The 56,430-nt window shown below is 37.9% G+C and overlaps 1 pseudogene across 1 annotated transcript; it reads right to left on the minus strand.

Annotated features, from left to right (window-relative positions):
• Positions 1-36,125: 36,125 nt before the first annotated feature.
• Positions 36,126-51,484, minus strand: LOC697510 (large ribosomal subunit protein uL18m pseudogene; annotated as a pseudogene). Its single transcript, XR_013400634.1, has 2 exons — positions 51,412-51,484; positions 36,126-36,818 (listed from the first exon to the last, which is right to left on the minus strand). The product of XR_013400634.1 is annotated as a large ribosomal subunit protein uL18m pseudogene (transcript).
• Between the last annotated feature and the right edge of the window lie 4,946 nt (positions 51,485-56,430).

Raw genomic sequence — 56,430 nt, forward strand, 5'->3', positions numbered from 1 at the left:
ACTCACAAACCAATCAGCATGCACTCCCCATTCTGAGCCCATAAAAGCCCTGGACTCAGCCACATTGAGAGAGAGAGACCACCCAACTTTGGATGGGGTACCACCCTCATGTCCTGTCTTCACTGAGAGCTGTTTTATCACTCACAAAATTCGCTTCCACTCTCCTCACCCTTTGATTATCAGTGTAACTTCATTCTTCTTGGAATGGATACAAAGAATGGGTACCGAACGTGGGTACAAAGAAGGCTCTAACACTGTGGCTCTCTGCCTTCTACTGGCAGAGGGTAACCATCCCACATGATGGGAAACAGTAGTGGGGCTGAGCCAGTCTCAGATCTGTGGGCTGGAGTGGGGCAACAGGGCTGACAGAGCTAATAGCACATCATTGTCTGTCGGGCAGTGGATGGTGAGACTAAAAGAGCTAATTAGCATACTGTAACACCCTCATTGGGGTTTCAGGGTTACAGGCACCCCTGCTTGGGCACCACTGTGTTTGCCTCATATGGACACCAGAGTCACTGTGGGAGTTGCTTGTGACATGCCTGGTCCAGCCGCAGGGCTGCATGGAGCTCACCCCTGTGCTGGCACTTGGACCCCACACTCACTTGCTCACACACCCCGCCCACCAGGGGCTGAGTGCACAGTCGTGATGGCTATCGGATCTGTACCAAGGTGCAAGCCAGGTGCAGCCCATTGGGCCAAATACGTGGGGCATCTCCTGTGGTGAACTTGGGCCTGAGCAAGGCTTGGGCAAGGAAATTACCAGCTGGAGGTGTCTGGCTGGCAAAGTGATGGAGAAAAATCCTTTGTTGGGCTAATATCCAGAACCTACAAAGAACTCAAACAAATTTACAAGAAAAAAACAAACAACCCCATCAAAAAGTGGGCAAAGGATATGAACAGACATTTCTCAAAATAAGACATTCATACAGCCAACAGACACATGAAAAAATGCTCATCATCACTGGCCATCAGAGAAATGCAAATCAAAACCACAATGAGATACCATCTCACACCAGTTAGAATGGCGATCATTAAAAAGTCAGGAAACAACAGGTGCTGGAGAGGATGTGGAGAAATAGGAACACTTTTACACTGTTGGTGGGATTGTAAACTAGTTCAACCATTATGGAAAACAGTGTGGCAATTCCTCAAGGATCTAGAACTAGAAGTACCATATGACCCAGCCATCCCATTACTGGGTATATACCCAAAGGATTATAAATCATGCTGCTATAAAGACACATGCACACGTATGTTTATTGAGGCACTATTCACAATAGCGAAGACTTGGAATCAACCCAAATGTCCACCAGTGACAGACTGGATTAAGAAAATGTGGCACATATACACCATGGAATACTATGCAGCCATAAAAAAGGATGAGTTTGTGTCCTTTGTAGGGACATGGATGCAGCTGGAAACCATCATTCTTAGCAAACTATCACAAGAACAGAAAACCAAACACCGCATGTTCTCATTCATAGGTGGCAACTGAACAATGAGATCACTTGGACTCGGGAAGGGGAACATCACACACCGGGGCCTATCATGGGGAGGGGGGAGGGGGGAGGGATTGCACTGGGAGTTATACCTGATGTAAATGACGAGTTGCTGGGTGCTGACGAGTTGATGGGTGCAGCACAGCAACATGGCACAAGTATACATATGTAACAAACCTGCACGTTATGCACATGTACCCTAGAACTTAAAGTATAATAATAATAAAAAATAAAAAAATAAAAAAAATAAAAATAAAAAAAAAACAACTGGAAAAATCCTTTGTCAGAAGGAAAAATGATTTTCCCTCTCTAAATAGTTGTTATTTGGGGCAACAACTGCAAAAAACAAAGATTAATAAGAGAAAAACAAACAAGTTTAATAACATGTATACCTCATGTACACATGTACACAAGTTTAATAACATGTATACCTCATGTAGCTACCCAGAGAAGTGAGTAAATCTCAAAGATTTGAATTCAGACTTAAATATCATTCCACTGATAAAAGGGTATGTGGAAGCCCAGTAATGAAGAGGTCACTAGAAAAAGCATAGTAAACAAGATAAGGTTTGTTATGCAGATTTAAGTTGATACCTTCTTCATTGTTAAGAGGTCTGTAGTGATTTAGAGTCATCTTTTATTTCTGGTACAGAGACACACACAAATGGAGACTTCCTCTATAGATGTAAATTTTCTTTACAAAAGGGTAACTCCTACTCTGTTTTCAAAATATCTCCTGTGTCTCCAGTTTCTCAAAATAATACTTATGGCAAAGAAGCGTATTTTGGGATGGATTTTTCTGATCCCCTTCAAGAGAATATTGAAAAATTCATATGATTACAAGATTTTATTAAAAAATGCTTTCACAGAGGTAAGAAAAATTAGCCCAAATATGAATATCTAAGGTACAGCAATAGACGAAATGGATTATTTCCATGGGAACTTAAGGAAGATAGTTTAAAAAGGTGGGGTCGGAGGGTGAGGGAAATATGTATGTTGAGATCACTGAAATGTTTCTGCACTGAGAAATGCAAATCAAAACTGTAATGAGATATTATCTCACCCCAGTTACACTGACTTTTATAAAAACAGAGGCAATAACAAATGCTGAGGAGGATGTGGAGAAAAGGGAACACCCATACACGGTTGATGAGAATATAAACTGGTATAGCTATTATGGAAAACAGTATGGTGGTTTCTCAAATAAACTAAAAGTGAAACTACCATATGATCTAGGAATCACGTTACTGGGTATATGTTCAAAAGAAAGGAGATCAATATATCAGAGATATCTGCACTTCCATGTTTATTGCAGCACTGTTCACCATGCCAATAGCCAAGATATGCAATCAGTCTAAGTGTCCATCCATGAAAGAATGGATACAGAAAATGTGGTTTATATAACCAATGGAATATTATTCAGGCATAAAAGGGAATTAAATCCTGTCATTTGCAACAACATTGATGGAACTGGAGAACATTATATTAAGTGAAATAAGCCAGGCACAGAAAGACAAATACTTCATGTTCTCACTAATATGTGGGAGCTAAACATATTTATCTCACAGAGATAGAATGACAGTTGTCAGAAGTTGGGAAGAGTATTAGGGAGAGAGGGAGATAAAGATGGATTGGTTAATGGGTACAATAATACAGTTAGAAAGATTAATATGTAATCTTTGGTAGTAGAATAGGGTTACTACAGATAACAATGGTATGTTTTATATTTCAAAAGAACTGGAAGAGCAGAATTGGAACTCATCTAACACAAACAAATGGTAAGTGCTTGATGAGATGGATATACCTTGATTTGATCATCACACATTTTATGATTGTATCAAAATTTCACATGTACCTTATACATATGTATGATTATTATATATCCATAAAAATAAAAACCAAAATGCTTCTGCTTCAATGTTTTGGTTTTCTTTTTAAGAGTATAGTAAGCCAGTTGTTTTAACAGAATATGGGAAGATTTTATTTAATAAATTAATCAGTAGCTACATAATGGCACTTGTTATGTTCATAGGCAAGGTAATATAATGGAATAAGCAAAGTTTTTCTTTTGACACACCTGTGTTCAACTCCTCCTTCTGCATTTCTTAGGGTATGTGAGTGAGTGATTATGTAACTTTGGGATAAATTTTTTAAAGCTTATACTTTTTTATCTGGATAAAGAGAAAAATAAAAATAATTTTTAAGATAATGAGAAACAGATTAAAATGTAAAATAAGTAGCACAGGATCTGTGCAAAGCATCAACTAATTTGTTATTCTCCCTTCCCTTCCAAACTGCACCTTTTTTTCCTACCTATTTTCTGAAGTTGGGTTATATCTTACAAATGTCAAAAAAAACTTGCTGGCCATCATGGCAAAGAGTTATGTTTTTATTGTTTCTGCTTGTGAAAGCTCATTTTTTTTTTTTTTTTTTTTTTTTACAGAGATTCTTGTTTTTAATGGTTACCTCAGTAGAGATACCTATAGTGATAACTTCACAGGCAATAGAATTTTAAATTAATTCTGTATTCTTATTTTTTGCTTAAAATGTCTTTGAAAAGATTACATTGTGATGCAGAGTTTAAATGTGAAGTTACATTGTGTATAGAAGACTGTTTGTCACAAGTTAAGTAATTTAAAGATGGAAGAAATGGCCAAATCTCTCAGAATAGAACACAGAACTTTTCAAAGCTAGGAGAGGTTGGAGTGACTGAGTAGTACGTTATAAAGGACAGTATCACTCAGGTGCCCATCAGTGATCTGTCAAAGACCTCCAGGTGACTAACAAGTGAAGTGTTTAACTTCCATTAATGTATACTTCAATTGAAGATGTAGAGGTGGAAAGGTATAATACCTTTCCTCACCCATCATAAGGGTCAGGGCTAACATTCCTATAGCAAAAGATAGGTTAACAAGAGGAAAACATAACAAATTTATTTAATCAAAGTTTCATGTGATAAGGGAGCCTGCAGAAATAATGACCCAAAGGCCCAGGGAAAACCATTCATTTTTGTGCTTAAATTTGAGGAAGAATGGACAGCTGTGTAGAAATGTAACAGGACAAAAAGAGTACAATCTAATGGTAATAGACTGAGTGGGGGTGGGGAGGGAGCCCAGCATTGCCTGTCTGTTCAGATCCTTCTTGGCCTCTCTGTGTACCATTCCTTCCTCTGGGAATAGGGCAGGACTCCTTCTGGAATGAGGGTCTAATGGTCTACAATCTGTCAAGGAAGGTCAGAGATTTTTTTATGGCCAGCTCCTACATAGAAAGGTGCGGGGAGGTTAGAGTAACATTTTTAGATTTTATAACCTACCTTGGGGGAGGGGAATTCTGGTTTCTATGACTCTCTTTGCGGAAGAAAGAGGAGTGGGAAACACAAAGGAATGAGAAGATCAGAGACTTTTCTTTTGAATCAGCTTCTGAGGCCTCCAATCTCATTGAGCTTAAAGTATTCAGCATGTCAAAGCACTGTACTTTTGTCATAACTCAACGGATTCTTCTTGCCCATTGCCCAGAAAAGTCAATGTACTGAGAACAGTAGGTACTGCAGCAAACAAAAAGTTTAATGCTCACAAGGCCAGCCAAGCAGATGGATGGGAGGTATTTCTCAAATCTGCTTTCCCAAGAATTTGGAGGCTAGGGTGTTTAAGGGTACTTTGGTGGGCAAGCGGTTGGGGAACAGAAAAAACTGATTGGCTGTGGATGAAATGACAGGGGTGTTCAAAATGTTCAAACTGTCTTCAAGCAGCTGAGTCATTTCCTGGGAGGGGGGGGTCTCAGGACAAGGTGTTGTCCCTTTGTCTACCAAAATGCTAAATCTGAAAAATACCTCAAAGACTGGCTCTTTAGGTGTCACAATAGTGATGTTATCTACAGGAATAGTGGGGGAAGTTATAAATCTTGTGATCGCCAGTTACATGACTGAGACAGGTAAGCAACTTATAGAAAAGCAAGCTGAGCAACGGCAGGTTATTGTTTAACTATGCTTGTTCTTTAGCAAAGGTCAAGCTCCTACCATAATTCTAACCTTGAATGCAGCTTCAATCTCCAAACAAGGAAGCGAGCCAGTTTTCCTTGTCTCAAAGTTTACAGTTTATAAACTAAATTTAACTTATAAACTAAATTCATCTTATAATTACCTTGGCCTCCACACTAGCCATGGATAGAGCTGGAGCAGCTGGGAACACAAGGTGCCATGTCCCAAGGATGCACAGAGCAGTAGGGCCCTGGGGCCCTGAAATCATTTTTTCCTCCTAGGCCTCAGGGCCTGTGGTGGAAGGGGCTGCTATAAGGTCTCTGCAATGCCCTGGGGGCATTTTCCCTATTGTCTTGGCTATTAATATTTGGTTCTTCTATACTTATGCAGATTTCTGCAGCCTTGAATTCCTTTCCAGAAAATGGGTTTTCCTTTTGTAATCCATGGTCAGGTTGCAAATTTTCCAAACTTTTATGCTCTATTTCCCTTTAAAATATAAGTTCTAGTTTCAGGTCATTTCTTTGTTTATGCAAATGAGCATAGGCTTTTAGAAGCAGACAGGCCAAATCTTGAACACTTTGCTGCTTAGAAATTTCTTCTTCCTGATACCCTAAATCATCTCTCTCAAGTTCAAAGTTCCACATGTCTCTAGAGAAGGGGCACAATGTTGCCAGTCTCTTTGCTAAAACATAGCAAGAGTGACCTTTAGTGCAGTTCCCCAAAAGTTCCTCATCTCCATCTGACACCACCTCAGCCTGGACCTCACTGTCCATATCACTATTAACATTTTGGTCAGAACCATTCAACAAGTTTTTAGGAAGTTCCAAACTTTCTCTCATCTTCTTGTCTTCTTCTGATCCCTCCAAACTGTTCTAACCTCTGCCCATTACACAATTCCAAACTAGCTTCCAAATTTTTGAGTATCTTTATAGAAATGCCCTACTTGTTTGGTATCAAATTTCTGTATTAGTCCATTCTTACACTGCTATAAAGAACTAGCTGATACTGGGTAATTTATAGAGAAAAGAGGTTTAATTGACTCACAGTTCTGCAGGCTATACAGGAGGCAATGCTGGGGAGGCCTCAGGAAACTTACCATCATGGTGAAATGGCAAAGGGGAAGCAAGCACATCTTCACATGGTGGCAGAAGAGTGAGCAAAGGAGGAAGTGCTACACCCTTTTTAAAAACCAGATCTTGTGAGAACTCACTCACTATCATGAGAACAGCAAGGGGGAAATCCACGCCCATGATCCAATCATCTCTCACCAGATCCCTCCCCAAATATTGGGAATTACAATTTGACATGAGATTTGGTTAGGGACACAGAGCCAAACCATATGAACCATCCATATAAAAAAGACATTCTTGGAGACCTGAGAATGGACAGACTGCATGCTCAAGTCGGTCCCTGACCCTTGAGTAATCTAACTGGGAGACATAAAACACTAGGTGCAGGCCGACGCCTCACACCTCACATAGCTGGGCACACCTCTGAGATGAAGTTTCTAGAGCAAGAATCAGACAGCAACACTTGCTGTTCAGCAATATTCTATCTTCTGCAGCCTCCGCTGCTGATACCCAGGCAAACAGGGTCTGGAATGGACCTCAAGCAAACTCCAACAGACCTGCAGTTGAGGGTCCTGACTGTTAGGAGGAAAACTAACAAACAGAAAGGACACTCACACCAAAACCCCATCAGTTCGTCAACATCATCAAAGACCAAAGGCAGATAAAACCACAAAGATGGGGAAAAAGCAGGACAGAAAAGCTGGAAATTCAAAAAATAAGAGCGCATCTCCCCCTCCAAAGGAACGCAGCTCATCACCAGCAATGGATCAAAGCTGGATGGAGAATGACTCTGACGAGCTGAGAGTAGAAGGCTTCAGTCGATCAAACTTCTCAGAGCTAAAGGAGGAATTACGTACCCAGTGCAAAGAAACTAAAAATCTTGAAAAAAGAATGGAAGAATGGATAACTAGAATAATCAATGCAGAGAAGGCCATAAACGAACTGATAGAGATGAAAACCACGACATGAGAATTACATGACAAATGCACAAGCTTCAGTAACTGACTCAATCAACTGGAAGAAAGAGTATCAGAGATGGAAGATTAAATGAATGAAATGAAGCAAGAAGAGAAGTCTAGAGAAAAAAGAGGAAAAAGAAATGAACAAAGCCTCCAAGAAATATGGGATTATGTGAAAAGACCAAATCTACATCTGATTGGTGTGCCTGAAAGTGATGGGGAAAATGGAACCAAGTTGGAAAACACTCTTCAGGATATCATCCAGGAGAATTTCCCCAACCTAGCAAGGCAGGTCAACATTCAAATTCAGGAAATACAGAGAATGCCACAAAGATACTCCTTGAGAAGAGCAACTCCAAAACACATAATTGTCAGATTCACCAAAGTTGAAATGAAGGAAAAAATGTTAAGGGCAGCCAGAGAGAAAGGTCGGGTTACCCACAAAGGGAAGCCCATCAGCTAACAGCAGATCTCTAGGCAGAAACTCTCCAAGCCAGAAGAGAGTGGGGGCCAATATTCAACATTCTTAAAGAAAAGAATTTTAAACCCAGAATTTCATATCCAGTCAAACTAAGTTTCATAAGTGAAGGAGAAATAAAATCCTTTACAGTCAAGCAAATGCTTAGAGATTTTGTCACCACCAGGCCTGCCTTACAAGAGACCCTGAAGGAAGCACTAAACATGGAAAGGAACAAGTGGATTCAGCCATTGCAAAATTATGCCAAAATGTAAAGACCATCAATGCTAGGAAGAAACTGCATCAGCTAATGAGCAAAATAACTAGCTAATATCACAATGACAGGATCAAGTTCACACATAACAATATTAACCTTAAATGTAAATGGACTAAATGGTCCAATTAAAAGACACAGACTGGAAAATTGGATAAAGAGTCAAGACCCATCAGTTTGCTGTATTCAGGAGACCCATCTCACACGCAGAGACACACATAGGCTCAAAATAAAGGCATGGAGGAAGATCTACCAAGCAAATGGAGAACAAAAAAAACCAGGGGTTGCAATCCTAGTCTCTGATAAAACAGACTTTAAACCATCAAAGATCAAAAGAGGCAAAGAAGGCCATTATATAATGGTAAAGGGATCAATTCAACAAAAAGAGCTAACTATCTTAAATATATATGCACCCAATGCAGGAGCACCCAGATTCATAAAGCAAGTCCTTAGAGACTTACAAAGAGACTTAGACTCCCACACAATAATAATGGGAGACTTCAATACCCCACTGTCAACATTAGACAGATCAACGAGACAGAAAGTTAACAAGGATATCCAGGAATTGAACTCAACTCTGCACCAAGCGGACCTAATAGACATCTACAGAACTCTCCACCCCAAATCAACAGAATATACATTCTTCTTAGCACCACATCCCACTTAGTCCAAAATTGACCACATAGTTGTAAGTAAAGCACTCTTCAGCAAATGTACAAGAACAGAAATTATAACAAACTGTCTCTCAGACCACAGTGCAATCAAACTAGAACTCAGGATTAAGAAACTCAATCAAAACTGCTCAACTACATGGAAACTGAACAACCTGCTCCTGAATGACTACTGGGTACATAACGAAATGAAGGCAGAAATAAAGATGTTCTTTGAAACCAGTGAGAACAAAGACAACATACCAGAATCTCTGGGACACATTTAAAGCACTGTGTAGAGGGAAACTTATAGCACTAAATGCCCACAAGAGAAACCTGGAAAGATCTAAAATTGACACCCTAACATCACATTTAAAAGAACTAGAGAAGGCTGGGCGCAATAGCTCACACCTGTAATCCCAGCACTTTGGGAGGTTGAGGCAGGTGGATCACAAGATCAGGAGATTGAGACCATCCTGGCTAACACGGTGAAATCCTGTCTCTACTAAAAATACAAAAAATTAGCCGTGTGTGATGGCGGCGCCTGTAGTCCCAGCTACTTGGGAGGCTGAGGCAGGAGAATGGTGGGAACCCGAGAGGCAGAGCTTGCAGTGAGCTGAGATTGCGCCACTGCACTGCACTCAGGCCTGGGTGACAGAGTCAGAGTGTCTCAAAAAAAAAAAAAAAAAAAAAAAAAAAAAAAAAAAAAAGAACTAGAGAAGCAAGACCAAACATATTCAAAAGCTAGCAGAAGGCAAGAAATAACTAAGATCAGAGCAGAACTGAAGGAGATAGAGACACAAAAACCCTCCAAAAAATGAATGAATCCAGGAGCTGGTTTTTTGAAAAGATCAACAAAATTGATAGACCACTAGCAAGACTAATAAAGAACAAAAGAGAGAAGAATCAAATAGATGCAGTAAAAAAATGATAAAGAGGATATCACCACTGACCCAAAGAAATACAAACTACCATCAGAGAATACTATAAACACCTCTACGCAAATAAACTAGAAATGTAGAAGAAATGGATAATTTCCTGGACACTTACACCCTCCCAAGACTAAACCAGGAAGAAGTTGAATCCCTGAATAGACCAAAAGCAGGCTCTGAAATTGAGGCAATAATCAATAGCCTACCAACCAAATAAAGTTCAGGACCAGACAAATTCACAGCCGAATTCTACTAGAGGTACAAGGAGGAGCTGGTACCATTCCTTCTGTAACTATTCCAATCAATAGAAAAAGAGGGAATCCTCCCTAACTCATTTTATGAGGCCAACATCATTCTGATACCAAAGCCTATCAGAGACACAACAAAAAAAGAGAATTTTAGACTATCAGGATATCCCTGATGAACATCGATGTAAAAATTCTCAATAAAATATTGGCAAACAGAATCCAGCAGCACATCTAAAAGCTTATCCACCATGATCAAGTGGGCTTCATCCCTGGGATGCAAGGCTGGTTCAACATACGCAAATCAATAAACATAATCCAGCATATAAACAGAGCCAAAGACAAAAACAACGTGATTATCTCAATAGATGCAGAAAAGGCCTTTGACAAAATTCAACAACCCTTCATGCTAAAAACTCTCAATAAATTTGGTATTGATGAAATGTATCTCAAAATAATAAGAGCTATTTATGACAATCCCACAGCCAATATCATACTGAATGGGCAAAAACTGGAAGCATTCCCTTTGAAAACTGGCACAGGACAGGGATGCCCTCTCTCACCACTCCTATTCAACATGGTGTTGGAAGTTCTGGCTAGGGCAATCAGGCAAGAGAAAGAAATAAAGGGTATTCACTTAGGAAAAGATGATGTCAAATTGTCCCTGTTTGCAGATGATATGATTGTATATTTAGAAAACCCCATCATCTCAGCCCAAAATCTCCTTAAGCTGATAAGCAACTTCAGCAAGGTCTCAGGATACAAAATTAATGTGCAAAAATCACAAGCATTCTTATACACCAGTAACAGACAGACAGAGAACCAAATCATGAATGAACTTCCATTCACAATAGCTTCAAAGAGAATAAAATTCCTATGAATCCAACTTACAAGGGATGTAAAGGACCTCTTCAAGGAGAACTACAAACCACTGCTCAGTGAAATCAAAGAGGACACAAACAAACGGAAGAACATACTATGCTCATGGATAGGAAGAATCAATATTATGAAAATGGCCATACTGCCCAAGGTAATTTATAGATTCAATGCCATCCCTATCAAACTACCAATGACTTTCTTCACAGAATTGAAAAAAACTGCTCTAAAGTTCATATGGAACCAAAAAAGAGCCTGCATTGCCAAGACAATCCTAAGTCAAAAGAACAAAGCTGGAGGTATCACGCTACCTGACTTCAAACTATACTACGAGGCTACAATAACCAAAACAGCATGGTACTGCTATGAAAACAGAGGTGTAGGCTAATGGAACAGAACAGAGTCCTCAGAAATAATACCACACATCTACAGCCATCTGATCTTTGACAAACCTGAGACAAACAAGAAGTGGGGAAAGGATTCGCTATTTAATAAGTGGTGCTGGGAAAATTGGCTAGCCATAAGTAGAAAGCTGAAACTGGATCCTTTCCTTACTCCTTATACAAAAATTAATTCAAGATGGATTAGAGACTTAAATGTTAGACCTAATACCATAAAAACCCTAGAAGAAAACCTAGGTAATACCATTCAGGACATAGGTATGTACAAGGACTTCATATCTAAAACACCAAAAGCAATGGCAACAAAGGCCAAAATTGACAAATGGGATCTAATTCAACTAAAGAGCTTCTGCACAGCAAAAGAAACTACCATCAGAGTGAACAGACAACCTACAGAATGGGAGAAAATTTTTGCAATCTACTCATCTGACAAAGGGCTAATATCCAGAACCTACAAAGAACTCAAACAAATTTACAAGAAAAAAACAAACAACCCCATCAAAAAGTGGGCAAAGGATATGAACAGACATTTCTCAAAATAAGACATTCATACAGCCAACAGACACATGAAAAAGATCGTCATCACTGGCCATCAGAGAAATGCAAATCAAAACCACAATGAGACACTCTCTCACACCAGTTAGTATGGCAATCATTAAAAAGTCAGGAAACAACAGGTGCTGGAGAGTATGTGGAGAAATGGGAACACTTTTACACTGTTGGTGGGATTGTAAACTAGTTCAACCATTGTGGAAAACAGTGTGGCGATTCCTCAAGGATCTAGAACTAGAAATATCATTTGACCCAGCCATCCCATTACTGGGTATATACCCAAAGGATTATAAATCATGCTGCTCTAAAGATACATGTGCACGTATTTTTATTGCAGCACTATTCACAATAGCAATGACTTGGAATCAACCCAAATGTCCATCAGTGACAGACTGGATTAAGAAAATGTGGCACATATACACCATGGAATACTATGCAGCCATAAAAAAGGATGAGTTCGTATCCTTTGTAGGGACAAGGATGCAGCTCGAAACCATCATTCTCAGCAAACTATTGCAAGAACAGAAAACCAAACACTCCATGTTGTCACTCATAGGTGGGAACTGAACAATGAGATCACTTGGACTCGGGAAGGGGAACATCACACACCAGGGCCTATTGTGGGGAGAGGGGAGGGGGGGGGATGGCATTGGGAGTTATACCTGATGTAAATGACGAGTTGATGGGTGCTGACGAGTTGATGGGTGCAGCACACCAACATGGCACAAGTATACATATGTAACAAACCTGCATGTTGTGCATATGTACCCTAGAACTTAAAGTATAATAATAAAAACAAACAAACAAAAAAAGATATTCTTAAAAGGTGGGGGTGGGGAGGAGAAGCAGATATGAGAATTTGGGCAAATTTCCTGAAGGTAACTCTGACACAGTGCTTTTTGGAGAACCTCAGATATAATCTGTTCCTTCTTCATCTGCTTTGCTGGCTTTGCTCATTATTCGCTCAGAATATACTAGACTATTTTTCAATAACAAATGCTCCTCAACTTATGATAGGGTTACATCCCTAAAAACCCATTGCAGGTTGAAAATATCATACATTGAAAATGCATTTAATACATCTAACCTACTAGACATCATAGTTTAGCCTAGTCTACCTTTAATGTGCTCAGAATACATACGGTAGCCTACAGTTGGGCAAAATCATCTCACACAAAGCTTAATTTATAATAAAGTATTAAATGTCTCACGTAAATTATTGACTACTTACTGAAAGTGAAAAACAGAATGGTTGTATGGGTACTTGAAGTATGATTTCCACTGAAAGCGTATTGCTTTCACTCCATCATAAAACTGAAAAAATGTAAGTTGAACCATTGTTAAATTGGGGTCAGTCTGCAAAATGGAAACCTCCACATTTTAGAGGCTCAACACAAGAAAGCCTTATTTCTTATTTATAGCACAATTCAGTGAAGGCTAAGCTTTACTATTAGACCAATTTCCATAAGTATTTTGGGTTTGATTTTTGCCAGGAAGCCATTTGTTAATTTTATGTGCCACCTGGAGAGGCTAGACAATTTTATGGCCAGCAAGCCCTTGCTTCTTTGTATTTAATAATTCTTCCTTTATCCTCTCTCTCTTCTCTCACATTTTACTGTAAGCAGCAATAAGAAATCAAGTGACACCTTCCATACTCTATCTGGAAATCTACTAAGCTAGAATAGATTATCCCATTCATTTGGGCACATTTTCTACATTCACATTGGGCATATTTTCTACGTTCCTAAACTTTCTGTCATATCAAAAATCTTCTTGCCTCTACTGCCAAATGACATTTTCCTCACATTCCTTTAAGCCCTTGCCTGTAGCCTGCTTAATAATTTCTTCAAAGATTTTCAGTTTTTTACTAGTTCTTTCCTTAAAGATCTTCCATCTCCCACTTTCTGCCTGGTTCAAAAGCCATTCCCATATTTAACAATTTTCTTAAAGCAGGACCTTACTTCTAGTTACCAAAATCTGTATTGATTTTTTTGTTTGTTTGTTTTGAGACAGAGTCTCGCACTGTCACACAGGCTGGAGTGCAATGGCTTGATCTCAGCTCACTGCAACCTCTGCCTCCTGGGTTCAAGCGATTCTCCTGCTTCAGCCTCTCAACTGGCCACCACCACGCCTGGCTAATTTTTTGCATTTCTAGCAGAGATGGGGTTTCACCATGTTGGCCAGGCTGGACTTGAATTCCTAACTTAAACCAGCAATAGGTAGTTCCTGTGGGTCCAGAATTTGGGAGTGGCTGTTTTGGTTTAAAGTATCTCATGAGGTTTTATTCACAATGTTGTCCAATTCAATAATCTGAAGGCTTGGTGGGGTTAGAGAATTCACTTCCATTTAATGTGGATCACTCATTTGGCTGGCAAGTCATCTTTATTGTCAGAAAGAGACTGTAGTTTATTGTCACATGGTCTGCTTTGTACAGTGTATTGAGTGCCTTCACAAAATGGAAGCTGCACATAATGGAATATTCCCATAGAACAAGTGATGTCAGAGAGTAAGGTAGACACCATGATGTCTTTTATAACCTAGCCTCAGCATCTAGCCACATTCTATTATTTCTGCAATATTCTATTGTTCTCACAGATCAGCTCCACTCAGTGTGGAAAGGGACTACACAGAAACTTGAATAACATGAGGCAAGAATCAATGGGGACCATCTTGGATAATGGTTATTACCAAGAAGATAAACACAATAATAAATATGTAAAAATTAAGTGACTCAAAATCTAAGCTTTTGGAACTTTAAAGTATTTTAAGCCTAAGGGAATATGATTATGAGACCTGAGTCACATGATAGGCAGCCATGACCTAGGCAGCTGCAGTCTTTGTTTCTCTCATTATAGATTAGCCTTCTTCCTTACCTATATTGTTTAGTAAAATGTTGCAAGTGACAAAAGGGCACTACTCTTCCCACTTCACAGTTGATCTTTATTATAGATGAACCTCCGTCTCACCTTTCTCAAAGACTTCATGGCTATCACATTTTTAAAGATGGAATGTTAAATAACACTCTTTAAAACTGGAAAGAAAATCAAAACAAGCAATAAAGAAAACAAAAAAACACAATGAGAAAGAAAATCTGTAAATAGTTGTAACTTAAAACTAGCCTTGTATAGAACATATTGCAATTCTGTCAAGTTGCTTTGTTTTCTTCCTACATAAGCAAAAACTTAACTTTTAACTTTGGAGTGCTGATACCATTTCTCTGTCTTTCCTGGATGGCTATTATCAGCTTTGGGCTTGAATAAACTCTATACTTAATCATATTTTCTGAATCTCATTATTTAAAGTTGACAAATAGTTGTAATTTATAAAGGCTACAAAAGTGATTTGTTTGAAGAGCTGCAATACTATGGAAGATGCAGTATGCAATTGCTGTGATGTAGCTACAGGGTCAGAAAATCCTTTTCAGAGAAAGTAACATTTGAGATGAGTTATTGTGAATGAGTGGAAATTCGCCACTCAAAAGGAGAGAGAAAGGTCAAGTGTGGCTCACACCTGCAATCTCAGCACTTTGGGAGGCTGAGGCAGGCAAATGGCTTGAGCTCAGAAATTCAAGACCAGTCTGGGCAACATACTGAAATTCCGTCTCTACTAAAAATACAAAAATTTGCCAAGCATGGTGATGCGCACTTGTAGTCCCAGCTCTTTGGGAGACTGAGGTGGGAGGATGACTTGAACCTGGGAGTTGGAGGTTGCTGCTAGCTGAGATTGTGCCTCTGCACTCCAACTTGAATGACAGAGGGAGACACTGTCTCAAAAAAAAAAAAAAAAAAAAAGAGAGAAAAATCTTAAATGAGAAGGAGGAGACTAATATTTGGTGTCTAAGTATTAAAATATATTAGGGAAAGATACTGGGGAAAGAATAGATCAAAATAATAACTTACCTATAAAGTGCTGCACATTTTACAAAAAAAAAGTCTTAAAAATTAATATTTTTATGCATAGCAAAAATTCTGAATCATTTTTATGTTTTAAGAAGTTGTAAGAACTGCCTATAGGGACTAAACACAGAGTATGTAAAGTAGGTAAAAAGTCAGTAAAATTAGTTATTTATTATAAAAATACATAAATATTGTGATGGCTTAGATAATGTAAGGAACAAATCTCATCTATTATTCAAAGAACCACTGTTATTTCTGCCCAGATTTTTAAAATTTTGATCTCAAAACTTTGAAGATTTGATTTTATACCTTATTTTACATTGTTACATAAGAATACACCAATGGGAGGGGTATATTTAATAACCTGTGTTATTAAAACTCTTTGTCAGGAAAATAACATTCAACCAAGCTTGCTATGTAGATGTACTAACATCAATTTAAATATAAATTGGTATCCCAGTTTATACATACACAATCATGTGCTGCATAATGATGTTTTGTTAATGATGGACGGTACATATGATGGTGGTCCAATAAGATTATGATGGAGTTGAAAAATTCCTGTCTCCTAGTGAAGTAGTAGCCATTATAATATTGTTGCATAAGGCATTACTCACCTGTTTGTGGTAATGATGGTGTAAAGAAACCTACTGTGGCCGGGCGCGGTGGTTCACGCCTGTAATCCCAGTGCTTTGGGAGGCCGAGGCAGGCCTTGAGGTCAGGAGATCGAGACCATCCTGGCTAAAACATGGTGAAATCCCATCTCTACTAAAAATACAAAAAGTTAGCCGGGCGTGGTGGCAGGCGCCTGTAGTCCCAGCTACTCGGGAGGCTGAGGCAGGAGAATGGCATGAACTCGGGAGGTGGAGCTTGCAGTGAGCCAAGATGGTGCCACTGCACTCCAGGCTGGGTGACAGAGCGAGACTCCATCTCAAAAAAAAAAAAAAAAAAAAAGAAACCTACTGTGCTGCCAATCACATAAAAGTATAGCACATACAATTACATATAGTATATAATAATAAGTGTTACTAGTTTATATATTTACTATATTTTTTATTATTATTTTAGTGTGTACATGTTTTACTTATTAAAAAGTTAACTATGAAACAACCTTAGGCAGGTCCTTCAGGATATGTTTCAGAGGAAGGTATTGTTATCAGAGGAGATGACAGCTCCATGCATGTTATTGCCCCCAAAGACCATCCAGTGGGACAAGATGTGAAGTTGGAAGACAGGTATATTAATAATTTTGACCTTGTGTAGGCCTAGGCTAATGTGTGTGTTTGTGTCTTAGTTTTCCTTTTTTTTTTCTAGGAAAAATATTTAAAAAGTTAAAAACAAAAATTTTAGAAACAGAAAGCTTATTTAATAAGTATAAAGAAAATATTTTTGTATAGCTGCATAATGTCTTTATGTTTTAAGCCGTGTTGTTACAAAAGAGTCAAAAAGTTTCAAAAACTTAAGAAGTTTGTAACAGAAAAATGTTACCATAAGCTAAGTTTGCTATTAAAAGAAGAAAACTATTTTTCTTTAAAAATTTAGGGTAGCCTAAGTGTACCGTATTTATAAAGTCTGCAGTAGTGTAAAGCAATGTCATAGTCCTTTATATTCACTCACCAATTCACCCAGAGCAACTTCCAGTCCTGCAAACTCCAGTCATATTAGGTGCCATATACAGGTATATCATTTTGTATCCATTATGTTAAACATTGGCTACAGTATTCAGAACAGTAACACGCTATACAAGTTTATAGCCTAGAAGCAACAGGTTGTACTATATAGCCTAGGTATGCAGTAGGCTATGCTACCTAGGTTTGTGTAAGAACACATGAAATCATCTAATAACACATTACTCAGACTGTGTCTTTGTTACTAAGCAATGCATGACTTTATATTGCTTATGCAGTCTCTTGTAATTTAGAGTAAAAATAGAGAAAGAAAAAAAATCTCAACAATAAAAGAAATACTTACATTCAAAAATTTAGCTTATAATATCTTCACTTTACTTCATAAAATGAAAAAACATTCTCCAAGTCACAGACAAGAGGATGCTCCTTTTAGATCAGAATCCCTAGAAACAGCCCCTGCGACAGTGAAGATTGTGTGGTTGTTGAGAGAGTGCTTTTAGGAGAAAGAAGTGCTGGTTGTAACTAGAGAAACAGCTAATCAAGGGATTAGCTCAGCTGGAGCCTTACTTCAGCCTGCGTCAGTGGTGAGCTCTGGAGGACAGCGCACCATGGTGTGGATCCTACACTGAAGCAAGGGGGCCAGATTTCCGTACTTCAGGTGCACTTAGGGTGAGATGAGATCTAACCTCCAGGGCAAGGGGATTTTCTTTTCTTTCATTTAATATTCTGCAGGAGTAGGTGGCTGATCATGTTTGGTGCTGCAAACGTGTATCCTTAAAGGTTCTGTGTCCTGGTTACTATAAACTTATTAGTCTGTGTTACTAAAATTGACCATTTATAGTTAAAACTGTAATATGGGAATATAAGAGACAACCAAGTGGAACACTTGAGGGCCAAGCATATTTCTACCAACGCCCATATGTAGTAGCAGCCTTTGATCATGATGATCGGGATCAATTATTCCTGCCAGTGCCTGCTGGTAAATTAGAGACCAGGTGGCTCAAATCGACGCAGACCCCTGGGAAACAAAGTGCCATCAGGCCCCTCTATTAGAATGCGGGCCTATGGAGTTCAGATTATAAATGAGATCATCCATCTCACAGTGGGTTTAAGGAGTCTACAGATATATTTAGTGATTTCATAATTCCCAAGCTTATAATTGGAATGGACATACTTAGAAGTTGGCAGAACTCTCAAGTTAGTTTCTTAACTTGTAGAGTAAGAGCTAGTATAACAGCAAAGGCCAAGTGAAAGCCTTTGAAATCCAGCCCACTTCCCCAGGTCAACCTAAATGAAAAACATCTGCAGAGAGTTTTAAGCGATGTCCCCAAAAACTCTAAGGATAAGGAGTATGGTCTCTATCACAGGTCTGCCCCCTCCAAAAACCATATGGATCATAACATATGACAATGGACACACATAGTAGGTCACATAGTAGCACCAAGTGTTAAATTGACATAATATGCTCATATCTCTATTGATTTGGTTATAAGCTCTAGACAATCTCTAACTCCCTGTTATGAAGAGGAGAATTTATTTCACCTACATGATCTGCATTTTCCTCACTCAGATGTTTGTTATATAATCATCTGGGTTCTTCTTTGGCCACTATAATTTTCAATAATAAATGTACCCCTATTTTGTGTTCAAATAACATTTTCCAGTATCTTGCTTCAAGTCTATAAAATGAAAATTATTATCAAACCTGTGATACAACACCCTCCTTCTCACTTTTATGTTTTCTTTCTGTTATAACTTCACTTTTATATTACAAAAGCTTCCAATATTTGTATTTTGTTTTGCAACCCAAAGTGAGGCTTCAGTGAATTGTCCACGGGTTGACTTCAGAAGTTGAAAACTCAAAAACAGGATTTGCTTTATGTATATGGTTTGCTGCCAGATCAAGAAGTATACAGTGATGACTCAATATTATTAAGAGCCTTCTATGTGTCAGGGACTATTCTAGGCATGGGAGATACAGGAGTAAGCAGAAGAAACAAAAATCCATTCCCTTAGAATTCTTATATTTTATACTCTATGGAGCCAATATCACTTCCACCTGCATACTTGAAGGAGAGTGTTTCTAACATGAAGGTCTGAGAAATTTATTTTAGTTATAGGCCACCAATTGCTTAAAATCATACCACATTTTATTTGTTTACTATTTATTACAGAAACGGGGGTAACTAATTTGACAATAATGTGCCAAGTGTTTTGCTAAATGTTTCATGTATATTATCTCATTTTTCTAACAATATTCCTACGAGATGGCATTGGAACTATCATTACTCGGTACATAAGGAAAAGGAAGTAAGAAAGGTTAAATGGTCCAGAAGGAACAATGAAGAGTCACTAAATATTCATAGTGAAATATATGAAAAAACTGTAAAGATACAGGGAAATATTTTCAGAAATGCAATTATATGGAATACTTTTTCAGACTTTAAAAATAAATGTCAAAAATAATTACAGAAAATAGAGGAGCTAAATAATAAGATATTTGAAATATGTAAAAGAACTTTTATAATGCATATATAGAGATGATATGACATTTTCCAAGTAGCAATGGAATAGCTATACATATTTTATATAGTTTAAATAATGACTTAAAATTGCATACCACTACAATTTTGTACATAAATATGTACAAATTCCCAAAATTCAGAAGTTACTGAGACCATATTTTTTCTCTTCTTGTCTTCTTTCCCACCTAGAATATTTAAGTGATGACCAGTGCTCCAATAACCATGTTGGAACATGAAGCAACCTTGAAGATGAAAGCTATGCACTTAGAATGAGGAGCAGAAACTTAAACACTAAGGACCAAGAAACAGCAACACTAATCCTGAACTCTATTTCAGGACTTCTTAAAAAAAAAAAAAATCTTGCATACATTTAGCCAGTATTATTTCGGATTCTATTATTTTTGTTACACATAGCTATTGATGTGAAAGTTAAGAAGAAATTATTTAGGCAGATAGTGAAGGTAAGGAAGTCCTCAGTAAGGTTTTTCCTTTTAATGAAAAGCAGTCTCAAATCATTTCTTTTCTAACAAAGAGCAGTCTGTAACATCAAGCTGCAGACACAGGCAAGCAAGCTGGGAGCTTGCATGAGTGAATGCCCCAGCTGTGCCAATAGGAAAAGGCTACCTGGGACTACTCATGTTCAAAATGGCAGCTCCATGTTCCCTTCTCTTGGCCAGCCATGTGTACAGTAAGGAGCAGACAGCATAATGCTGTCCAAGTGGAAAGCCCATTTGCAGCCTTCCCCACGGGGTATGTAAACGTCACACCTAGCTGAACCAATCTGTGGGCTGTATGTAAATCAGACACTGCCTCCTCAAGCCTGCCTATAAAATCTGGTGCACTCCACTGTGGGCCAGAATTCCCATTCGGGTGCCCCTTTCTCTCACGAGAGAGAGAGAGCTGTTTTCCTTTATCTTTCTTTTTCCTATTAAGCCTCTGCTCTTAACTCTTTTCTCTTCCTTTTGCCTATTAAACCTCCGCTCCTAAACTAACTCCATCTTAGGAGTTAGTTTGTGTCCGTGTCCTTAATTTTCTTGGCACGAGACAAAGAACCTCAGGTGTTTACCCCAGACAACGAGGCTGCTTCACTATCAATCTCATTGATAGATAGTATTGGTGCCACTTTGACCCTATTTCAAAGCTGACTAAAATGGTCTGAGGTGACATGTTCTATCAGTGGTATTGTCTGCCAAATAAGATTTTGATATAGGAAATGAAAGACTATTGCATATCCTTAACCACTCACTGCCTTGGATAGATTTAGGGAGACCACCTAAATCTTAGATATATAATCCTTCATTTTTGCTATTATACTCTTTCCACAGACTTGAATGCTGTTCAACTTCACTTGGGCATTGTCACTTCTTTCTGGTGACCTGTTTGAAGTGCAGAGACAATAAAATAATTACAAGTGAAGAGAAGTCTAAGGAGTCGCTGTGTGACTGGAAGTTATCTGATGTTTAATGTGTTTTATAACTACAGAATACAAAATATAACTACAATTTAAATAAGCTGTTTAGATTTCTGTCAGAAGTTATATTTAACAGAAAAATATTTTTGAGAGGTAAATGAAAAATATATATACTTATTCAGAACCCATGGGAGAGGGCATACATTACCATTGAGTAACAATGGGTATTTTGTTAATCATTAAATTATCTCAGTATTTATGAGAATTTAAATGCTCTACTCTATCCATAAGTGCTCTTGTTTTTCACTTTAATAAAAATAAATGTTACACAGATTGTTCATTTATATTATAAAAATATATATTTTACAGAATCTTCTTCTGTTTAACAAATTTAAACACACTACTGTGAGGCAGATTTGAATGAGAATGATGAGAAATGAATAGATTTTTTGCTGTGATCTTTTTGACAGTGTTGCAATTAAGCTGCCAAAAGCAAAGAGAGAGAGAGAACACATGCACATGCTGTATTTGACTAAAAAATGGTTGACTAAAAAGAGCACATTTTGTACGAGAAACTCAAGGAAACAATTAGCATATGTGACATATAATAGTTAGATGATCAGCCATAAGCTATTATTCACTGGCAATAGCGGCACTAGAGCTTACTCACTTTGCATAGTTTGAAGTCTTAGCCCTTTGTGTCTGAAGTGAATAAAAATATAAACACATCTCAATAAATTAATGATGTAATGAATGCTGCTTTAGAGAGAGTGAAGATTTGCATGTTTGTGTAACCTCCCTCTTCATTCTCATGCACCTTGATGGTGCATGGATAGGAACCTGAAGACTAAATTTCAGTTGACAGTTTTGGGTTCTCAAAGCAACCACCTTTACCAGCAGGTTAACTGATTCTCTTGCTTTCATATTAATATCTTTGTGGACTCAGAGCTCAACAAATGTTGTAAAAAAGAAAATTTCAATACAGATGTGTCTCAGTTCATTTTCTGTTGCTTATGAAAGAATACTTGAAACTGGGTAATTTATAAACAAAAGGAATTTATTTCTTACAGTTATGGAAGCTGAGAAGTTCAAGGTCGAGGGGCCACATCTGGAGAGAGTCTTCTTGCTGGTGGGGACTCTGCAGTCTGGAGGCGGAGCAGGGCATCGTACAGTGAGAGGACTGAGTGTGCTAACTCAGGTTTCTCTTCCTCTTCTGACAAAGAAACCAGTCCCAATCTTGTGATAACCTATAAACCCAATAACCCATTAATCTATTAATCCATGAATCCATGAAGAGCCCTCATGACCCAATCCCCTCTGAAAGGCTCACCTCTCAATACCGTCACACGGGGGATTAAGTTTCAACTTGAGTGTTGAAGGGAACAAATATTCAAGCCATAGCAAGATGTTAGCAGCTTTTGTTATCTGAAAAAGATGCTTGGTTTATATAGCTCATCTCCTGCAAATGTCCTTTACTATAAGCTATTTATATTTAATATATACATATTATACAACATTTAAATATGTATATATAAAATATAATATGTATATATAATAAACAAACATATAATACCTTTTAAAATATATTTAAATATTATGTATAATGTTTATATATTTATATAAAATATAGATAAATATATATTTAATATATAAATATATAATATAAACATAATAATTATATAAATAATATAAAATATAAATATACACTTAAAAATCTTATATAATATAGATATTTAAATATACATACTAAATTTTATGGCCACTTGTATCTATTTTTTAATGTTAGTGGGAGAACTAAAATCATAAAGGAAAATTCAATGATCTAAGGAGTGACAGTTAATATAGACCAAGACATTTATTTTCATATGTTTCTCCATTTTTCGAAAAGAGATGGATAATCTCAAGAGGTTGTAGCATCAAGAAATTCTTATCTCAAAGGGGCAGAAGAGTTGTAGGGGCTTGAATTACCTTAATTTGACCCATTCAGCTCAATTTAACTGAGGTAGCTATATTACCACATACTCAGGAATAAATCCTATAGTCCCTCCCCCAAAGGAGATTTTAATAGACTCCATCAATTAAGATTCATGCCAGTGTCTTTCAGAACATAGCAGAATGCTTTAGACTGGTTTCTTATCACTCATGTCTTGGCTCTACCACAACTCTAATGATATAAAAATGTTATTTATACACTTTAAGGTAACTATCTTTAGCTCTCTTTACAGATTTACATTAATGGGTAGGTAATAAATAAGAACATGAAAAGATGTTAATATTATCAGCCATCACAGAAATGCAAATTAAGACCACAATGAGCTGCCACTGCACTCCTACCAAAATGGCTAAAAGTTAAAAAACAGTAAAACTGCCAGTAGCGAGTGCTTTCTTATATTACTGCTGAAAATGGAAAAAGGTACAGCCAATTTAAAAACCAGTTTGGTGACTTCTTACTAAAAACATTTACTTCTCTTATAGCTTCGCAATCCTACTACTAGGTATTTATTGGTTCCCCTGAAATAAAATCTTATATTCATGCAAAAACCTGTATGTGAGAATTTATGTCAACACTATTCATAATTGTCAAAAACTAGAAACAAAATGTCCTTCAACTGGTGAATGGTTAAAACCTGTGGTAGATTCATACAGTAACATACTCCTCAGCAATAAAAAGGAATGTACCACTGATACACACAACATGGAGATTTTGTTAGGGAGGGAGAGAGGGAGAGGGAGGGAGGGGGAGAGAGGGAGAGAAAGAGATCTTGTAACTAGGACCTAAGCTATAAGTACACTGAGATATTTACAAATAATGTCAAAATAGGGCTATTGAAATTTTATTTGCACATGGAACCTAGGGCATTGGTAATGTAAGAGATGTGACTAAAGAAGAACCTACAACTAGGAGTCAAGACATCAATTGAATTATTTATAAGTCAGGGTTAATGAGAAAAATAGCCTCTCAAGACATTTGACAAAAAGCAATCATAGGTCTTCATGAACTCATGTGAAACCTATCATCCCTTGAACCAGCAGGGTAGAATTTGGGGTTGAAATTTCCCTGCTTTTTTTTTTTCTGGCAAGAGCTAAGTCATGGAAAGCTATTTATTTCTTTGCCAGTTGTTTGTTTGTTTATTGACCTGCTCATTGATTTATTCGCTCACACATTTATTCTTCTATTCCCTGTTTTGCAGCAGAAAGAATGTGAAGTGGTTCTTAATAAAAATCAAGATAGAAGTGTATAAAACTAAAACAAAATTAAAGTTGAATAACAAAGATAAGAGAGCAGGGGTGAGGGGAAATAAGAACAATTATTACAAGGCTGGGAGCGGTGGCTCATGCCTGTAATCCCAACACTTTGGGAGGCTGAGGCAGGTGGATCACCTGAGGCCAGGAGTTCAAGACCATGCTGGCCACCATGGTGAAACCCTGTCTCTACTAAAAATACAAACATCAGCCTGGTGTAGTGGCATGTGCCTGTAATCCCAGCTACTTGGGAGGCTGAAGCAGGAGAATCACTTGAACCTGGGAGGCAGAGGTTGCAGTGAGCTGAGGATATGCCACTGCACTTCAGCCTGGGTGACAGAGTGAGACTCTGTCAAAAAAAAAAAAAAAAAAAAAAGAATTATTACAATAGAATTATTTGCATTGTCTGTGCAAAAGGAAAATACTAGTATTTCAGGAAAAGCAAAATATTTTCTTGCCTTAAGAAATGAAAGTAAACTCTTTTCGGGAATATTCACTTCAGAGACACACTTAAGGACAACCTAAGAGTCAACAGAATTGTCTGTTCCGCACAGCAAGCTCTAAAACCATCCCTCAACTTGAGCTAAGGATGTAACAACAATGCATAAGGATGAGAAAGGAAATCTGTGGGTGACCAAGAATACCTGTGGGTTTCAGGTCTCAGTTTCCTGATATTCTAGGTGTATCATTTAAGAAACATGTAAATCATTAGAAACCAGGTCAATATAGAGTGACCAATTAAAAAATATATAACAAACTAAGTAGTAAATTCATTATTATGATGCTGGACTTTACCGTATTCCCTTGACAAGCCAGGCATTTTTAATACTCTGAGCCTTAATGCATACTATTTTATTTGTCTGGAAAGATCCAGCTTTCCCAATTAACTTATCAAACTCTCAGTTGCCCTGTTGTAAAGCATGGTGGTTTAGTGTGCTAAATTTCCAAACAAATAAACTTTGTTGGAGTTCTGGCCCTGTAACTTACTAGCTTGTGACCTCGTGTGAGTAATTTCCCTATGCCTCTGTCTTCTTATCTGACAAATAAAGGAGCCTTGTGATGGTTAATTTTATGTGTCAACTTGATTGGGCCATGGTGCCCAAATATCTGTCTAAACATTCTTTTGGTTGTTTTTGATTGAGATACACATTTACCTCGTGGACTTTGAGTAGAGATTGCCCTATAACATGGGTGGGCCTCATCCAATCACTTGAAGTCCTCAACAGAACCAAGAGTGACCTCCCTTGAGCAAGAGGGAATTCTGTAGCAGACTTCCTTTGGACTGGAACTGCAGCACTGGCTCTCCCAGGGTCTCTAGTCTGCCAGCACACCCTGTAGATTTTGACTTTGCCAACCTCTATTATTGCATAAGTCAGTTTTGAAAAATAAATATCTGTCCATATATAGACTTATCTATGGGACACCTTATCTGTGTGAGAGGTCTTGGCATTCTATGGGAATATGTTTTCATATATATTTTTTAACATTCTATTGGTTCTATTTCTCTGGAGAACTCTGACTAATACAGATATACTAATAGCACCTTCTACAATGTCCCAAGAAATACTTTACCTAGTGCTTGGCCTACAGTAAGGCTCAATAAATTCTAGCTTTTAATAATATTTGAGAAAGTTTGTGACTAATTTATATAAAATATTGGGAAGATAAAATAGATCTTGTAGAAAAGTGGGAATAAAATCAGTCTTATCTTAAAAGACTGCCTTTGATAAAACTTAGTTTTCTTTTAAAGTTTTTTTAGTTTTCTGAATGACATACCATTCTTTACTTTGTTTTGGCAGCATGTGACTGACTCCATTTGAATACGTATGTACAATGCCTTATTTTAGCAATGGGTCAGCAAAATAATTAAAAGAGATAAGCTTTCTTACTTCATAACAGATGATCTTAAATTCTAAAGGTCTTGAGTTTAAAGTAACTAAACACAGGCTGACTTTTCTTTTTCCTCTTTTTGGGAAAGGGAGTATTTCATAGTTTTTCATGTTTAGTTTCAGAGTCATCATTGATCATTGATGATACGCATGTGTGTGAACTGAACCAGTGACTATATATTCTGACTACATTTAATGAATTTGACCAAAGGGGAACAATTGTAACTTCTTTAAGCATACACTTTCCCCCAATATTTTCAGCTTCTCTTCTGAATTTAGCTTTGTAAAACTCCTTCTAACATCTCCAACTTCCTGAATCTGATATTGTATATCCTCTGAAACCAGAGCAAGGTGGTTGGTCTCTGTCCTATTGAAAAGGAGACTGGACACCTGAATGAATGCTCCATGGCACTGTCAGGACAAAACCACCTTTTTGTCTGTTTCACTTGTTACCTGGGCCAATGTCATATTCTCAGGCTTGTGGTTGATCTAGAAGTATGTTTGGAGGTTGGGAGGTGAAAAGGAGACTTTCCCTGCACCACCAACCCATTTTTTGGACTACTCTTCTTCCTATAATTGTCTAGGGGTTGAACCATGTTTCTACTATTCCATGCCTTGTAGCTCTTGTAATTTGAACTTGATTAGTCCTTGGAGTGGTCTTTTTCTTTTTCCTGTCCCCCTTGTCCCTAGAAATCCTAAAGACATTTATTTCAAAGAAAACTCTACTAGTTAAAATAAAACACCTTAGCACATCAAGATATTATTACTCCCAGATAATATATTCTAGCTCACATTGATCTCTCTTTTGTCCAGCCTTAGGATTGATTAATTTTCTTGAAAGTCAGGCTTTGTCCCTGGAGAAAATGATTTCTAGATTTCTAAATTTCTTTAAGCCTTTTTTGCATGTCAAAGCAAATTTAGAGATCTGGAAACAGATTTTTTTTTTTTTTTTTTTTTTTTTAAGTAAAATGACCGTATAATTTAGCATCTGAATTGGGACACTTTTGAGAGCAAAATGGCACACTAAATGTAATCTGTACCAGATTAAACCAGGAATTACATTGAATTAGATACATTGTAAGAAGAATTCTTGTCAAATATTGCAGAAATTGTAATGCCAGATTGATCCAACCCAATGAAATGTATGAAGAAAAGGAAGAGGCAGAAGTCAGAGAGATGTTGGACTCCAGTGTCCTCTCCAATCCTCACACACTAGTGGCTCTTCCCCTTCTACACAATACACACGCTTGGTGGCTCTTTGTGAAATGGTGCTATACAAACATTCACATGGGTTTGAAGAGACTCAATACATTTGGTGCTAGTAGCTTTCTTACTGATTCAGAATCTGGAAAGGTAATAGGCTTCTAAGAAGATCCTTGCATTGGGCTTTGTGTCATTTCCATCATTGGTGATTAGAGGTGGCTGGGTAAAGATGTCACAACACTGGTGCTTGCAGGTGACTGGGAAGAAGGGTCCACAAATTCCTTCAGGCTCTGATCTGTGGCCAGTGAAGTGCCAAGATCAATGTACCCAGGGGGAATTAGAGTTGGGAAAAAAACCCAGCATGGTATACGGGAACTTTGTGATTAGAAATAAAGGGCCAGGGTCGCAGACTTTAGTGTCAGGCACATGGAAATTCTCTGAAAGCCCAGATGAGCAGTTGCATGTCAGTAAACATCAGTCATGGACCAAACCTATCCCAGAACCCGGAAAATACCAGAGAGAAAGCATTTCTCTGACATCCCTTCTTCCATCACCAACACATGTCTTAAGCTCTTACATGCATCCAGATGCCATTTTGGGGATCAGAAGAAGAAGGAAAAAGTCTGAAAACAAGCATTTACCCAAATGAGATTGAGTTCCCTACAAAACTTTTAAAACTGAATCTATACACTATTACCTTCCACTTTCTCACCTGCCTTTCAAAGGGTTAGCACTCGTGAGAAAGGTAAAATCAGTTATGGAAAGTAAAATGAAAAAAAAAGGAGAATTCTTCTCACACAGATCTAGGTAACAATATGCTTGTGAGTGTGCACCATGAGTAACACCAGCTATAGGCAAGCTGCTTCGACTCTCCAAACCTTAGTTTTTCTTCTAAAAAAAACCTGGGGTCACATTAAATAAATTAAGATTTTTTCAAAAAATAAATGCCATAGTTTTTCTTGGTACATTGCACAATTTCCAAAATCAACTGAGAAGTCAAAGATTCTTACCTTATTTTCTTTCATGTGATGAAAGGGGAGCACAGAGAGATACATACCCTCACTGACACTGAAACATAAAACATTTTCATTTACTCCGTTATTTATCAATTATTAATTAAGCAGAACCTAGCTGCCAGATCCTGTCCTAGTAGAAAGGGACCTAACAGTATACAAAACAAAAAGCAAATAAATGCATATTAAAAAATGCACCGGAAGAGAATAAAGCAAGGCAGCGGAAAATAAATTGATGGTGACCATTGTGTGTGTGCATGAATAACTGTGTGCAGATGTGTGCCTGTATGCACATGAGTGCAAGACAATGTGTAAATACTGAAATGGTAATATTCAAACTATTTATTAATGAAAACAGCACAGATGGTGAATAATCAGAATGAATACCTGATCTGTAAGAAGAGGCTCCAAAGGGGAGGCTACATTTGTCTCTGATGGCAGCAGAGACATGGTGGGTGTGATATAATTCACATAAGAAACAAGATGATCTAAAAAGAGTCTGAAAGGGAAATCATATGACCTTCCTCATTGGAAGAAGTGTAGGAAATATTTAGGTTAGTGCCATATTTTAAACAGTCATCTGTACCTTTGATAAAAAGGCATAAAGAGTGTTGGATTTGTTTTAAAATTAGAAGGTTAATTTTTAAGTAATACTTCCACGTTGAGGTTCATGGTCTCTGTGACTCAAAATGTCATTTTACACTAGCATGAAACTAACTCTGATTTTTAACTGCTTTAAAAAAATGCATCCTGTTCTCTTCGGTCCTGCAAGTATTTTTCTTGAAGACTTTGTGTGGCAGGGACAATGCTATGTGTTTACCAAATTCCATTTCACTTTCCTCCTTTCGGGCGCATGGCAGTTTCCCAAGCTCCCGTGCACATTATGGCCACTTGCCAGGGTAAATCACACCTAGGCCTGTCCCTTAAAAACAACTCATGCAACAATTCTTCTCGTCTCTCTTCTTCTGAAGTGGGGACTTTGGAAATCATACGTTACTGAGGTACCTATGAGATGAAGGAGGGGTGCCCAATTTGCACTGAACTTGATGTGAGCAAGAAATAAATCCTTACTGGATTAAATTACTAAAATTTCAGATTTCTTGTATTTTTCTTTTTACCAAAGTTTAGGCTAGCATATCATGACTAATTCAACTTTCAACAAACATTGTATGCTAAATCTGTATAGAAGTCTATACAAAAAGGATGTATTAAGAATTTAAAAATTTTTGTGTAAATACATTTCACAACATAAGTCAATATTTTCTATAGTACTCATGTCATCCCAAAATTATATATTTTCATCCCAAATATATATATATATGTCATCCCAAAATTATATATTATATATCTTTTGTCAGGTAAATGTTAATGAATTAATGCCAGGAAGAACAAAAATTGTTTTTGAAACACCAAAATGCAGATTGGAGAAGTTTAAATATGTTTAAGAACATTGAATAAGGCAACATTAGCTGTGATTATAGTTAATTATATGGTAACAATTTGGGGTTAACAAATTTAAGAAAATAAATCTTTGACAGTTGGAGCAGTGTTTCTTTAAAAATATTTAACTAGCAGATGAAAAGAATAATATTGTCATTTTAGATAGATAAACTCAAAGTGCTAATAGACTAAGGAATCGGAGGAATACTTCTAAACCTAATACAACTAAATTAATGTATCTTCAGTAGAAGTCATGATAACTAATTGATGGCATTTGTAATTTTCTTCTTTATAGAAATCATCTGCAGAACTGTAAACTTAAAAAAAAAAAAACCCTGAAGTATAAGCAATCAGGCAGCCATTAAGTTTAGTACACAGGTCACTCTGATATTACATGAAAAACAAGAAGCTACAAATCATCAGGGTGCAGTTAAAGACCATTGCCGTTATCACAGTCAACTTTAGATACATTTAATATACATTAAGATCCTTGGGTAGTTTGCAAGATTGAAAGGACTACGGACAAGTTTTCCTAAAGAAAATTGGATGCTAGCCTGTCAAATTCATTACTGGCAATTTGTAGGAATTGTACACTACATGTGGTGCATGACATGAATTTTCAATGGACAAGATCAACTTTGAGTTGCATCATGATTATGCTATTGCCATTAACACGCAACCAGCTTTGATTTCTGGCAGCTGTTAGAACAATGTGTACTGTACCATGATTAAGTAAAGATCGCACAATTTAATTTTAGGGCCTATTTTCCCACCACAGTAACATTTATGTTTTTTTGAAGTAAAAAAAAATTAAAGACTGACACAATTATAGACAAAATATTCAAGGATCAGTATAATACATTCGAATTTGAGTATTGTATTCTCTTCACAACTAAACTTTGCTGATGGAACACTAATACTACAACAGTATGAGTCAGGAATTTCTAAAATTTAGCCCCTTTTGGCTCTTTGCCCTTCCTATTCTTAGTTACTAAGGTATATATTTTTCATTGGTTTTTTTTTTTTTTTGCTTTTTTTTGAGATGGAGTCTTGCTCTGTTGCCAGGCTGGAGTGCTATGGTGCGATCTCGGCTCACTGCAAACTCCACCTCTTGGGTTTAAGTGATTCTCCTGCCTCAGCCTCCTGAGCAGCTGGGATTACAGGCATGTGCCACCTTGCCTGGCCAATTTTTTTTTGTATTTTTAATAGAGACGTGGTTTCACTATGTTGCCCAGGCTGGTCTTGTACTCCTGACCTCGTGATCCTCTCGTCTCAGTCTCCCAAAGTGCTGGGATTACAGGCATGAGCCATTATTGTTTTATATTGCCTAAAGAACTAAAGAAAAAACAAGTCTGACCAATTACAGCCAAATCTTAAGACATTTGCCATAAAACTTCCCTTATGCAAAAGAAAACATAAAATCCTTAAATTTTTAGAACTTTCAGATCGCTAAATTTTTGCTAGGGTATCCCTATCAGTAATCTTTAATGACGTGTCTCATTTTTTCCAGGTTGACAGGTTGAGAGAGTCAATAGTGTACTTGGTGATGGCTGTTGCCAGCATAACTTGTATAATTGTATTAAGAAAAAATGTACAGGTGCTGGAGAACAAATGGAGGTCTCTGACAAACCAGCCAGGGGAGCAAAATTATAAGCTCTTGCTTTTGTTCAATTTGTACCACTTTTCTAGATATCCATCAGAACTTCCTCAAGGTCCTCTCAGAATTAGTATCACCTTTCTTTAAATGAGCCAGTGAATGTGCCAGTGTTATGCATAGAGATTGGCAAATAGTAGACACTTTACAAATGTTTGTATCTGACACAATTGCATTGTGTACACTTTTAATAAGCCTCTTAAGATATTCTGCTTGATGTTAGCATTGGTAGAAGATTTGTCTCTGCTAGGAAATTGTCAGCTTGTTCAGGATGGGACTTGATTTTGTTTTCACACAACTCCTCCATTCTACATTGTTATGTCTCATGTTCAGGCTGTCTTGCATGGGCTTATTTATGGCTTTTTCCTCCTCCACTAGATTATGAGTTCTAGGAGGACTAAACTGTGCCGTCTTTATTTTTATGTTCCTCACAGTACCTAAAACTGCTTGGTACATAATGAGTCTTTAAAAACTATGTGTTGAATTTGAGCATTATCTCCTCTGGGTAATTTTATTTTCAAAACATTCACTTTTGAATAGGACTTGTTTTATCACAGCAACTTATTTTGCAGATTAAGGAAACTGTGAATTAAACTAGAAGACATGAAAAACTTTAAAGGGCTGCTTCAAACTTCATTAGAGATTTCACAGGAACAGTACCGTATAGTAGAATGCATACTTGTCACTTGATACCTAGTCATTTTCAGATTGTATTTTCTCTGAGAGGGTCACACACCTACCTCCTTGGGCTTTTTTTTTTTTTTAATGCATTTTTATTGTGATAAGAACACTTAATGTGAGATCTACCATATTAACACATTTTAAAACATACAATACATATTGTTAACTATCAGTACAATGTTAGACAGCAGATTGCTGGAGTTTATTCATCTTGTTTATCTGAAACCTTATGCCTATTGATTAGTAATTCACCATTTCCTCCTTCCTTGGGGGCTTTTTAAAAAATGAGAAAAAGAAGCCTTAAAGACTATATATATTTAAAAACCACAGATTCTTTATATGCAAATTTTGGCAGTGATTAACTTAAATTTACATACAAGAGAAAAGAACCCCTAGGAAGCTAAGCCAGGCATTTCAATCAGTCAAATGACTGAGCTTTTGAATTCTCAAAGAGAACTGTTTATTCATTTAATTGATTGCATATAGCTGATATCTGAGGCAGAAAACTTATCAGAAAAAGGTGAAAGGAGAGTGAAGGAAGTTTTAAAAATTACATGTTTCCTATTCTTTGACCGTCATTCCTAAAAAGTACCAATGTTGAGTTCTAGAAAGATTTAAAAAATTTCCCACTTGTTACATAAAATAGGCTCACATGTATAAGTATGCTTTTTAAAGACATTTGGAATATGTGCTTTCAACAGACTAGGTCTACAGCACTCACCTTCCAGAGTGGCTCAATCAAGGCTGTCTTAATTTCACTTCAGAATTGAGCATTGATTTGTTCGATTATTCTGTGAAGATAATAATTTGACATCATTGGAATGATCAAAATTAGCCCTTGAAGTTGGAAAGATTGGGACTGAAATGGGAGAGTTCCCTGACCCCCCTCACAGGATGTCAGGTGTATCTCACCTGTTTGGCCACTATGTGCTCAAACCTCTTACAGGAGGAGGAGCACTTAGATGGGCATGTGCAGGAGCAAGGGCAAGTGACTGTGGGCTCCAGCCCCACAGTAACCTCTAAGGGTGGGTGTCTGTGACTCTGGAAACCCCACTACATGTGTTACAGTGCTTTTTTCACTCTGCCTTCTGCAGATGGCTTAAGTGTTAACCAGCTCAGTGCCCTCTTGGTACCTAGGTCCTTGTCCAGTGTCCAGGAAGAATCAGGTCACACAGACAAATTAAAGGATGATAAATGCAGGGGATTTTATTGCCAGATGGAGGTGACTTTCAGTGGGAAGAACGGGGAGCTGGAAAGGGGATGGAGTGGAAAGATGATCTTCCCCTGGAGTTCGGTCATCCGGTGGCCCATCTCCTTTCTGACCATCCCCAGCCGAACTCCTCTTGATGTTCAGACACTCCTTCTCCTCTCTCCTGTGCCACACCACTGTTCTGCTCCTCTGCTCTTCTGCTCATAGAGCCTGGGGTTTGGGGTTTATATGGGTACAGGATATGGGAGTGTGGTGGGCCAAAAGGCAACATTTGGGTGCGAATACAGGAATGCCTATTCCCATTTAGGGGTGTGGGTTTCCAGGCTTGACGGTGGGGCCTTTGCTGGGGAACCACCCTCTTCTATTCAGTATTTCCCTGTCTCCTGTCTGTATCAAAACCTTGTTGTTCATTGTCTCTGTAATCCAAAAAATCAGCTAGTTTTCCAAGGGTCAGAAAAGGCCCAGCCTAGAACACCCTCAGCAACTGATTCATTTAATCTCATATTGGAGATTTTTGGTGTTTGAATGTAACCAAAATGCAAGTTAGTTGCTCACTGCATGTAAAGTCCAATTAACAAGATAGAGGTCTGATACAAAAAATGTGAATTTATTCTGAAGTTAACTTGGAGGAAGGGTACAAAGTCTCCTGCCTTTAAATGTGGCACTTCATCTTTGGAGCAGAAAGTGGATATTTTTATAAGGTAAGGGGAAATTGAGCCAGAGCAGGGGACCCCTCTACTAACTTGGTGCCTTATCTACAGAACAGTTGAGATGACACCTTCCATGGAAGAAATAATTTGTAAAAGTGGCCAAGTAGGCATGCTTTTGACATGCCCTCCTGGTGAATGAAAGCCCTGAGGCAAGAGTGGAAGTTTGAAGGTAACTCCCTGGAGGTGAGACTTCTGCGGTGGGTATGCTTTGGTCTGCAAAGTGACCGTCGACTCTCAAGGAGAGACCTATCTTGGAGCAAAGAGTTAGAAGTTGCATTGCAGGACATGTCTGGTGAGGGAGATGAGAAAGAATACATTTGCATTTTTAAAAGGCTAAGTAGGAAGTGGGAAACCAGAAAACGAGAATGGAAGAGAAAGCGAATAATAGTAATAATAATCAAACCACCTCTTAGAAAAGTGAGGGACACTCAGTTACATGAATAGGTTAAAATGTATGCAGTTTTCTCAAGAGCCATGAATAAAATTACAATTAGAAGCCAACAGTTAGCAGATATCTTCCCTGAAGAATTCATCTACGGAAAATCTAGTTTTGAGATATTATGGATAAAGACCAACTCTGTCTTTGTAAAGGTACTTCGGTAATATCAAAGTTAGACCTCATTCTATTCTGCTGATTGATCTGTCAAACATAATTTCTCATCTAAATTGAGACACTTGAGAGTGAAGGGTGCTCTGTAAATAAACACACAAAAATCACAATCATATTCCAGTGCTTTCTCAAGGCATATATGACCATCACACCAATAGAAATTCTCATATTATACCTAGTTCTATTACCACCTGTGCAAACCCAAAGTGTCTGAGACAGGTATCCGTCAATTTACGAAGTTTATTTTGCCAAGGTTAATGATATGTCTGTGACACAGCCTCAGGGGATTCTGATGACATGTGCCCAAGGTCTCCGTGGCACAGCTTGGTTTTATACATTGTAGGGAGACAAGAGACATCAATCAATATGTGAAGATGTACTTTGGTTTGGTCCAAAAAGGCAGGACAACTTGAAGCTGGGTTGGAGGGGGTGCTTCCAGGTCATGCGTAGATAAGAAACAAAGGTTGTATTCTTTTGGGCTTTGATTAGCCTTTCACTAAATACACAATCTATATGTGAGAAAGGGGTAAAGTAATAGTCACTTATGTCTTAGTCTGGCTCAGTGAATCTGCATTTTTACATAAACAACAGGTCAGAGGAAGCAATGATACACATTTGTCTCAGGTGAGCAGAGGGATGACTTTGAGTTCTGCCCTTTGTCCCTCGCCTGTGAAGATAAGCTATCAATTTACATTACCAGGGTGAAGTTCAGCAGAACTGTTTTAGGGTAAAGATCTTGAAGCCCACAAGGAATTTCCTTATGGCTTAATTGTGAGGAGGTATGTAGCTTTTTTTTTTTTTTTTTAAGAGTTCATAACTCTTAAATTATTTTGTAATTTATAGACAACTTCTGACTTGCCCTTTGAAAGTTAATTATAATTGACGACTGCTTTTCTTAGATGCTTCTGAAGCCCAAGACAGGGGCACAATGTAGTTCTTGATTTAAAAAAACAGAAAGGGAAGGAGGATGACCTTAACTACAAATAATATTACACTGCAACATTATTGCTGTAAAACTTCCAAGCTGGCTGTTCTTCCAGATGCTCTCTTTTGATGGCTGTAGTGGCTGACAGTTTTATATTTACATGTTCAAAACAATTAACGCTTCCATTTATTCATTTATTCATAGATTCTCTGGGGTTCCCGTAGAACCAAACCACCTTCTGTCATGGCACTTTGTAGTGGTTTCATCGAGTCTAAGGCTGCCTCCCATGGGGTTGGTTGGTAGACCATGAAGTTGATTCCCGCCTCTAAGCATCTCTGTGCCAGTACTCGTCCTATACTCTCACAAGCCACCACATTTCTGGTACTATAAAGGTGCTTTTTAATAGCCCATTCACGAGTGGATGCCGAAACCACAACCTTCCCATTTTGATGCTCCACAAGTGCTTCTACATGACGCTGAGTCCTTATAACTCGCAACCTGTGCCAGAACTCACGGGAGGGCCACACCGTCCGCCAGCCCCGCTCTTTCTTGGCTACAGATAGAAGCTCCAGGTTCCGGGGGTTCCGATTGGTGAACTCTGGGGCGACAGCTTCATTTTCCACAGGGTGCACTTCAAGTTTCGCAGCCGGCTTGGAGCTGGTTGAGAGGGCTGCGAACCTGCACCCAGGGTTCCTGCAAACGGAGAACCCCCAGAACCGCGAGCGAAGCGCCTTCGCTGAGACGATCTCGGAAAAGCCTTGCCTCTTTTTCCTCAGGGACGACTCACTCGCTCGCCTGCCGCAGTCATATGAAGTCAGGGAAAAGCCTTTGGTTGCTGTAGATCCCCAAACTCTCGGTATGTAGCTTTTAAAATCTTCATAGCTATCTTATTTAGAATAAAATGGGAGGCAGGTTCGCTTGATGCGATTCCCAGTTTGACTTTCCCTTTGGCTTAGTGACTTTGGGGCCCTGAGATTTATTATCCTTTCACACCTGCATCCTTCTTTACTTCTTTTCTCTCTTCCTCCCCGCTTTCTTCTTCTTCCTTCTCCTCCTCCTCCTTCTTCTCTTTTACCTCTCTCTTACTATTTCTCTCCTTTTGCTTCTTTTCTTGTCTAGAGTCTAGACTAATACCATATTGGGAGGTTTTCAAAAAAGAAACTGTCTTTTTTTTATTTGAAGAAACGGTAGAATACTGTGTTTTACTTACTACACATACAACTATGTTATAGGAATAAGGGAAACTATACAATTATTTTAAGTATTTTCCTTTCATTTCCACTTCTATTGTATCCCTGAACTCCTTCTTCCTTTTGACTTGGGTTCACAGTCATTTTTTGTGCCTGTAAGACCCTCAATATGCTGAGTATAGCAGAAGAGAGACTGCAAGAATCTGAGAGATTCTGATCATCAACATAAGAAATGGCATAAAAGGACTTAGAGATTGGAAGAGTTTGGTCAGACAGGGATAAGAGATGTAAGAAGAAAGTCAGGAGTTCTGTTAAATTTTGCAAATAGAAAGGTTTAAGAGATGTGGGTAGTTACTTTTGAAAGTGAAACTTTGAGGGAGTTTGGAAAGTTTTACTCTCTGACATGCAAATTAATTCTAATACATCTTTAGGTGAAATGCAATACATGCCAGCAATATTCTCATTGTTTCGTGAAGCTGGACTTCTACATTTTTTTTTTTTGAGTGTGAGAAGTAGCACTAGTTTTACTAGATATACCTACTAAGCACATATAAAATAACAGGCACTCAGTTTGGAGAAGTAATGTTGAATAAAGCATATGTAACAGATGATGCTTGTGGAATGAATGAACAATGAATCCATAAATCAATGACCATACTTGAAAAGTTAGAAAGTTTTTCTCCTCTGAACAGTCTGAGGGCAAGTGGCGTACATCAGCCCTTTATCCCTAAATATGTTAATATGCATTTTTGTCAGAGTGAAAAATCATATCGTTTTAATTACTCTTTTAATCAATTTGATGGCTTTCTAGAGTGAATGTGGGGAGATTCAGAACTGGGTGGTTGCTATTGTTCTCCTGAGAGTTGTTTATTAATAAAGTGTTTTCTCATACAGATATAACCAGAACAACACACTGGGCATACGCTTATGTGCCCCTTCCTTACCTCTCAGGAAATCACAATTTGTAAGTGATCAAGCTCTCACGTTCATCATATTCTTTCTAATGTGCTAGTGGTATGAGCAGACCATGAAAATCGTTCACAAAATTATTTTCCTCATGTAACATTAATAGTAATAGTGGTTCCCTTCAAATCTTAACTCCTTCTAGCAGAAATGTACTCTCATTAAGCTATTCTCCACTAGTTAATTATCTCCTGTATCCAGTTCATCACGACTGCCACTCACTCCCATTAGCACCCCCTGTTGTGTTCTCATGGGCCTGGGAATTCTGTTCTCTATTCCCCTCTCTTATACATGGGTCACTAGGGTATTGCCTGAGCATTGTTCTCCCTACTTTTCTCATGTATTAACTTTAGTCACATTTTTATAGTTTCTGTTTTCCTACTTTCCATCATTGTGTTAATTATTCCTTCACTTTCTTTTATATCTCAGTTCTGATTTTGACTCTTGTTCATTCTCTTTTATTTTTCCTTGCTTATGCTTACTGCAGTTTTCAAGGAAAGTGTTTAATATTAAAACTCTGTTTTATTTATTTGTTTATTTATTATTATTATACTTTAAGTTCTAGGGTACATGTGCATAATGTGCAGGTTTGTTACATATGTATACTTGTGCCATGTTGCTGTGCTGCACCCATCAACTCGTCAGCACCCATCAACTCGTCAGCACCCATCAACCAGTCATTTACATCAGGTATAACTCCCAATGCAATCCCTCCCCCCTCCCCCCTCCCCATGATAGGCCCCGGTGTGTGATGTTCCCCTTCCCGAGTCCAAGTGAGGACACCAATGTATTGTTTACTGGCTCTTCTGAGAAGTTTTTCTAACTCTTAGAGGATTCCATTGGTGGTTCCAGAAAACAGGAGGAGGCCTGGAAGGATTGAAGTTTGTGTGAGTTTCCAAAGATACCTTAAGGGAGAATTTGCAAACTCATTACTGGCAGGTCAAATCTAAGCTGCAAGATTGGCATTTCCTTCTTCCTTTTTCTTTTTAAAAAATTGGTCCACACAGTAACTTAAACAACTTTCAATTAGTTTCCAGCATTTAACATAGAGATTTTGGCTTCTCTTTAAAATATGTGTCTGTAATCCTGCAGGGTAGCAATAAGCTGCAGCTGAGAAGCTCCTGACCTCTTTAGATGGGGTATATAATTCGGAGTTTGCCACAGTCTCCATCAGACCCATTTTAATCGTTTCTATTCCCTTCCTGACCCCTGTAGTTGTTGAATTTTTCACATTTGTATTAAAGTCTTAGGGGCAGCCTGTTTCAAGAGGTGGAGAACAGGGCCCTATCAAGGTGATAATTGTCCTCCAAGGACACAAAGAACTCGGAGTATTTCCGCTGCGCTCCTTTGCCTTGTTCCCTACATTTTGGTGATATTTTGTTGAAAATGACTGACTAACTGAAATATCAAGAATCGTGGTGATACCATAATTTTATAAACCTCTGAAAACTCAGCAGGCTTAGTGTGGAATTTGCAATCCTTTCAGCTCTTGACATTAAGAGTTGTAAGGGAGGAAGTGGTGCTCTGGCTTAGGCACAGTATTCTCGCAAGAGGCCAGGGCCAGACTCAAACATTTGACTTTGTTTTATTCTTTCACTTGGTGACGTTGCCATATTCTTGCTGCTATTGGATTGGCTATTTCTTTCTTTTCTTTTTTTTTGAAACGGAGTCTCGCTCTGTCGCCCAGGCTGGAGTGCAGTGGCTCTATCTCGGCTCAGGGCAACCTCCACCTCCTGAGTTCATGCCATTCTCCTGCCTCAGCCTCCCAAGTATGGATTGGCTATTTCTTAAAAGATAGGTCATTAGGGGTAAGGAAGAAACAAAAAAGTTACTGCAATTGGTCAAAAATAAATAAATAACTTCATATTACAATCTAGATTAAAACTCTTCGTTGGACTCTGGTTGCATTTGAGGAATGTCACAACTCCTTGTTAGGTGCCCCTTGCCTCCTCACTTCCCCCATTGTAGCTCCAGGATAATCTATACTACTCTATCCCATGCACTTCATGCAGACCTCTAGGCCGCCTTCAGATTTTCGACATCTATGTAAAATGCTTGGAAGCAGCCTGTTTGGGGAGGTTATGTCAAGTTAATAATTTATCCTAGAAGGACGGAGACCCCGGAGCAGGTTTCTCCACCACATCAGTCTCTTCCCTGCCTCAGGGACTGGGATTTGCTGTCTGTCTGCTTTCATTTTTAGCTCATTTCTTGAATTTTTCTTCTCAACTTTTAGGTCTTGGTTTAAATGTGCGGTCCTCAAAAAGATATGCGAACTGGAATAAATAAATAAATAATAAATAAATAAGAATAAATAAATGTGGACTGGCTGGGCATGGTGGCTCACATCTATAATCCCATTATTTGGGGAGGCTAAGATGGAAGTATTGCTTAAGGTCAGGAGATTGAGACCCACCTGGGAAACATAGTGAAATGCTCCTCTCTACAAAAAATAAAATAATTAACTAAGCATGGTGGCATGTGCCTATAGTCCTAGCTACTCGGGAGAATTGCTTGAACCCAGGAGTTCAAGGGTGTGATGAGGTATGGTCATGCCACTGCACTCCAGCCTGGGTGACAGAGCAAGACCCTACCTCTTAACAACAACAACAACAACAACAAGTGGACCACATATTGAATCCCTTTTGTGCCTTTGATATTTCTGCTTCCAGTAATATAGTTTTTTGTTTGTTTGTTTGTTTGTTTTTTTTTTTTTTTGAGACGGAGTCTGGCTCTGTCGCCCAGGCTGGAGTGCAGTGGCCGGATCTCAGCTCACTGCAAGCTCCGCCTCCCAGGTTTACGCCATTCTCCTGCCTCAGCCTCCGGAGTAGCTGGGAACACAGGCGCCCGCCACCTCGCCCGGCTAGTTTTTTGTATTTTTTAGTAGAGACGGGGTTTCACCGTGTTAGCCAGGATGGTCTCGATCTCCTGACCTTGTGATCCGCCCGTCTCAGCCTCCCAAAGTGCTGGGATTACAGGCTTGAGCCACCGCGCCCGGCTCAGTAATATAGTTTGTAGAGACAAATGATACCATTGGCATGTATTAATTATTTTCACCATACATATAAATTGAGTGCCAAAGTATCAAAGAAGACTATAATTTACTCTAATCAAATATTGATACACTTTTCTTAAAATACGAATCATGAGTGCCATCTACTCCAATTTCTAGTAACCTTCTCACTTGACTCCTTTTGGAGGTGTTAATAAATTTAAAAACCGGAGAGTACACCTCTCATGCTAAAAAAGCCCAATAAACTAGGTAGCGATGGAACATATCTCAAAATAACAAGAGCTATTTATGACAAACCCACAGCCAATATCACACTGAATGGGCAAAAGCTAGAAGCATTCCCTTTGAAAACTAGCACAACACAAGGATGCCCTCTCTCACCACTCCCTTTCAACATTGTATTGGAAGTTCTGGCCAGGACAATCAGGCAAGAGAAAGAAATAATGTGTATTCAAATAGGAAGAGAGGAAGTCAAATTATCTCTGTTTGCAGATGACATGATTGTATATTTAGAAAATCCCATTGTCTCAGTCCAAAAACTCCTTAAGCTGATAAGCAACTTCAGCAAAGTCTCAGGATACCAAATCAATGTGCAAAAATCACAAGCATTCTTATACACCAATAATAGACAGAGAGCCACATCATGAGAAAATTCCCATTCACATTTGCTACAGAGAGAACAAAATACCTACGAATCCAACTTACAAGGGATGTGAAAGACCTCTTCAAGGAGAACTACAAACTACTGCTCAAGGAAATAAGGGAGGACACAATCAAATGGAAAAACATTCCATGCTCATGGATAGGAAGAATCAATGTTGTGAAAATGGCCATACTACCTGAAGTAATTTACAGATTCAGTGCTATCCCCATCAAACTACCATTGACTTTCAGAAATTACAGAATTAGAAAAAACTACTTTAAATTTCATATGGAACAAAAAAATAGCCTGTATAACCAAGACAATCCTAAGCAAAAAAAAAGAACAAATCTGGAGGTATCACACTACCGGACTTGATACTACAAGGCTACAGCAACTAAAACACCATGGTACTTGTACTAAAACAGATATATATATAAATAAAAAAATGGAATACAACAGAGGCCTCAGAAATAATGTCACACGTCTACAACCCCCTGATCTTTGATAAACCTGACAAAAACAAGCAATGGGGAAAGGATTTCCTATTTAATAAATGGTGTAGGGAAAACTGGCTAGCCATACACAGAAAACTGAAACTAGATCCCTTCCTTACACCTTATACAAAAATTAACTCAAGATGGATTAAAGACTTAAATGTAAGACTGAAAACCATTAAAACCCTAGACGAAAACCTAGGCAATACCATTCAGGACATAGGCATGGGCAAAGACTTCATGACTAAAACACCAAAAGCAATGGCAACAAAATCCAAAATTGACAAATGGGATCTAATTAAACTAAAGAGCTTCTGCACAGGAAAGAAACTATCATCAGAGTGAACAGGTAGTCTACAAAATGGGAGAAAATTTTTGCAATCTATCCATCTGATAACAGTCTAATATCCAGAATCTATGAGGAACCTAAACAAATTTACAAGAAAAAAAAAACCCATCAAAAGGTGGGTGAAGGATATGAACTGACACTTCTCAAAAGAAGACATTTATGCAGCCAACAAACATGAACAAAAGCTTATCATCACTGGTCATTAGAGAAATGCAAATCAAAACCACAATGACATACCATCTCACACCAGTTAGAATGGTGATCATTAAAAAGTCAGGAAACAAGAGATGCTGGAGAGGATGTGGAGAAATAGGAATGCTTTTACACTGTTGGTGGGAGTGTAAATTAGTTCAACCATTGTTGAAGGCAGTGTGGCGATGCCTCAAGGATCTAGAACTAGAAATGCCATTTGACCCAGCAATCCCATTACTGGGTATATACCCAAAGGATTATAAATCATGCTACTATAAAGACACATGCACATGTATGGTTATTGCAGCACTATTCACAGTAACAAAGACTTGGAACCAACCCAAATGCCCATCAATGTTTGATTGGATAAAGAAAATATGGCACATATACACCATGGGATACTATGCAGCCATAAAAAGAATGAGTTCTTGTCTTTTTCAGGGACATGGATGAAGCTGGAAACCGTCATTCTCAGCAAACTAACACAGGAACAGAAAACCAAACACTGCATGTTCTCACTCATAAGTGGGAGTTGTACAATGAGAATACATATGGGCATAGAAAGGGGAACATCACACACTGGGACCTATCGGAGGGTGAGGGCAAAGGGAGGGATAGCATTAAGAGAAATACCTAATATAGATGATGGGTTGATGGGTGCAGCAAACTACCGCAGCAGACGTATACCCGTGTAACAAACCTGAACATTCTGCACATGAATCCCAGAACTAAAAGTATAATTAAATAAAATAATAATAAAATAAAGAAGCTGGCTAAAACCCACAGAAACCAAGATGGTGACGTGAATGACCTTTGGTCGTCCTCACTGCTACAGTCCTATCAACGCCATGACAGTTTACAAATGCCATTGCAATGTCAGGAAGTTACCCTATATGGTCTAAAAAGGGGAGGCATGAATAATCCACCCCTTGTTAGCATATAATTAAGAAATAACCATAAAAATGGGCAACCAATAGCCCTCAGGGCTGCTCTGCCTATGGAGTAGCCATTCTTTATTCCTTTACTTTCTTAATAAACTTGGTTTCGCTTAAAATAAATAAGTAAATAAATAAATAAATATTGCTATCTTCCAAATTTTTTTTGTTCCACTGAAAACCCTTAGAGAAAAAACTGTAAGAGTTTGGGATATTTTCAATTCAAAAATTTGTCATTGGTTTTAAGTTTCTTCAAATCATGTTTTCCCCTATTGTTTCTGCCTGAATTTGAATATGCCAGAATTCCTTAGAGAATTATATAGTTAGGAAAATCCATCAGTTTTTAAGTACTCTAAACTTAAAAACAAAGATGAAAAAAATAATATATGCTGGCCATATATCCTTATAAATGTATATATTTCACCTTATCTGTGATTTTCATTTCTTTGCCTTAATAATAGACATTGGTATAATTAAAAAAAAACAGGGGAGTAAACTTTTTGGATAAGGTTATGTCAAGACAATTTAATTTGAATCATACTTATTTGAGCCATATGAGACTGTGTTCATCACATGAACTGTATGATTATCAAATAGGTTTTAATATCAAACTAAAATTATTTTAACTCAATGTATTCTTTGTAATGATAATAGTGCCTTATTTCTTTGTTGTCATAGGCATTTTTCATTCTATAATTCTCATGTATTTATTTTAAAAAACTAGCCAATTTGACTCTCAGAGAATGTAGTGGCTCTTGGAATGTACACCTTTATATTTCTCTAAGCATAAAATCTGAACTTATTCAATGCCTGCTGGAGGTGAAGACATAGTCCAAATTTAAGTGTAAATCCTAGCATAAGGCAAAATAAATGTGGGAACCCATGTGTATTAGGCCATTCTTGCATTGCTATAAAGAAATACCTGAGACTGAGTAATTTTTAAGAAGAGATTTAATTGGCTCAAGGTTCTGCAGGCTGTACAAGAAGCATAGTGCTGGCATCTGTTTCTGGGGAGGCCTCAGCAAGCTTACAATCATGACTGAAGGTGAAAGGGGAGCAGGCATCTCACATGGCAGGAACAGGAGCAAGGGGTGGAGGAGATGCCACACACTTTCAAACAACCAGATCTTCTGTGAACTCAAAGGGAGAATTCACTCATCACCAATGGGATGGTGACAAGCCATTCATGAGGGATCTGCCCCCGTCATTCAAACACCTCCCACTGATGCACCACCTTTCAATACTGGAGACTACATTTCAACATGAGATTTGGAGAGGACACATATTCAATCCATATGGTCATGCCAGTTGCATATCTACTCAGTATGCCCAGACATTTCCAACCATAGTGATGAGCTTTGCTGCCCATGAGGGCATAGAACACATCTATAGTCAGTCAGGCTCTTACTGGCTGTTAGCCTTTTCCAGCCTTCCATTTGTTGCTTTCCCCATCATTGTTCTAGATCTTGTCCTTTACTCTTGTTTATATTAATGTACAACTTATTCTATCCCCCTTTGGACATGCACCATGTATATGAGAAAGATTGTTTCTAAACACATTGGTCCTTTCATTTTGTTTCCGGTGATTTTAGTGACTGTATCATGCTTTGAATTACTTTTACAAATAAGCCCAAATGAAAACTACAGATATCATTGCATTTATATGATTAATTTTGATTTTTGAGTCTCATTTAGAAATACAGCATTGAAATTTTTAGGCATTCTTATTTTGATGATAGTTCTCTTGGTGAATTACTACATAGCTACCTCACCTCTTATTGAGTTATCCTTCTCATTTCTAATTTTCTTAGGCCCACAGAAATGTCATTAGTATCTTTATTTATACTCATAGCATTGTCCAGTACCAGTTCCACAGGGAATCTGATCTAAAATCTAGCCAAACACCAGTGATATCCTATCTCAAACTATCGATTTTCCCTCACTTCATTATGATTACCTTTGATTTCCAGTTTTAGCAAATCTCTATTCTCTGTGATAGTACTGACTACAAAGTTGAGAGGGTTATTTCTGTGATTAAAATTTCATGGTTTCTTGCATCTAAATTCTTTGCTAGAGAGAACATTGAATATTCTCTGGAGAGAAAAAAATACAGCTAACAATTTTTTGTTGCAGAAATTTACCATTACAAATTCTAGGGAGTGCCCTTTCATTAGTTCTCTGCAGGAGAAGTCAAATAATGGTAATAAGCTGCAAAGCAAGGTTTTGACAATTTATGTTTATAAAAATAAATAATACATTTTGCATATACAGAATAATGTTTTATCAAGATTTTTATTTCCAGGACCAAATAGAAAATATAACATTTGAAACAATTAAAACAAGAATGTTCTCTGAAAAATTGAGTACTACATTGTGCTATTTCTGGTCCCTCTATGGTTTATTGACCCTGCTAACATAATCATGCATTTTTAGCATTAAAAAAATAAGCCATTTTTTGTGCAGTTAAGAATTCAGAGGGATATTGTTAATTGAACTAATAATTCTCAATTTTCGAATCAAAGCAACAAGAATTTCTTATAATCCTGATGTGTGGCTAATTCTATGTCATATAGTCTAAAGAAATACATGGTCTTTGTTGCTGCAAGTTTTATAATTTTGACAAGAAAGCAAGTAGAAAGAGAAGTCATACACACACACACACATATGTATATATAATAAAGTTCTTTTTTTATAGTATAAAAAGCAAAATTAAAAATATTCTGCCTGCTGGAATCTTATAGAGGCATTAATGGAGGGGCGTGAGATTTTGATTGGCCTTAGAGTGTAGGAGTTAAATTAATGGGTGGGTGAAGAAGGAAGAGAGGACACAGTAGAGGAGAGGTTAGTATCCATCAAAAGGTATGCCAGCTCCTTTCCCCTAGGACTGTAGATATTTGCCTAACCCTCAAATTTTGTTGGACAAACTCTCCATGATATGTATAGTGTTCTCTTGAGAGCTGTAGGATTTTAAATTTCTTGTTTTACTTAGAAAGGGATGGGCTTACTGAGGTGATTTATAGCAAGTGAATTAGATCAAGTTCAGTGATGTTCAATTTTGCCACATGTGTAGACACAGCCATAGCTCTGGAAATTGTTAAGATTTTGTGTCAATAATAGGAGGTTAACTGGTAAGGTCACTTTGTGATTCAGAACAGAAAGACGAAATGTTCTGAACTGGATAATAAAATTCAGTTGGACATGTGACCAACATTGTTCTCAGGTACTGGTATCTGAAACATTTTTTGTAATGCTGGAGAAAAGCAACAACATAATATGGTGAAATATGCCACAGATAAGAATTAACATCTGATGTTGCCATTGTCTGCTTATAGTACGCATCTGACTTCAAGTAGCTGCAAAGAAGAGGAGATTTTTGGAATTGAATAGAAATATTACAGATCCAGTGTCTTCTGGGTAGTAAGAAAACCAATTTTTTAGGCTCTTGAATTTTGCATTTTTTTAACCAAAATTTCAGGAGCTATAGATCCTTCCTGGTACTGTAGTGCAGATAAGAAAGAAAATAAAAAATAGAAAGGAAGAGATACAGAGGATGGAGCTAGAGACAGACAGCGATATAAAGACAGAGAGAAACAGGCAGAGTAAGACCAAGGGAAAGACAGAGATGGATGATACATATGTGTGGTCTGTCAGCTCCCTTCCTGAACCTAAACCTAATACTTAGTTCTATGAACTGAATTGTGTTCCCTCTCCCCTAAATTCATATGTTGAGGCCCTAACCCCCATTGTGATTATAATTGGAAATAGGGCTTTTAAGGAGGTAATTGAGGTTAAATGAGGTCTCAAGTTGGAGCATGAATCCATTAGAACTGGTGTCCTTTGTCTATAAGAAGAGGAAGAGACACCAGGAGTCTATTTCTCTGCACAAGCACAGAGGAAAGGCCACGTGAGGACACAGGGAGGAGGCGGCAGTCTGCAAGCCAAGAGGAAAGGCCCACCCTGAAACCAACCCTCCTGCTACCTTGCTCCTTGGACTTGTAGCCTCTAGGACTGCAAGAAAATAAATGACTATTGTTTCAGCCATCCAGTTTGTGGTAAAGTATTTTGTCATGGCAGCCTGACCAGACTGATACACTCACTATGCCAGTTAAGGAACAGTGCAATTGCCTCATCCTTGAATAGCCAAGTCATTTTCTTTGCCAAAAGGAGAATGAGAAGTGCATCTTGGTTTGTGTCTAAGTGAGTTTGAGGGGACATCACACTGGAGTTGGCTCTAACTTTGCTGGCATAAAATAAACGTGTTAGATGATCCAGCAGCTCAGGAAGATCTTCAACTGCATCCTCATCTGAAATCAGTTACAGTGACTTTCCCTAACTTTAATTCTATTATGTGTCTAATCTTAAGGAATGCAAGTCAGTTGGTGGTGGTTGGAATATATCAGTAGAGGTCCAAGCAGCAGTACAGGATAAGTAGACAGTATTGCCTGTTGGGTGATGTGTAACTCAGTTTAGATTTGGCTGTGATCTAAGGGAAGCCCTCTAATCAGCCTGAAGTGTAACTGCTAGGAATGGGTGATGGGCAGGATGCTTGGAAGAGTGGGAAGGGCACTCCCACTCTTCTGCCTACTGCCAGGTCCTTGGATAAAATGCTCCTTCAGCAGGATCCTTTGCTTTATAATCCCTCATTCCTGACCATATGATTTATTCGTGGCCAGCCTTCTAATCCTGCACTCAACTTCCCTACCACCCAGTCTACAGCAACTTATAGTCTCATAGGAATTGAAGTGGCATGAAGTTCTTCCTCAATTTGACTACGTCCTCTCCATGCCTCAATGAGCACAGGCTTTTGAAACAAAAAGACCAAGAAGAAACTCTTGTTTTCCTCTCTTATATTCCTCCCCTGAGAAAATAATCATGGAAAATCCAGCTGCTTTGACTGTGGGAAGCAGAAGAAGAAAGCGATGGAGTCAACTCCAAGGAGGAAGAAAGAAAAAGGGATCATATTGGTAAATATCTAAAAATATTACTCTTTCATACTTGTTATGCCACCTGCTATACATATGCATATAAATTGTTACAAGCTCCACTTTCTAGCTCCTTAAAGAGGAATTTAGAGAACCAGTGGCCAATCGGGGCTACTACAGATATGTCACACTGACTTAAACCATGGAGGAAGAAGTAATGTCATTAGATCAGTGGTTACATATTTTCAGGTGTTACAGTCCTGTCTCATTTAATGAGAAAGAATGAGGGATGCTAGATGTTCTGCAATATTTAGGGCATTCTGCACAAGAAAGAATTATTCATCATCCTGCATGACTTTCACATCTTAATAATTAAAAATTTAAAAACTTGTTCAAATAGACAAAAATTCTGTTTGTGGTGTACAGCATAGTGTTAAGATATATGCACATATTGTGAAATGGCTAAATCAAGCTAATTAACATGCATTATCTCACATACTTATCTTTTTCGTGGTTAGAACACAAAATTGACTCCCGTAATTTTCAAGTATAAAATATATTGCCATTAACTATAGTCACCATAGTGTACAATAGTTCTCTTGAATTTATTCCTCCTGTTTAAGTGAAAATTTGTATCCTTTCACTAACATCTCCACCATTCCCCAAACCCCAGCCTCTGGTACTCATCATTCTGCTCTCTACTTCTATGAGTTTGGCTATTTTGTATTCCACATATAGGTGAGATTATGTGGTCTTTGCCTTTCTGTGCCTGGCTTGTTTCAGTCAACATAATGTCCTCTAGATTCATCCATATTGTCACAAATGCCAGTATTTACTTTTTTTTTTTTTTTTTTTTTTTAAGGCTGGATAGTATTCCATTGTGAATATATGGCATTAAAAAAATCTGTTCAACCATTGATGGCTACTTCAGTGGTTTCCATGTCTTGGCTATTGTGAATAATGCTACAATGAATATGGGAGTGCAGATATCTCTTCAACATAACAATTCCAATTCTTTTATATAAGTATACCAGGAGTGGGATTGCTGCATCACATGGTAATTCTATTTTTAGTTTTTTTTGGGAACCTCTATACTGTTTTCCACAATGGTGGCACTAATTTACACTCTCACCAACAGGATACAAAAGTTCCTTTTTCTCCACATCTTTGTCAAAACTTCTCTTTTGTCTTTTTGATAATAATCATTCTAACAAGTGTTAAGTGATAGCTCACTGTGGTTTTAATTTGCATTTCCCTGATTAGTGATGTTGAGCATTTTTTTCATATACCTATTGTCCCTCTGCAAATCTTCTTTTGAGAAATGTCTATTTAGGACCTTTGCCCATTTTTAAATTGGGTTTTTTGTTTTCTTGCTATTGAATTACTGAATTCCTTATGTATTTTGGATATTAACCCTTTATCAGACATACTGTTTGCAAATATTTTTTCTCATTCAGTAGCTTGTGTCTTTACTCTGTTGATTATTTCCTTGGCTGCACAGAAGCTTTTTAGTTTGATGTAATCCAATTTGACTATTTTTGCTTTTGTTGTCTGTGCTTTTGGGGCCATATACAAAATTATTGCCATGACTAATGTCATAGAGCTTTCCCTCTATATTTTCTTCTAGTAGTTTTACAGTTTCAGGTCTTAAGTCTTTAATTGATTTTGAGTTGATGTTTGTACATACTGTGAGATAAGGCTCTAAATTGTCCCAACCTATTTGCTAAGGTACAAATGAGGCATAGGTTTCGGGCAGAAGTTCAGTTAAGTAATAAACATCTGGCTGAAGTTTTTTTTGTTGCTGCTTCCCTTGAGAAGCTCAGAGTATGGCCTTTGTTTGGCACCTTCCGCACACAGGTTAGCAGTTACCTAACAGCCTAACTCTTATAACTTTTCATATCCAGAGTGGAAAAACTCACATTATATAAAGTGATTTTGAAGTGTTTAGTCATTGCTTTCATGATATAGGTACAATTTATGAGAGTATGCACATGATTCATTTGGCCAAAATGGATTGCACAAATTGACTTTTATCAAAAACAACTTACAATAAAAGAATTGGTTAATGGAAGACTGTATGATACCTCAGCTGAAGAGTCTCCATTTATGGTGGAGGTACATACCACTTTATCCAAAGTTAAATGAATTCAAGTAGCAGAAAATGAAATTTCATACTTTACATTAGAGAGTTTGTTTTTTAGATCTGCCCACAGGACACAGGGGTGGTCCTTGGGGATGGAGTGACTCATGCTCCCAATCATAACTAAAAGTTGTTAATCTTTCTTCTTTTCCAGAAAACTGTTAACTTTTTAGAGAATTAAATTACAATTCAATTTGTTGGATAATGCAATTTAATACAAGAAAAGCTTCCCAGGAGCTTCCCACAGCTGTCACCCCAAGAGATCAAGAAAGCATGCTCCCTGCCGTATCACAAAGAACCAGGCACCCTTTCCAGACTTCAGCAGCCCTGGGGAACTAAGAGCCCACCACCCCCCAGAGTCTACTGGGATAAAAATCTGCTTGGCATTCCTGCTATTCTCAGACCTATATTCATCCAACCACTCCCAAGTGTTTCTCATAATGCCCTGGGGCTCCTCTCCACTGATCCAGTTTCTTACTCCTCTTAGAGTCCCCTAACCCCTTTCACTGTACTATTTGGTATTCCTGATCTATGATCAGGAAATTCTTACATAGTCTCGGCTTCTGCCACATATTTGCCTTAACCAGACCTCCTCCTGCAGCATTCTCAAGCAGAAGTTGCTCACCTCTGGGCCTACTCACCTCCGGGCCAGATCATGTGAACCATGCAGGCTATTAATGCCTTGACCACTTGTCTCAAATGGTGTTCTCCCATCTACCGCACATTCTCACTTCCATGGGTGTGTCTTGTACCTTTTCTCGCCCCAAACTGTTCCATCTTAAAATCCCCAATGTGTTTCATTGAAAGGCCATAACTGTCTACATTTCTTATTGGCTTAAATAACCTATTGGAATAATAGTTTTATTTTTATGCTGTAGCTCCTCAGCACTGGTCTTAACTCATGTAGCTTTCTCATAACTACTTCGGAATTTTACTCTCTATCCACAAAGACCTAATCCCTTTCCTTCGTTCCCCCTTATTCTTAGCAAATGATTTGGACTTTGATATTTATCTACTTGACATAGACATTTAGATGTCTCAGTAACTTCAAATTCAGTATGTAGAAAAATACCTTTTGAACTCTCCTCCTCCATCAAAAATATTCCTCCTATCCCTTGAGTCCAGGAGTTCGAGACTGGCTGCAGTGAGCTATGAACACGCTACTGCCCTCCAGCCAGGGTGACAGAGTGAGACCTTGTCTCTATAAATAAATAAATAAATTCCCCTCTTTCAGTGTTCTCTGTCTCTCTTTCTCTCTTGCACACCTCTGATCTAGTCACTCAAAACTTTAAAACTGTAAACTTGAAATGTTCCTGTCTGCAGGCATTCCATTGCCCCTGTTGGAAAGGCCATCTTCTTAGTAGTCATATCACTACATGGGCTGGCTCCTACCTGTTTCCCTCCAGCCTCATCTTGTGCTAGCTGCTCCTCACTCTGCGAATCTTTTTGTTCCACTCATAATCACCATCTTTCATTTCTTCTGATGCACTCAGCATCTTTGCACAGGCAGTTTTCTCTGTTTACCACTATACCAGCAACCAGCTTACCCTTTTCATTCTTCATGTCCCTGCTAAAATATCCTTTCCTCCAATTAAACCTCCACTGACCAAGCTCTCTACAAGATTAGGTTAAGTCTTCCTGAAATAGAATATAATAAAAAGTTGCATGTCTCAATTAGAATGATTGATTATTAATATTTATTTCCTACCCTCAAAATAAGCATCATAATACCAGGGTCTGGGGCCACTGGATTCACCTATATAGATTTTCAATAACATCTATGGAAAAAACGAACAGATGACTTTGAATCAGTCTGTTCACTGTATTTTATGAAGTGTAAGCATGATGTCTTTATTGTGACTCACAGGGGTATAATTTTCTCTCTTCACAGAAGATATGAATCAATGCAACCTCTCTATCATCTCAATTTAAAGCACTTTACTTATGGATCACTATCTCCTATCTTTCCAGATCACTTCCTCTTTCTCTTGTATTCCAAAACCCCTGGAGCTGAGCATGACAGGAGAAAAAACATACAACAATATTGACTGTTCCCACTTTAAATTCATTCCATAAGCCTAAAAAGAGACCCTTAGTTCTGCCTAGCAGGAGGAGTGCCTTCCCCTTGGATGTTCATCCTCTCATTTTCCTGGAAGATTTTGCTACCCCCTCCTTTCTCATCCTTGGAATCCTTCCCTTGCGACTTTCCTTCACAACTGGCATTCTTCCTTCACTAAGAACACTGAAGCGTGCAGAGAGGGAGAAATTAGCATGGGAAATGTAACATCATGCTTATGTGGTGCTGGGAATAACAGTGAAATAAGGACAGTATAATGGTATGAGAAGGGGGCAGAATTTCTGGAGCAATGTCTTTACATAGGTGAGCATAAAAGCACCGTGTTATTTTTCCCATCTTAATTTCTCTTAAAAATCTATAAAATAATATTCCAATACAATTATTTTCTGAAATGTGATTTTTAAAATGCAGTATGTCATAATTTATTTTGGCAACGTCATATTGTTGAAAATATATACTGTGTTTCTAATAGTATTTGCTATAAATATGTGGGGTTTTCTGTTTGTTTATATTAACTAATATTTAATCCTATGTTATCTTTTTATATAATGTACTATTTTTAGTGGTTTCTTGTTGTTTTCCTTCTTTTTCGTGTTTTTTTTTTTTTTTTTGGCGATCTAGACTATTTTGTTTTTAACCCCTATTAGTCTATTCATTGTTTTCATTGTAGATCTATGCTTTTAGGTAAATATAGTGTAAATACTATTTTTTAAAAATATTAATGTCTTTTAGCCACCCATGTATTATAATAAATCCAACCCCCTTTCTTTTCTTCCATCTCTTCACTCATTTCATATCTACTTTTTTGGTGATGAAACCTAAAATTTTAGTTCATGTTATCATTTCATACATTTTATACTACGTTTTCTTTTTCAAGATTTTTCTACTATATTTTGTAGTAAATTAGTATTTATTCAAACAATTTCTATTTCAGTAGTTTTATTTCAGAGAAAATTTCTTTATATGATGACTTTTCTATTATTAAAATATTTGTTTTTTTATTCTTTTCTCATTTTTTTATTTTTCATTTTTTATTTTTATTTTATTTTATTTTATTTTTTATTATTATTATACTTTAAGTTCTAGGGTACATGTGCATAACGTGCAGGTTTGTTACATTTGTATACTTGTGCCAAGTTGCTGTGCTGCACCCATCAACTCGTCAGCACCCATCAACTCATCATTTACATCAGGTATAACTCCCAATGCAATCCTTCCCCCCTCCCCCACCATGATAGGCCCCGGTGTGTGATGTTCCCCTTCCTGAGTCCAAGGGATCTCATTGTTCAGTTCCCACCTATGAGTGAGAACATGCGGTGTTTGGTTTTCTGTTCTTGTGATAGTTCGCTAAGAATGATGGTTTCCAGCTGCATCCATGTCCCTACAAAGGACACAAACTCATCCTTTTTTATGGCTGCATAGTATTCCATGGTGTATATGTGCCACATTTTCTTAATCCAGTCTGTTACTGATGGACATTTGGGTTGATTCCAAGTCTTTGCTATTGTGAATAGTGCCGCAATAAACATACGTGTGCATGTGTCTTTGTAGCAGCATGATTTATAATCCTTTGGGTATATACCCAGTAATGGGATGGCTGGGTCATATGGTACTTCTAGTTCTAGATCCTTGAGGAATCGCCATACTGTTTTCCGTAATGGTTGAACTAGTTTACAATCCCACCAACAGTGTAAAAGTGTTCCTATTTCTCCACATCCTCTCCAGCACCTGTTGTTTCCTGACTTTTTAATGATCGCCATTCTAACTGGTGTGAGATGGTATCTCATTGTAGTTTTGATTTGCATTTCTCTGATGGCCACTGATGATGAGCATTTTTTCATGTGTCTGTTGGCTGTATGAATGTCTTCTTTTGAGAAATGTCTGTTCATATCCGTTGCCCACTTTTTGATGGGGTTGTTTGTTTTTTTCTTGTAAATTTGTTTGAGTTCTTTGTAGGTTCTGGATATTAGCCCTTTGTCAGATGAGTAGATTCCAAAAAATTTCTCCCATTCTGTAGGCTGCCTGTTCACTCTGATGGTAGTTTCTTTTGCTGTGCAGAAGCTCTTTAGTTTAATGAGATCCCATTTGTCAATTTTGGTTTTGCTGCCGTTGCTTTTGGTGTTTTAGACATGAAGTCTTTGCCCATGCCTATGTCCTGAATGGTACTACCTAGGTTTTCCTCTAAGGTTTTTATGGTATTAGGTCTAACATTTAAGTCTCTAATCCATCTTGAATTAATTTTTGTATAAGGAGTAAGGAAAGGATCCAGTTTCAGCTTTCTACTTATGGCTAGCCAATTTTCCCAGCACCATTTATTAAATAGGGAATCCTTTCCCCATTTCTTGTTTCTCTCAGGTTTGTCAAAGATCAGATGGCTGTAGATGTGTGGTATTATTTCTGAGGACTCTGTTCTGTTCCATTGGTCTATGTCTCTGTTTTGGTACCAGTACCATGCTGTTTTGGTTACTGTAGCCTTGTAGTATAGTTTGAAGTCAGGTAGCGTGATGCCTCCAGCTTTGTTCTTTTGACTTAGGATTGTCTTGGAGATGCGGGCTCTTTTTGGTTCCATATGAACTTTAAGGCAGTTTTTTACAATTCTGTGAAGAAACTCATTGGTAGCTTGATGGGGATGGCATTGAATCTATAAATAACCTTGGGCAGTATGGCCATTTTCACGATATTGATTCTTCCTATCCATGAGCATGGTATGTTCTTCCATTTGTTTGTGTCCTCTTTGATTTCACTGAGCAGTGGTTTGTAGTTCTCCTTGAAGAGGTCCTTTACATCCCTTGTAAGTTGGATTCCTAGGTATTTTATTTTCCTTGAAGCAATTGTGAATGGAAGTTCATTCATGATTTGGCTCTCTGTTTGTCTGTTACTGGTGTATAAGAATGCTTGTGATTTTTGCACATTAATTTTGTATCCTGAGACTTTGCTGAAGTTGCTTATCAGCTTAAGGAGATTTTGGGCTGAGACCATGGGATTTTCTAAATATACAATCATGTCATCTGCAAAGAGGGACAATTTGACTTCTTCTTTTCCTAACTGAATACCCTTGATTTCTTTCTCTTGCCTGATTGTCCTAGCCAGAACTTCCAACACTATGTTGAATAGGAGTGGTGAGAGAGGGCATCCCTGTCTTGTGCCAGTTTTCGAAGGGAATTTTTCCAGTTTTTGCCCATTCAGTATGATATTGGCTGTGGGTTTGTCATAAATAGCTGTTATTATTTTGAGGTACGTTCCATCAATACCGAATTTATTGAGCATTTTTAGCATGAAGGGCTGTTGAATTTTGTCAAAAGCCTTTTCTGCATCTATTGAGATAATCATGTGGTTCTTGTCTTTGGTTCTGTTTATATGCTGGATTATGTTTATTGATTTGCGAATGTTGAACCAGCCTTGCATCCCAGGGATGAAGCCCACTTGATCATGGTGGATAAGCTTTTTGATGTGCTGCTGAATCCGGTTTGCCAGTACTTTATTGAGGATTTTTGCATCGATGTTCATCAGGAATATTGGTCCAAAATTCTCTTTTTGTGTTGTGTCTCTGCCAGGCTTTGGTATCAGGATGATGTTGGCCTCA

Source organism: Macaca mulatta, chromosome 11 (genome assembly GCF_049350105.2).
Source record: "Macaca mulatta isolate MMU2019108-1 chromosome 11, T2T-MMU8v2.0, whole genome shotgun sequence".
Taxonomy (NCBI): domain Eukaryota; kingdom Metazoa; phylum Chordata; class Mammalia; order Primates; family Cercopithecidae; genus Macaca; species Macaca mulatta.